The 72,089-nt window shown below is 50.4% G+C and overlaps 1 protein-coding gene across 1 annotated transcript; it reads left to right on the top strand.

The window, feature by feature from the left end:
• The first annotated feature begins 34,898 nt into the window (after positions 1-34,898).
• LOC119946998 (cornulin-like) lies at positions 34,899-45,951 on the top strand. The gene is made up of 11 exons (XM_038768474.1): positions 34,899-34,931; positions 35,042-35,058; positions 38,542-38,622; positions 39,768-39,895; positions 40,148-40,308; positions 41,174-41,393; positions 41,926-42,068; positions 42,158-42,194; positions 42,274-42,830; positions 44,534-44,633; positions 45,920-45,951. The coding sequence occupies exons 1-11, from the start codon at positions 34,899-34,901 to the stop codon at positions 45,949-45,951; spliced, it is 1,509 nt and encodes a 502-aa protein (XP_038624402.1).
• Positions 45,952-72,089: the final 26,138 nt, after the last annotated feature.

The following is a 72,089-nucleotide window of genomic DNA, read 5'->3' as shown; positions in this document are numbered from 1 at the left end:
CAGGACAAAAGGACGCCAGCAGGAGGATTTAGTTAGGGGGTTCATTCATTCATTCGTTCATTAATTAAATCACATTTATTGAGCACTTACTCTGTGCAGAGCACCAGACTAAGCGCCTGGGAAACACAAGTTGGCAACATATAGATATGGTCCCTACCTAACAACAGGCTCACAGTCTAGAAGGGGGAGACAGACAACTAAACAAAACATGTGGCTTGATAATCCCCAATTAAGGTCCCCTTTCAGATGGAAGACCCAAAGTTAAATTTGGACTTTGTCCCCAAAGGAAGAGAATGAAATTGGGAACTGTAGGTGTGGAGAGAGGAATCACCGGGGAGGCCTGATGTGTTGGGGTTTCTGGAATGCTGGGTACCTCTGGGTAAGCATCTTAGCCTCTCTGGGCCTGCGTTCTTCTCTCTGCCCTTATCCAAGGAGTCAATGCATGTCCAGGATTATAGAGGAAAATGAGTCATAAGCACATTCCTACCCTACCTATCTGCTTCTATATCTATGAAGAGAATGTGGAGCGAAGGATACTGGCAGGCTAGGAATGACCTGTGTGACTCTGAACGAGTGTCTCACCATCTCTGGTCTTGTAATTCTTTGAATGCCCCTTACTGAAGGACACAAGGCCTGACCAGGCAGAACAGCAGCCTAAGAATGTTCTGTGTGATCCTGAGTAAATGTCTTCACTTCTCTGGTCCTGCGTTCCTCTGCCTGCTCCTTAGACAGGGACAAAAAGCCTAACAATTTCCAGCAGCTGAAAATTCCAGCCAATCCTTTTGGAATTTTCCAGTTCTCCTCAGACACAGCTGAGATGATCCCAAATTTTATGATCCTGTTCACTCCCCTCCCCATAAGCCTTGCCCCCATCCCAGCCCCACAGTGAGGGTCTCGATCTCAAAAGGTTTTGATGGGGTTCATAATTGAGGTCACCCACTCCTATTCCTCAGAGCTAAGAGGGATCTGTTAGGGTTAGGACCAAAGCTCAGGCCAGGGTCAGGGCTAGGAGGAGGGAGAGGCCTAGAGTGAAGCTGGGGGTTAGGGCAAGATCAGGTTCAGGTTGAGGTTAGGGTTGGGGCAAGGTTAGGGTTAGGGTTGGGGCTAGGATTAGGGCCAGGGTGAGGGTGAGGGTTAGGGTCAGGACTAAGGACAGAGTTGGGGTCAGGGTCAATGTCAGGGCTAGGATTAAGGCCTGTGTCAGTACCAGAGTTAGGGTCAGGTTCAGCTGAGGTATAAGAATAATTTATCCATTTTGTCATTCATTGGACTGCTAATAATTAAATAATAGACAGCAATAGCAGCCTTATCCATTGATGTCTTGACCACAAATTTTTTATAATGTCTCTCCCTGGCTCAGCCCCATAGCCCATCCAATCCAGGACTCTCTCTCTGCCAGTACTAGTAACTGTCCCCTCTCCATCCCTGACTCTTCCTCAGTGACCCACCACTGACCATCCCACATCCCTGACTCTCCCCAGTGACCCAGCACAGACCATCTAAAACCCCTGACTCCCTTCTACATCCCTGACTCTCCCCAGTGACCCAGTGACTCAAAGACTATGGGTCTGTCCAACTCCCCTGGGATCTGCTGATATGGAAGAGCAGTGTGGTCTAGTGGAAAGAGCATGGACCTGGGAGACAGAGGACCTGGGTTCTAAAATAATAATAATAATGTTGGACTTACTATGTGTCAAGCACTGTTAAGGTGTTGAGGTAGATACGAGCTAATCAAGTGGGACACAGTCCCTGTCCCACATGAGGCTCACAATCCTAATCCCCATTTTGAAGATCAGGTAACTGAGGCACAGAGAAGTGAAGTGACTTGTCCAAGGTCATGTAGCAGATAAGTGGCGGAGATGGGATCAGAACACAAGTCCTTCTGAGTCCCAGGCCCATGCTCTATCCACTAATCCCAACTCCTCCAGGTGCCTACTGTTTTAACTTGGGCAAGTCACTTAATTTTTCTGTACCTTAGTAACTTCATCTGTAAAAAAGGGGGTTTAACACCTGTTCTCCTTCCTATTTATATTGTGAGCAATGTGTGGGACAAGGACTGTGTCTGACATCATCTTACATCTTCCCCAGCGCTTAGAACAGTGCTTGACATATAGTAAGTGCTTAAGAAATGCCGCAATGATTTTTATTAGTAGTATTTATTACTATTATTTATTGTTGGTTTCCCAGCTCCCCAGGGAAACAGACTTCCTCTGTTCCTACACCCACATATATACACAGCATGGCCTAGCGGATACAGCACGGGCCTGGGAGTCAGAAGGACTTGGGTTTTAATCCTTACTCCGCCACTTGTCTCCTGTGTGACCTTGGACAAATCACTTAACTCCTCCGGGCCTCAGTTCCCTCATCTGTAAAATGGGGATTAAGACTGTGAGCCCCATGTGGGACAGGGACTGTGTCCAACATGATTATCTTGTATATATCCCAGAGCTTAAACAGTGCTTGACACATACTAAGCGCTTAACAAATATTATTATTACACCATCTGGAGGAAGATTCACGGTCTCCATTAAGCAATCCGGGTTGGCTACTGTATTTCTAGGCTCACACTGCCCCCTGCCAACCAGTTGACAAACTGCATCCCCAGGGGAGCCCAGAGCAGATTCATTCATTCATTCATTCATTCATTCATTCATTCATTCAATCGTATTTATTGAGCGCTTACTGTGTGCAGAGCACTGTAGTAAGCGCTTGGGAAGTACAAGTCGGCAACATATAGAGACGGCCCCTACCCAACAACGGGCTCACAGTCTAGATGGGGGAGACAGGAAACAAAACATGTCAAAATCGTCAGAACAAATCGTACTTATTGATTTGTTCATCATTCAATCATACTTATTGAGACCCTACTATGTGCAGAACACTATACTAGGCTCTTGGGAAAGTGCAGTACAGCAATAAACAGACACATTCCCTCAGATACCTGGCTCCTGTTCTGGCCCTTCCCACTCTTCCCCCAATACTCATCATTAGGCCTAATACTAAGAAATTCTGTTTAGGCAAGTTAGCTTTTCACCCAAGTTACCATTGGGTAGGAACCGTCTCTATATGTTGCCAACTTGTACTTCCCAAGCGCTTAGTACAGTGCTCTGCACACAGTAAGCACTCAATAAATACTATTGAATGAATTAATGAATTAGACACCATTTTTCCCAGTATGTCCTGGGGCTTTCTACATCTCTGTCCTCAGGGCTAAGAGCAGATGTGTGCCTCCAGAACTCCTCTCACCCCTTCAAACCCTTATTGAAGGCACATCTCCTCCAAGAGGCCTTCCCAGACTAAGCCCCACTTTTCCTCATCTTCCACTCCTTCTGCATCTCCCTGACTTGCTCCCTTTGCTCCTCCGCCTCTGCCCCCAGTCCCGCAGCAGTTGTGTCCGTATCTGTCATTTTATTTATTTGTACTGAGGTCTGTCTCCTCCTGTCTAGGCTGTAAGCTCGTTGTGAGCAGGAAATGTCACTGTTTATTATCGTAGTGTACTTTCCCAAGACTTTGTTCAGTGCTCTGCACACAGTAAGCACTCTATAAATATTCATTCAGTCACTCAATCGTATTTATTGAGCACTTACTGTGTGCAGAGCACTGTACTAAGCGCTTGGGAAGTACAAGTTGGCGGCATATAGAGACAGTCCCTTCCCAACAACGGGCTTACAGCCTAGAAAGAGATAGACAACAAAACAAAACATGTGGACAGGTGTCAAGTCGTCAGAATAAACAGAATTAAAGCTAAATATGATTGATTGGATGAATGAATGAATGATGCTCGGCTACCTCTCCCATCCACTCCACTCTGTTGCCTCTGTTGTTGAGGACCTTGTAGACTAATTTTGGGTGTGGCAGGTCTTAAAGCTGCAAAGGCCTGTGGGAGATGGAGTCCCAAGGCGGATTGGGACCTGCCATCCACGCACATGCTCTGAGCCCGAACACAAAGAGCTGAAATGAGGGATGGGAGGCAGAGAGCTGGAGGGGGAAATCCTATCCTTTAGAGAACTCTGCATTGCCCTTCCTGTACCCTTATAATCCGAACCAAAGGCTGCTGCCCTCCATCTCCACCCCAATTCTGTTGACAATAAGAAGCAGCGTGGCTCAGTGGAAAGAGCCCGGGCTTTGGAGTCAAAGGTCATCGGTTCAGATACGGGCTCTGCCACTTGTCAGCTGTGTGACTTTGGGCAAGTCACTTCACTTCTCTGGGCCTCAGTTCCCTCATCTGTAAAATGGGGATTAAGACTGTGAGCCCCCTGTGGGACAACCTGATCATCTTGTAAACTCCCCAGCGCTTTGAACAGTGCTTTGCACATAGTAAACGCTTAATAAATGCCATTATTATTATTATATTATTATAATAATTGTAATTGTGAAATTTGGCACTTCATTCAATTGTATTTAGCGCTTACTGTGTGCAGAGCACTGTACTAAGCACCTGGGAGGTACAAGTTGGCAACATATAGAGACGGTCCCTACCCAACAACGGGCTCACAGTCTAGAAGGCACTTATTATGAGCCAAGCACTGTTCTAACCTCTGGGGTAGATACAAAGTAATCAGATTAGACACAGTCCCTGCCCCATGTGGGGCTCCCAGTCTTGATCTCCATTTTACAGATGAGGTAACTGAGGCACAGAGAAATGAAGTGACTTGCCCGAGATTATAAAGCAGACAAGTGGCAGAGTGGGTATTAGAACCCAGGTCGTTTTGACTCCCAGGCCCGGGCTGTATCCACTGGGTCACACCACGGTGCGTGGCTCAGTGGAAAGAGCACGGGCTTGGGAGTCAGAAGTCATGGGCTCAAATCCCGGCTCTACCAATTTCAGCTGTGTGACTTTGGGCAAGTCATTTAACTTCTCTGTGCCTCAGTTACCTCATCTGTAAAATGGGGATTTGGACTGTGAGCCCCCATGGGACAACCTGATCACCTTGTACCTCCCCAGCTCTTAGAACAGTGTTTTGCACATAGTAAGTGCTTAATAAATGCCATTATTATTTATTATAATGTGCCTGGCTCCGAATGCTTTCCCTTACCTGCCCAGGTGTTATCTCAGAGCCAGGAAAAGGTGTCACCACCGCCTTTCCTCAGCTGGGGGCAGAAGGACTTTAAGAAACAATCTCCAGGCCAGAAGGGGGCACAGACCGGGAGGGATCGGATCGGGGGTCCCAGCCTGACCAGGAGTGGGGTTAGGGCGAATATCACATATCCTTGTGGTCAGGGAATACATCTGCTTATTGTTATTTTGTACTTTCCCAAGCGCTTAGTACAGTGCTCTACACACAGTAAGCTTTCAATACGATAAAATGAATGAGTCAAATGTTCAAAGTGTACAGACGACGCAGAAAGGGGAGAAGCCGAACTCCCACCCCCTCAATCAGTCAATCAATCAATCGTATTTAAATGAGAGTGTACTAAGTGCACAGCACCATAATAAGTGCTTGGGAGGGTACAATACAATAGAATTAGCCTACACGTCCCCTGACCATTGGGAGTATGCTGTCCAGGGTGGGGAGTAAATTAAGCCAGTCAATCGTATTTATTGAATGCTTACTGTGTAGAGCACTTGTACTTAGTCCTTGGGTGAATACAATACAACAAAATAGACACATTTCCTGCCCACAACGAGCTTACTTCATTCATTCAGGGTTTAGAATAGTGCTTGGCACATAGTAAGCGCTTAACAAATACCCTCATTATTATTATTATTCAATCATATTTGCTGAGCGCTTACCGTGTGCAGAGCACTGTACTAAGCGCTTGGGAGAGTATAATATAACAGTAAACAGACACATTCCCTGCCCACAATGGGCTTATACTCTAGAGGGGAAGACTGGTGTTAATATGAATAAATAAGCCATTTATAATTATAATTTAAGGATATGTCCATAAGTGTTGTGGAGTTGGGGGCGGGGTGAGGGCGAATATCACATCTCCTTGTGGTCAGGGAATGTGTTTGCTTATTGTCATTTGGTACTTTCCCAAGCGCTTAGTACAGTGCTCTGTGCACAGTAAGCTCTCAATAAATCCGATAAAATGAATGAGTCAGATGTTCAAAGTTCACGGACGACGCAGAAAGGAGAGAGAGCCGTAGGATAAAAAGGTTTCCCGGGCCTCCCAGTTCTATTTCTCTCCAGCAGAGAGAGCAAGCGAACTTCCAAAATATCCCCGACCAGCAATTCTCAAACGGGTTGCTTGGAGGGAAGGTAGAGAAGGGTGTCAGGAGGTGTCCGGCCCAGTTCCGGCCACCCTTTGGTCATCCGCGTGACCCTGTCCAACCCCTTCATCCTGTACTTTTCTGGAGAAGAGGTCCCAGTGGCCCCCAGGTTTCCCACAGGCTGGTAGGAATGAAGCGGAGTAAGCAAAGGCTAATAATAATAATAATAATAATAATGGCATTTATTAAGCACTTACTATGTGCAAAGCACTGTTCTAAGCGCTGGGGAGCTTACAAGGTGATCAGGTTGTCCCATGTGGGGCTCACAGTCTAAATCCCCATTTTACAGATGAGGTCACTGAGGCACAGGGAAGTTAAGTGAATTGCCCGAAGTCACACAGCTGACAAGTGGCAGAGCTGGGACTTGAACCCATGACCTCTGACTCCAAAGCCCGTGCTCTTTCCACGAGGCTAGTGGATAGAGCACGGGTCAGAAGGTCATGGGTTCTAATTCCAGGTCTGCCACTTGTCTGCTGTATGACCTTCAGCAAGTCACTTCTCCGGGCCTCAATTACCTCATCTGTAAAATGGGGATTAGGATTGTGAGCCCAAGATAGGACAGGAAATGTCTCCACCCCAATTTGCTTGTATCCACCTCAGTGCTTAGAATAGTTCCTGGCACATAGTAAGTGCTTAATAAATACAATTATTATTATTATTATTATTATTATTATTATCATTATTATTATTATTATTATCCCAGCTCTGCCACTTGTCTGCTGTGTGATCTTGAGCAAGTCACTTCACTTCCTCTGTGCCTCAGTTATCTCACCTGGAAAAAGGGGACTAAGATGGTGAGCCCCATGTGGGACGGGGACTGTGTCCGACCTAATTACCTTGTATCTATTTCAGCACTTAGAACAGTGCTTAGCACATAGTAAGCGCTTAACAAACGCCATCACTATTATTATTATTATATTCCAGGCTCACCCAGTGGCCCTTCCATCCCCCTCGGGAGACCCCCAGTGAGTTCCCTGCATTTGAACTCTGCAAACTCTCCTTGTACGTAGGAGCTGAGAGGAATGTATAGGTGGGTTTAAAAGACACCCTCCCGTCCCCCGCCCCGCGTTCTAATCATGGCTCTGCTGTGCGACCTTGGGCAAGTCACTTCATTTCTCTGTGTCTCAGTTCCCTCATCTGTAAAATGGGTCATAAGACTATGAGTCCTATGTAGGACAGGGACCGTGTCCAATCTGATTTGCTTGTGTCCACCCCAGACAAGAGTGCTTGGCACATAATAAGCACTTATCAAATACCACAATTGTTATTTCTAAGGGATGTAAGGGAGGGGGAGTGGGAGCGACTACAAGGGGACAAGGAGGCTTTGCTGATGAAGGGGCTGGGCTCCGGGGGAGATAAGGGGAGGTCTATACCCGCTCCCCCCGACGTGTCGACCCTCTTTCCCTCTAGACGGCCCCCCACCTCCACCTCCAGCATGGAATGCGGTCACCTATCCATCCCGCGGGCGGGTCATGGTTCCGGAGGGAGAGGCCCCATCCCATTAACACCTGAGATGTTCTGCATCCTTCTCCCCTTCACCCCGCCCCCTTCTCCACCGACCCCGGGAAACCTGCCGAACCAGCCGGGTGATCGCTCAGTCGGGTGAAGGAGTCGCTTTCACCTCCGCCCGCCCTTGCCTAGCCCAGCTTCTCGGGGGCAGGGTCCGAGACTTGGGGAAGGGAGGAAAGATGCTCGAAACATCCCCCCCCCCCCCCGCCCCCCATCCTATTTCTGACTGAAGAAGCAAGTGACCTAGTAGATAGAGTGCGGGCCTGGGAATCAAAAGGATCTGGGTTCTAACGCCGGTTCCATCACTTAATAATAATCATTGTATTTGTTAAGCGCTTCGAGAAGCAGCGTGGCTCAGTGGAAAGCGCCTGGGCTTGGGAGTCAGGGGTCATGGGTTCTAATCCCAGCTCTGCCACTTGTCAGCTGTCTGACTTTGGGCAAGTAGCTTAATAATAATGATGGCATTTATTAAGCGCTTACTATGTGCAAAGCACTGTTCTAAGCGCTGGGGAGATTACAAGGTGACCAGGGGGCTCACAGTCTTAATCCCCATTTTACAGATGAGATAACTGAGGCACAGAGAAGTTAAGTGACTTGACCAAAGTCACACAGCTGACAATTGGCAGAGCCAGGATTTGAACCCATGACCTCTGACTCCAAAGCTCGTGCTCTTTCCACTGAGCCATGCTGCTTAACTTCTCTGTGCCTCAGTTCCCTCATCTGTAAAATGGGGATTAAGACCGTGAGCCCCTTGTGGGACAACCTTGATTACCTTGTATAACCCCCCCCCCCCCCCACAGCGTTTAGAACAGTACTTGGCACATAGTAAGCACTTAACAAATACCAACATTATTATTACTATTATTATTGTTATTACTATGTATTAAACACTGTTCTAAGCTCTGGGTTAGATACAAGGCAATTACGTTGGACACAGTCCCTGTCCCACAAAAGGCTCCCACTCTAAATCCCCATTTTACAGATAAGGTAACTGAGGCACAGAGAAGTGAAGTGACTTGCCTAAGGTCACACAGCAGACAAGTGGCCGAGCCGGGATTAGAACCCACATCCCCTGACTCCCAAGCCCATGTTCTTTCCACTAGGCCATGCTGTGTGACCTTGGGCAAGTCACTTTACTTCTCTGGGCCTCAGTTCCCTCAGTTGTAAAATAGGGATTAAGATTGAGAGCCCCATGTGGGACGTGGACTGTGTCCAACCCGATTTGCTGGAATCCAACCCAGCACTTAAAACAGCATCAAGCACAATGTAAGCACTCAACAAATGCCACAATTGTTATTATTATCATTCTGGTAGGGGGAACCCCGGTCAGATCCTCAGAGCCCATTTTTTTAACCCCCTTCTCTCTCATCAATCGTATTGTATCTCATCTCGAGAAGCAGCATTGCTTAGTGGCAAGAGTCAGAGGTAATGGGTTCTAATCCCAGCTCCTCCACTTGTCAGTTGTGTGACTTTGGGCAAGTCACTTCACTTCTCTGTGCCTCAATTACTTCATCTGTAAAATGGGGATTAAGACTGTGAGCCCCACTTGGGACAACCTGATTACCTTGTATCTACCCCAGTGCTTAGAACAGTGCTTGGCACATAGTAAGTGCTTAACAAATGCCATCATCGTCATCATCATCATCATCATCTGCCATCATCATAACCATCATCGATGTCTCTTCTGGACTGGACACAGACCGAGGAAGAAGCAGGAAGTGGAAAAGGACCAGAAAGTTGCCTTGCAGTAAGAGCCAGAATCTACCAGCCCATGCAGAATGTCTCCAACCTCCAATCGGCCAGCCCTTCCAGTGGGCAAGTGGGCCTGTGGCAACCTGCAAGTCTCCTTCAAAGGACCAGCCCCTGCCGGAGTCAGCCATTTTCTTTATCCTTTGGGATGGGGTGGAATTCTACCTCCATTTGGAAAACCCAAAAGGTTAGACCTCTTCATAACAGCTAGAGAGAGTCAGTTGGAGTTGATAGGAGAAGCACATTTTCTGGTCTCCAAAAGTTCTTTCAATGGGGTGAGGGAGAAGGCGATTTTTATTTTAAGTGGAGCAGAGGACCTAAGGTGTCAGTAAACTCTGTTATAGCTGGGGGTGTTATAAAGACATTCATTATAAAGAGGGCCTGTGGAAACACAGAAGGCTCTGCCAGCAATTAATATGGGAAATTATAATCAGGGGAACTCCAAATTCTTCCATCATCCAGAAGACCTGAGGGTTAGGGTTCAAGACTGAGCCAGGAGTCCCCTGAATCTGGGGTGGGAAGAGGAGCGGAGGAGTCCATAATAATGATAATAATTATTATGATATTTATAAAGTGCTTACAATGTGCCAAGCACTGGGGTAGGTCACTTGGTCACAGCTCCTGTCTCATGGGCTCACAATCTAAGAGGGAGGTGGTGCAGATATTTTATCCATAGAAAAATTGAGGCCCAGAGAGGTTTTGTGAGTCAACCAAGATCACACAGCAGAGCAGGAGCTGGGATTAGAAATATGGGGCTCTGGATTTTGAGCTCCGTGCCTTGTCTTTCTAGGCCTCATTGGTTCCTTAGGAATTCTGCCCTCCCCTGCTCCTCCCTGGCCCACACTGTCAGGATGATCCCCGTGACAGGTCCGGACCTCGACACCCAAACTGGACCTGTCCCACCCATGCTCTTCCCATGTATATTTCATCTCAATTATATTGCTGACCCAGATTGAGCAGGGGAGAGGTTGGCCTCTTTCTGTCAGTCTCTCTCTGTCTTTCTAGCTGTGCCTGTCTCTGTATTTCTCTCTCCCTATCTTTCAGTCTCTCTCTGTGACTTTCTATTTCTCAGTGTCTGTCTCTGTATATCTCCCCCGTCTTTCTGTCTGTCTCTCTGGGTCTGTCTCTGTATCTTTTCCCCACCTTTCTGTCTCTATCTGTGTTTCTCTCTGTCTCCCTATCTGTCTCTGCATCTCTCTCTCCCCTTCTTTCTGTCTCTGTCTCCCTGTCTCTCTCTGTCTGCCTCTGTATCTCCAGTTTGGGACTGGAGAACCTTGTTGGTAGACCCAGGAAACCCTCAAAGGTGAGGAGAGGCCTCCCCCATCCAAGACATATCCCTCCCCACCCACCGCCCCTTCCCCTCCAGGAACTCTTCCCAGTTTGACTTTCTAAGATGTCAGCCACCCCCAACTTCCCCACAGCACTCACACTTTTCTCTTCTTTCCCCCTGCCTCTGTCTCTCTGTGCAGAGAATATCGCCACCTGGATAATTCAAGACTGTGAAATATACATACACAGGCCCCGATTCTCAAATTCCCAGATTTGAGAGGCAGTCTCTGGTGCTGGGCAGTAGCTCTGAAGAGAGAAGAATAATGCAGGGGAGAAAGAATTTGAGGGTGGAAGAGGAGGTGGGAGAGATGAGGAGAGGATTGATAGAGGGGGCAGAAGTTTGATGACCCTCCACCCTGCCCCAACAAGTAGATCATTAGGAATGGTGACAATGGAGAATGTGCTCTGTGTCGATCTCCAGGAGTGAGTTTGTGCCAGTGAAGCCTGGGCTCATGGGTAACTATCTGATTTTGTGTCTGTCCTGTCTCTGGAAGAACAGCAGGTAGATCAGCAGCCCCTCCAGAGTAGTAGTAGTAGTAATAATAATAATAATAATAATAATAATAATAATAATAATAATAATAATAATAGTATTTGTTAAGCACTTACTATAGGCCAGACATTGTATTAAGTGCTGGGGGGAGAGGGGCCGGGGGAAATCCAAGTAAATCAGGTTGGACACAGTCCTTGGCCCACATCGGGTTCACAGTCTAAATCCCCATTTTCCAGGTGAGGTAATTGAGGCACAGAGAAGTGAAGTGACCTGCCCAAGGTCACATGGCAGACAAGTGGCAGGGTCAGAATTAGAACCCATGACCTGACTCCCAGGCCCATGCTCTATCCACTATGCTATGTGTCTCTTCCTTCTTCTATCCCTTCCCTGGCGTCCAGCACAGCATGTGTGAGTGTATGTCTGTGTGGGTGTGGATGTGTCCTGTCTCCCCCGCTAGATCTTCAGTCCCACGAGGGCAGGGACCCTGTCTCCTCTTAATAATGATGCTATTTGTTAAGCGCTTACTCTGTGTCAAGCACTGTTCTAAGCGCTGGGGTAGATTCAAGCTATACCGGTTGGTCACAGTTCCTGCCCCACATTGGGGCCACAGTCTTCATTCCCATTTTACAAGTGAGGTCACTGAGGCACAGAGAAGTGAAGTGACTTGTCCAAGATCACACAACAGAGAAGTCCCACATGTCATGCCACTCTCCCTCTCCTCACGACAGGGCCAGACATGGCTAGGACCCCACCGAGGGGCACGATGGGAGTGGTAGTTCACTAGGTGGAGGTGAACCCTGTCTAGAATGAACATCACTCTACAGCTCCTTGGGGTGCTTAGAGATCCCCAGTTTCCTTTGAGCCATAGGTGCCATGGTGGGGTATGGCGAAGGGGTGAGCTCCTGAGGAGGAGCCCAGAAAGTGGTTGGGGAGAAGGGGAATTTCTGGGTGGTGGAAGAGTAGGGTCCTCTGATTCCCAAGCCCGTGCCCTTTCCACTAAGCCATGCTGCTTCTCTGAGCCATGAGGTTGCTGGAGAAGAAGGTAGTCAGTCAATCAAATGAGCAAGGGCTTTGGAGTCAGAGGTCATGGGTTCAAATCCCAGCTCCACCACTTGTCAGCTATGTGACTTTGTTCAAGTCACTTCACTTCTCTGTACCTCAGCTTTCTCACCTGTAAAATGAGGATTAAGACTGTGAGCCCCACGTGGGACAACCTGATAACCTTGTAACTTCCCCAACGCTTAGAACAGTGCTTTGCACATAGTAAGTGCTTAATATATGTCATCATCATCATTATTATTATTATTATTAGGGTGGGGAAAAGACAGGGAGGAATGCTGGGGATCCAGCATTCCAGAGAGACAGGAGACCCGGAAACAGTCAGACAGAAGGTCAGGGTCACAGCCAGAGAGACAGGGGATCCAGAAACAGAGGCAAAGCCCGAGAGATAGGGAACCCAGAAACAGAAAGGAAAAGGGTCAGAGACACAGTCAGGGAGACAGCCACAGTGACAGTGTCAGAGACAAAGACAGAGACAGAGTCCAAGAGACTAGGAGAAGAAGCATCATGGCCTAGTGGATAGAGCATAGGCCTGGGAGTTGGAATGACCTGAGTTCTAGTCCCAGCTCCTCCAGTTGTCTGCTCTGTGACCTTGGGCAGGTTACTTAACTTCTCTATGACTCAGTTACCTCATCTGTAAAATAGGGATTAAGACTGTGACCACCATGATGTGGGACTTGGACTGTATCCAACCTGATTAATTTGTATCTACCCCAGCTCTTAGTACAGTACCTGGCACATAGTAAGCACTTAACAAATACCATTAAAAGAAATAAAGATGAACAAAACCCACAAAAATAAGAGTGATAGAGATCCGGAGACAAAAACAGCAGCGGGAGGCAGAGACCATTTTAGCCCTGACCCAGGGACTATGGGATCTGAGACTCCGATTGGACCCAGGACCCTCCCTCTTCCTCCCCTGGAGCCAAAAATTACCAAAGAGGGAGCTAAGAGGAGCTGAGAAAAGGGGTGTTGTGTCAGAGGAAGCTGGTGGAGTGAAGAGAGAAAGCAGAGTCAATCCAGATCTAGGAAGGCTTCTTGGAATAGTTGGTGTATTGTACATTCATTAAATCATATTTATTGAACACTTACTGTGTGCAGAGCACTGTACTAAACACTTGGAAAGTACAATTCGGCAACAGAGACAATCCCTACCCAACAATGGGCTCACAGTTTAGAAGGAGACAGACAACAAAACAAGTAGACAGGCATCAATAGCATCAAAATAGATAAATAGAATTATGGATATGTACATATCATTAATAAAATAAATAGAATAATATGTACAAATATACACAGATGCTGTGGGGTGAGGGGGTAGAGTGGAATGATGGGGAGGGGAGGAGGAGCAGAGAAAAAGGAGGGCTCAGTCTGGGAAGGCTTCCTGGAGGAGGTGAGCTCTCAGTATGGCTTTGAAGGGGGGAAGAGAGCTAGTTTGGCAGATGTGAGGAGGGAGGGCATTCCAGGCCAGAGGTAGGACCTGGGCCAGGGGTCGATGGCGGGACAGGTGAGAATGAGGCACAGTGAGGAGGTTAGCGGCAGAGGAGCAGAGTGTGCAGGCTGGGCTGTAGAAGGAGAGAAGGGAGGTAAGGTAGGAAGGGGCAAGGTGATGGAGAGCTTTGAGGCCAATAGTGAGGAGTTTTTGCTTCATACGAAGGTTGGTCATCAACCACTGGAGATTTTTGAGGAGTGGGGGTGACATGTCCAGAGTGTTTCCGTAGAAAGATAATCTGGGCAGCCGAGTGCAGTATAGACTGAAGCGGGGAGTTACAGGAGGTTGGGAGTTCAGAAAGGATCTGATCTCCTTTACAGTGGAGCAAGGTGTGTGGGGAGGGAAGCAGGAGAAAGGGATAGGGGGTGCAAGAGATGAGAAAAATCCAGAGAACCTTGAGGTGTGCAAACCAGAGAGGCGTGGCCTAGTGGATAGAGCATGGGCCTGGAAGTCAGAAGGACCTGGGTTCTAATGCCAGTTGCCCCGTTTATCATGTTGTGTGACCTTGGACAAGTCACTTCACTTCTCTGTGCCTCAGTTACCTCATCTCTAAAGTGGGGATTGAGACTGTGAGCCCCACTGCGTCCAACTTGATTTGTTTGTGTCCACCCCAGCGCTTAGAATGGTGTCTGGCACATAGTAAGTGTTTAACAGATACCATCATTAATTAAGTGGCAGTTAAAGGGATTAAAGCCCCTTTCCTTCAAGATCACGTGTGTATGTGTTTGTGTGACCTGTTTCCCTCTTCAGACCAGCATAGCCCCCTCACGAGAGCAAAGTCCATTTTTCCTCTTTCCTCTCTTCCCACCCACCTGGCCAAGCCAGCATATCTGCTTTTGCCTCTAGTGAAGCCGATTATAAAAAGCTTAATGGAACCTGTGGGACGGGGCTGGGCCAGCTGTGGGAGGTGGGGGTGAGGGGGAAGGAGGTCACCCAGCCTTGGAGGAGAATCGATACCTCTTCGAGTCAGACCGGTTGGACCGTTTCTTCTCCTGGAGAGGAGGGTGGCAGCTTCTCTGCACTCAGGCCTGATCCTGGGTGTGGATGGGGAATGAGGCCAAGTCGGCACGGGCCAGGGGAGGGAGCTGGTTAAATTGGGACTGTGATTTGGGGTTAGGATTAGGGTTATACGTAATTAAGATTTACACCTCACTCCTCACCTCACTACTTTCCCTCGTGAGCAGTGGGCAAGCCAGGCCACTCCTCCTGAAAGCCTTCCTGGATTGTTTCAGTCCGCCCTTCCTGCTAATATTCTCAGATGATGGGGTTGGTGTGTGTGGTCCACGTGTCAGTCAATCTCCCCCAACGGACAGCCAGCTCATCAGGGGAGAGGACCCTGTCTCCTCCTCCCTCTATTCCTGTCTGAATGCTGAACGCTGTACATGGATATTTGTGTGTACATGTGTGTGTGTGTGTGTGTGTGTGCGGATATGTGTGCTTTATCCCCTACCAGACTGTCAGTTCCTCCAGGACAGGGACTCTATCTTCTCCTCCCTCTCTCCTTGCCCTAAAGCCCAGCACACTGTGGATAGAGCATGGGCCTGGGAGTTAGAAGGTCTGCCTCTTGTCTGCTGTATGACCTTGGGCAAGTCACTTCCCTTCCCTGTGCCTCAGTTACCTCATCTGGAAAATGGGGATCGAGACTATGAGCCCCACTGGGACAGGGACTGTGTGCAACCCAATTTGCTTGTATCCACCTCAGTGCTTAGTACAGTGCCTGGCACATTGCATTTAACAAATACCATTATTATTATTATTATTATTGTGTGTTTGTGTGTGTGAGTGCATATCTCCAAATCCTGTCACTTTCTTTGTGTCTTTGTGTGTGTATGTGTGTGTGTGTGTGCATGTCTCCAAATCCTGTCACTCCCTCCAGCCTGACAGCCCTCCTAAGGCAGAGAACTCTAGACTGGTAACTCTATTTTCTAGACTGTAAGCTTATTATGGGCAGGGAACCTGTCTATGAACTCTATTATACTGTATTCTCCCAAACACTTAGTATAATAATAATGATGGTATTTGTTAAGCGCTTACTATGTGCAAAGCACTGTTCTAAGAGCTGGGGGGATACAAGGTGATCAGGTTGCTCCCCGTGGGGCTCACAGTCTTAATCCCCATTTTACAGATGGGGTAACTGAGGCACAGAGAAGTTAAGTGGCTTGCCCAACATCACACAGCTGACAAGTGGCGGAGCTGGGATTTGAACCCATGACCTCTGACTCCCAAGCCCGTACTCTATCCACTGAGCCACGCTGCTTTGTATAGTATAGTATATCAATCAATCAATCATATTTATTGAGCACTTACTGTGTGCAAAGCACCGTACTAAGCGCTTGGGAAGTACAAGTTAGCAACATATAGAGACGGTTCCTACCCAACAGTGGGCTCACAGTCTAGAAGGGGGAGACAGAGAACAAAACAAAACATATTAACAAAATAAAATAAATAGAATAGATATGTACAAGTAAAATAAATAAATAAATAGAGTAATAAATATGAACAAACATATATATAGTATATAGTATAATATATTAAACATATTAACAAAATAAAATAAATAGAATAGATATGTACAAGTAAAATAAATAAATAAATAGAGTAATAAATATGAACAAACATATATATATAGTATATAGTATAATATATATACGTATATAGTATAATATAGTGGTCTGCACGCAGTAAGTGCCCAGTAAATACCATCGATTGATTGAGCTGGTCTTCTCTCAGGAGCTGCCAGTCTAATGGGAGAGACAGGACTAGTTCAGAATACACTGAAAGTTAGAATCCAAGTAAGAAAGCCACGCAAATCTGAAAGAGTTTGAATTTAAAACTGTCCTCCAGGACCCACCCCGTATTCTCAATCGTGCTGTCTCCGAGCACTTATGAAGAAGCAGTCTTGCATAGTGGATAGAGCATGGGCCTGGGAGTCCAAAGGTCATGGGTTCTACTCACAATTTGGCCACTTGCCTGCTGGATGACCTTGTGCAAGTCACTTCACTTCTCTGTGCCTCAGTTATCTCATCTGTAAAATGGAGATTGGGACTGTGAGCCCCATGTGGGACAGGGACTCGTAACCAACCCAATTTGCTTGTATCCACCCCACTGCTAAGTACAGTGCTTGGCACATAGTAAGCGCTTAACAAATACCACAAAACCACATAATAATAGCAATTATTATTATTATTGTTATTATTATTACCGAGAGCGCCCTTCATTAGACCGCCCTACTGACAGCTAACCTCCTCCAGGAGGCCATCCCAGACTGAGACCCCTTTTTCCTCTCCTCCTCCTCCCCTCCCCATTGCCTCCACTCCCTCCCTCTGCCCTACCTCCTTCCCCTCCCCAGAACACTTGTGTATATTTGTACATATTTATTACTCTATTAATTTTATTAATGATGTCTATGTAGCTAAAATTCTATTTATTCTATTGGTATTAACACCTGTCTATATGCTTTTTTTTTTGTCTGTCTCCCCCTTCTAGACTGTGAGCTTGTTGTTGAGTAGGGACTGTCTCTATATGTTGCCAACATGTACTTCCCAAGTGCTTAGTACAGTGCTCTGCTCACGGTAAGTGCTCAATAAATACCATTGAATGAATGAATAGGCACTGTCTCTATATATTGCCCATTTGTACTTCCCAAGTGCTTAGTACAGTGTTCTGCACACAGTAAGCTTTCAATAAATACGATTGAATGAATGAATTAATTAATTAACTGGATGGACAGTGATTACTTAAGGAAACCTTTCTGGAGGAGCCGTTCCTTGGTCTGAATCAATATCCCTGTCGGCATCCTCTCTGGAATTTGCTTCAGGAATCCCTCTGGAATGCATGCAGAAGCATGGTCCAGACCACCACCACCTCCGGCCCACACACCCCCCCGAATCTGTGCCAGAACCTGTTCTAGATTTCCTCTAGAGTCTGAAACTGATCCAGAGGCCACTCCAGAATCAGTGCCAGAATCTATACCAGAATATGCTCTGGGGCTTGCTCTGGGGTCCATTTTGGAACATTCACCAGAATCCAGTCCAGAAACCTCTCCAGAGCCCGGATAATCACCCACTGACCTGACCTGTCAACTCGGGGCTTAGGCTCCAGATGTCTTAATTTGCTCCCAAGGAAGTGGCACCCCTGGTGTCACACCTGCCTACTCATCCAGTTTGGCATTCCTGTGTCCCTCCCAATACTACTCTCCCCTCCACCCCCAGCCCCAGCGGGCCTTCGGAGATGGGGGCAGAGTGAACACTGGGATTTACTAATCTCTCTCTTTATCTTGTTGGGGTTGTTGGGGATGGAGGACTGGGGGTAATCTAGGAAGACTTCCTGGAAAGGTGAGATTCAAAGGAAGAACAGAGAAGGCATTCCACACAGTGGGATTTGAGGAAATCAAAGGCTAGGAAAGTGTTGGGAAGAGGGTGAGCAGGGGAACGGAATCCAAGGACTTGAGAGGTCAGCAAGGTCATCCCCCTGCCTCTGGGTGGGGGAATCACCCTCACTCACACACTGCAATAACTCTCTGTGTCCTTTCCATCTCCGGGGCAGTTGAAGGATCGGGATTAGGCAGATGACTGGATCTCCGCAAAGAAGCCCCCTTCTGTCTCCTACTCATGAGAGAAACTGTGTCTCCATTTCCCCACCAGAAATACTGAGGCTTGCAGCCATGGAGAGGGTGAATGTCCCTCATATCCACTGGTGACCCAGAACTCAGCCCTCAGCCTCCTCGCCCACCACGGGAGGGTCAGAAGACTGTTATCACCCCCACAACACACACACACACACACACACACACACACACACACACACACACACACCTTCTGCAAGCTACTCCTGAGACCCCAATCCCTCTGCACCTCTGCTACTAAGCGCTTAGTACAGTGCACATAGTAAGCACTCAATAAATACAATTGACTGAATCTGCACCCTGTTGAATGTCAAGGGGCTGGAGAGGAGGTTCAAGGCTCTGGAACCCTTAAAGAAGGATCAAACCTGAGGTAGTGAGGGGGCTGGAGCTTGGACTAGCTACTCCAGAGCTTAGCCATTGGGGGAATGTGGACAGAGACAGAGATGACAGAGATCAAGAGACCGAGAAAGGCGGAGGAGGAACAGAGACCGACAGAGACTGGGAAGGACAAAGAAACAGAGTGACCCAGAGACAGACAAAACGATAGGACAATGGGGACAGAATCAAAGAGAGAGACATTCAAAGACAAGACTGGCAGAGACAGAGTGACAAACAGAGACATAGAATAGGAGATAGAGAGAAGAGAGAGACAGGATAATACGGAGAAACAGGGATAGAGAGACAGGGAGAGTCAGGGATACAGAGGGAAATAGGAAGAAGAGATACAGAGATGGGCAGGGAGACATGGAGAGTCAAAAAGATCCAGAAATAGACGTAGAAAAGCAGAGGGTCAGAGGCACCCGAAAGGCAGAGAAGCAAAGGCAGAGACACAAAGAGACAAAGGCAAAGACACAGAGATGCAGAGGCAGGGAGACAGCAAACACATAGAAACAGACACACAGAGACAGGAAGGGAAGTAGGGAGACAAAGACAGTCACCTTTATTCCTTCAGTCGTATTTATTGAGCTCTGCGAGCAGAGCATTGTACTAAACGCTTGGGCGAGTACAGTAGAACAATAAACGGACACATTCCCTTCCCGCAACCAACTTACGGTCCAGATATGCAGAGATAGGAGAGAGCCAAAGACAGAGGTGTAGAGCCAGGGAAAGAGATATGATGCAGAGACGAAGAAAAAGACAAACAAGAAAGGCAGAGACACTTAGGGAGTCCGTGGTCCAGAGAGTCAAGGACGGAGCCTCAGAGATGTAGAGGAAGGGAGAGCGACATTTTGCCCTGACTCTCGCCCCACTAATTAGTTCAAACTCGGCGTCAGCGGGCCGGCGCACAGCGGGCCGGGCCTGGGGAGGGGTGTGTGAGTGTGTGTGTATGTGTGTGTGGTGCATGGGGCGGGGGGGGGGGGTTGGGTGTGGCAGGACTGAATCAGCCGGGCCCTCGGGGCTGGAGCCTTCCTCCTCAAACAGCAGCTAGACCCGCTCCCCAGCGCTTATAAAAGGCCCCCGCCCCGGATCCTCGGAACTCCGCTCACTTCTACCTCCTACCCAACCTCCTACCTCCTCCTGCCGCCTCCGCACTTCCAGGTAAAAGCCCTTTCCCCTCGGCTTCACCCCCCCCCCCCCCCAGAAAAAAAAAAAACCCAATCCCCGGGACTCGGCTTCGAGCCGGCCACGCTGGGTATCTCCGGTGCTGGCACCTCGACCTCTCTGGTCCTCCAGGAAGCGGGTCGAGGGGTCCCCCCGGGGTGGGGGTCAGGGAGGGGAAGAGGAGACATTCTCGAGATTCCCCCTCCTCCCCCAGACTGTAAACCCATTGTGGGCGAGGATTGTCTTTTTTTATTGTCCCTCTTTATGAGAAGTAGCGTGGCTCGGTGGAAAGAGCATGGGCTTTGAAGTCAGAGGTCATGGGTTCAAATGCCGGCTCCTCCAACTGTCAGCTGTGTGACTTTGGGCAAGTCACTTAACTTCTCTGGGCCTCAGTTACCTCATCCGTAAAATGGGGATTAAAACTGTGAGCTCCCCGTGGGACAACCTGATCACCTTGTAACCTCCCCAGCGCTTAGAACAGTGCTTTGCACATAGTAAACGCTTAACAAATACCATCATTATTATTTGTTGCTGTAATGTACTCTCCAAGCGCTTAGTACCGTGCTCTGCACAAAGTAAGCGCTCAATAAATACGATTGAATGAATGAATGAAAGGGAGGGGGCTGCTCTGGAAGGTTGTTGGGCCTGAGGTGTGGCGGGGCGGTGGTGGGGGGCTCCCTCTGTCTCTCTCTCCTCAGCCAAGATGCCTCACCTGCTGGGAAATATCGACGGCATCGTCCAGGCCTTCCACAGCTTTGCCCGGACTGAGGGTGACTGTACCACGCTCAACCGGGGGGAACTCAAGAAACTCATAGAGAGAGAATTTGCGGAAGTCATCGTGGTGAGCCTGGGGCAGGAGGACGGGGAAGTCAGTGAGGTAGTGTGGTTTAGCTTAGAACCCGGGCTTGGGAGTCAGAAGGGCCTGGTTTCTAATTCCAGCCTTGCCACTTGTCCGCTGTGTGACTTTGGGCGAATCGCTTCAATTCCCTGGGTCTCATCTGGGAAATGGGGATTTAGGCTGTGAGCTCCATGTGGGACAGGGACTGTGTCCAACCTGATTACCTTGATTCTACCCCAGGGCTTCGAACAATGCTTGGCACATAGTAAGCGCTTAACAAGAACTGTAATTGGGAATTGAAGCCCAAATTGAGGCACTTCCCCTCCCCCGCCGCCCAACCACCCCGCTCTCACCCCTAATCACCCCCACTGCTCTGCAGGATTAGGGAAGGGTGGACCAGTTTGGTCCCTTCAGGGTATGATGTCAGTCAAGGGCGGGACAGAGGAAGCAGCATGGCATAGTGGATAGAGTCAAAACGTAGTGGGTTCTAATCCTGACTCCACCACTTGTCTGCTGTGTGACTTTGGGCAAGTCACTTCACTTCTCTGGGCCTCAGTGGCCTCATCTGTAAAATGGGGATTGAGATTGTAAACCCCATGCGGGGACAGGGACTGTGTCAACCCGATTTGCTTGTGCCCAACCCAGCACTTAGTGCAGTGCCCGGCACACAGTACGTGCTTAACAAATACCACAATTATTATTATTATTATTATTGTCCAGAAAGGGAGGGTGCGAAGATTGGGGGATGGAGGCAGAGAGACCAATGTAGAAGGAGACAGAGAAAACGAGTGAGAGATTCTCAAGATTCTGGACTGTAAACTCCTTGAGGCTGGAACTTTTTTTTAAACTCTCCCAAGCATAGGGTACTGTGCTGTGCACCAAGGAGGTACTCAATAAATACAGAGTCGAGACACCTAGAGAAAGACAGGTGCAGAGAGACACACGTGTCTGGTCTGATTGTATTGCGTCTCCCCACAGCGCTTAGCAGAGTGTCTGGAACATAGCACTTCATATCATTATTATTGTTGTTGTTGATGATGCTGTTGTTACATGTCGAGGAGACAGTCAGTCAGCCAATCGTATTTATTGAGCACATACTATATGCAGAGTACTGCACTAAGTGCTAGGGAGAGTACAATATAATAATCTAACGGACACATTCCCTGCCCAAAGTGAGCTTAAAGTCTAGAGGAGTTGCAGAGAGGTACAGAGAGAGACAGAGGAACACAGAGAAACAGAGACCCAGAGAGATACCATGGCATAAAGAGAGATGGAAACACAGAGTAGGAGTTAGGCCAGAGAATCAGAGATGGAAATGGGGTGACAGAAGTTATTAATAATAATAATAATTGTAGTATTTGTTAAGCACTTACTATGTGCCAGGCACTGTACTAAGCTCTGGGGTGGACACAAGTAAGTCTGAGTGGACACAAGTAAATCTGGTTGGACACAATCCCTGTCCCACATGGGGCTCACAGTCTTAATTCCCATTTTATAGATGAGGTAACTGAGGCCCAGAGAAGTTAATTGACTTGCCCAAGGTCACAGAGCAGACAAGTAGGATGAAGCCAGGATTGGAAAAGCAGTGTGGCATGGGCCTGGGAGCCAGAAAAACCTAGGTTCTAATCCCGTCTCTACCACATGTCTGCTGTATGACCTCGGGCAAGTTACCTCATCTGTAAAATAGGGATACGAAAGTGAGCCTCATGTGGGACAGGATTACTTTGTATCTACCCCAGTGCTTAGAACAGTGCTTGGCACATAGTATGCACTGGACAAGTACTATTATTATTACTAATAATAATAAGAAGAAAGTCTGGATATACTTGAGACCCCCACTAGTGTTGGGTGGGTCTCCCTGGGACCCCGTTGGATTGTGTGGACAGGATGGGAGTACTAAGCGAAACCCATCTCCCTCCCCCTGACAGAAACCTCACGACCCTGAGACCGTGGACACAGTGTTGCGTCTCCTTGATGAAGATGCGGACGGAAAAGTGGATTTCACAGAGTTTCTGGTCCTGGTCTTCAAGGTGGCTCAGGCCTGCTACAACCTTCAGATCTCAGGCCCAGGAGGTGCTTGTGGGACGGGGGCCCGGGCTCAGGATCCCACCGGCCAGAAGACAGGAGGGGCCGTGACCAGGACGCAGACTGGCTCGGCAGCAACTGGGTCTCCGAGTGACACCACAGTGAGCGGTCGAGCCAGGGACTCGGTCAATCAAGTGACCCAGGTGCAGCAGGAGAGCAGTGGGAGGAAGGTTGGGACGGGGTCAACGACGGAGACGAGCACCCCAAGCCGGACCACCACGGCAGTGACCAGCACCCAGAGTGGCACCTGCCAGACGGGAACCTCGGGGGGGGTGGCCCGGACAAGTTGTGACCAGACCGGTGGGACGGTGACCCGGGACCAAGGGTCCAGTAACCAGCAGACAGGGACCAGCACAACAGTAACCGGAGGGCAGACCACCACTACAACCACCACAGTGACGGGGTCCCGGACTGCTACCTCAGGGTCTCAGGTGCAGCAGGGAAGCAGGTCTACGGAAGGAACGACGACAGTGACTGGTACAGGGTCACCAAGCCAGACGCAGACGGCCTCAACAGCCACAGGGGGTCGGACGACCACGACGGCCACCGAGGGACAGAGTGGCACCAGCCAGACTACGGGGTCTCAGGTGACCCAGGCCCAGCAGAGAAGTAGCAGTCAGATGGGGCCAGCGGCAGCTACAGTGTCAGTGACTAGGACAGGGACACCGAGCCAGACTCAGAGTACCACAACGGCCACTGAGGGTCCGACCACCACAGGGAGGCAAAGTAGCTCGACAGCCACTGAGGGCTCGGACGCCATGACAGACACTAGGAGTCAGACTGGCACTGCAGGGACAACAGGTCAGACTTCCACAACAGCCACAACAAGACCGGCCACCACGACTACCACCGGGGGGCAGACTACCACGACAGCCACTGGGAGTCAGACCAGCACCACAACGAGAACGGATCAGACCTCCACAACAGCCACAACACAACCGGCCACCACCACCACCACCACCAACCGGGGGCAGAGCGGCACCTGCCAGACGGGTACCTCTGGGTCTCAGGTGACCCAGGCCCAGCAGGGAAGCAGCAGTCAGATAGGAAGGCCAGCGGCAGCAACAGTGACAGGGACGAGTACAGGGACACCGAGCCAGGCACAGACCACCACGACGTCCACTGGGGGACAGACCAGCACAGCAGTGACCAGGGAGCGGACCAGTACTGCAGCCACGAGGGGTCAAGCAACCACGACAGTCACAGAGGGGCAGACCACCACGACGGCCACTGGAGACTCGACCACCACGACTGCCACTGAGAGTCAGACCAGCACCACGGGGACAAGGGGTCAGACCGCCAAGGCAGCCACAACGCGACCGGCCACCACCAAGGCCACCGAGGGGCAGACCAATGCCTCGGGGTCTCAGGTGACCCAGGCCCAGCAGGGAAGCAGTAGTCAGATGGGAGGGCCAGTGGTGGCGACAGTGACTAGGACAGGGACACCAAGCCAGACACAGATGACCACGACATCCACTGGGGAACAGACCAGTACTTCAGCCACGGGGGATCAAACCACCACGACAGCCACAGGGGATCAGACCACCACGACGGCCACCGGGGGTCAGAGTACCACCCGCCCGACAAGTTCCTCGGGGTCTCAGGTGACCCAGACACAGTCGGGAAGCAGCAGTCAGACAGGAGGGACAGGGACGGGGACAGCGACAGTGACACCCAGTCAGACACAGTCCACCACGACAGCTACTGGGGGGCAGACTAGCTCAGTGGTCACGGGGGGACAGTCCACCACAACGGTCACCTCGAGCTGTGGCCAGTCCGGAGCATCTTCCAGTCCAAGAAGCAACTGGAGGACCCCCGAAGCCATAGCCCAGACAACCACCACCGTAACCCCTGATTGGAGCCGCCCAGCTGGATGCAGTGTCACCGGTGGGCAGGAGCAGAGTCGGGAGACCCAGGGCGAGGGTGAGGCTGTGGGGAAGGGGGCAGCTCCAGCCCCCAAGGAGAAGCAGGGCATCACTGCCCGTGGATTTTATTCCTACTTCAAGGGCCAAAAGCAGTAAAACGCCCGTGCTGCCCCCGCCCCCCCGCCACAAACATGCACCCCTATTCCCCCCTTCCACTACTCTCCCTCTCACCCACCCCTTTGACATCCAGGATCCAGGATTCCCCAACGGATTCCTGAGAAGGCATCAGGGAATGGGTTCAACCCAGCTTGCCTGCTACAGTCCTTGTCCCTGCAAGGGTCTTTGCCTCCTTCCCCCTGCCGCCCCTCCTCTTCTCCCCCACCACTTTCTGCAAAGCAATAAAAATCTGGTTGCTCCAGTATAAGTCTTCGACTGTGATTCCTCTTCCGGATTATGTGGAAAAGCAGGGGCCCCCTGTTGCCAACGGGTGACTATACCTCTTCTAGTGTCTCTCCAACTTGGCATGTCTCTCTGCCTTTACGTGCCTCTACCTCCCTCGCTCTGGGTCACTCACCCTCGTTGTGTATGGTGGTGTGTCTCTATATCTCCCTCTTTGTGTGTATGTCTTTCTGTGTCTCTCAAGGCCTTTGTGTGTTTCTGCCTCTCTGACTCCTTCTTTGAATAGGTCTCTCAGGGCCTCCATCTGTCTGCTCTCCCTCTGGAGGAATTTTTCTCTCCCCTCATATCTCTCCTTCCCTCAGTGCATTTCTGTCTCCTTGTTTTTTTATGGTATCTGTTAAGCGCTTACTATGGGCCAGGCACTGTATTAAGCACTGGGGCAGATATGAAGTAATGAGGTTGGACGCAGCCCTTGTCCCACATGATTCCCTCTTTGTGTCTGTCTCTCTGTGTTTGTCTGTCTGTCTCCCTCTGACTCTCTCTCCCTCTGTGTATATGTGTGTCTCTTTCATTCTTTTCTACCCAGATCCAGATTTAATCTGGGCCTTCAGAGTTGTATACTGCTATGGTTGAAACCCTCCCCCCACCCTGGCACACCCAGCTAGATCATTTGATCGCTTCTTCAGCTCTGGGTTCAGATCATGTTTGATTTGTTCCTGCTGACCAAGTACATGCTTGGAGCACCCCATCCAGGATTGTGATTGCCAGAGGTCTTTGTCGTGTTAACCGGGATTGACAATAGAAACTTGGAAAACATGTCTCCCCTTTACCTCTCTTCTCCATCTCAATGGCCTCCCTGCCAGCTCATTCTGCCCAGCCCCCATCCTCCACGTACTACCATCACCACTGGCATCCCAAGTACTTAGAGAGCCTCATACCTTCTACCCAAGCCCTGGGCAGGGCAGATAACAAGGCAGAGCAAAGAGAAGGGTTGGGAAGGAAGAAGGAGCCCTTGGGCATTAGACAATAAGTCAATCATATTTATTGAGTGCTTACTGTGGGCAGAGCACTGTACTAAGCACTTGGGAGAGTACAATACAGTAATAAACAGACACGTTCCCTGCCCACAAGCTTGGTGGATAATAGGTGGCAACGAGGGGAGGATTCCAGCTGGAGGAGGAGAAGGAGGAGGAGGGCATTCAGGTGGGAAGAAGGGATTCAGAAAAGCTGGAGCCAGTGGGGAGATTAGAAGAGTTGGAAGGGTAATAATAATAATAATAATAATAATAATAATAATGATAATGGAATTTGTTAAGTGCTTACTATGTGCCAGGCACTGTACTAAGCGCTGGGGTGGCTACAAGTAAATCAGGATGGACATAGTCAATATCCTGCAGAGGAGTCACAGTCTTAATCCCCATTTTACAGACGAGGTAACTGAGGCACAGAGAAGTCAAGTGACTTGCCCAAGGCCACACAACAGACAAGTGGAAGAGCTGGTCATAGAACCTATGACCTTCTGATTCCCAGGCTTGTGCTCTATCCATTATACCACTTCTCAGAAGCAGTGTTCCCTAGTGGACAGAGAATGGGCTTGCGAGTCTGAAGGATCTGGGTTCTAATCCCAGCTCTGCCACTTGTCTGTTGTGTGGCCTTTAGGTGAGTCACTTCACTTCTCTGGGCCTCAGTTACCTCATCTGTAAAATGGGGATTAAGAGTGTGTGAGCCCCATGCAGGGGAGGGACTATGTCCAACCTGATTAGCTTGTAACTACCCCAGCACTTTCAACAGTGCTTGACACATATGAAGCACTTAACAGATGCCATTATTATCATTATTGTTATTATTAATAATAATAATGAACAGTATCAGGGATGCCAGAACTCATCTGTAGACATTGCACGTCTTCCATTCCCATCCCCTTCCTGTCTGGCCCCATCCCTCTTGCTGAATCCTTATTCATCAGGCCCTCAGAAGAGAGGGAAATAGGAGCAGTAACAGTAGTAATATTTGTTGAGCGACCACTTTGTACGCTGCACTGTACTTGGCTTTTGGGAGGTACAGACTGAAAAAGTGATTCTCTCCCTCCCAGCTGGGAGCTTCCACTCTAATGGGAGAGGCAGGCATAAAAATATCTGCAGGAGTTATCAAAATCAATACTTGCATGAGCAATTGAATAGATGTAATTTCAAGATTGCTGAGTATTGTTATAAGTACCTAGGTGCCAGAGTTATCTGATGAGATAATACAGCAAAGGATCCTGGACGATTAATCCAGAAAGACTTGTTGGAAGGAAAAGAGAAGCAGTGTGGCCTAATGAATAGAGCCCGGGCCTGGGAGTCAGGAGGACCAGGGTTCTAATCCTGGCTCCACCACTTGTCTGCTGGGTGACCTTGAGCGAGTCACTTCACTTCTCTGTGCCTCGGTTGCCTCGTCTGTAAAATGGGAATTAAGACTGTGAGCCATACGTGGGACAAACTGATCACCTTGTATCCTCCCCAGCGCTTAGAACAGTGCTTTGCACATAGAAAGCGCTTAACAAATGCCATCATTATTATTCTCCGAGCTTTGGTTACCTCATCTGTAAAATGGGAATTAAGACTGTGAGGCCTATGAAGGACAGGGACTATGTCCAACCTGATGAACTTGAATCTACCCCAATGCTTAGAACAGTGCCTGGCAGATAGTAAGAGCTTAACAAATACCATAAAGAAGGAAAAGGGGGGAGGAACAGGGAGGATACAGATATGTGGTAGGTTTGGGAGACCCCCCAGCGGAGGGGAGGAGAGATACGAGTTTAAGAGGAGAGGGACGAGTTTAAGATTATCTGGATTCCCTGGTCTCCTCCCCCTTCCTTGAGACTCCGTGAACTCCTCTGGGCCCTACTAGGGGTCAGGAGCAGGTGCAGCCCTTAACTGCAGGAACCAGGAGGAGATAGCATAGATGACCCTTTCTCTCCTTCCCCAAAGGCGACTCTTTCTCCTCTCCCCTTCCCAGACATGGCAGGGGTAAGACCAGAGCTGGACGAAGGGCAGGGGCCAGGCTGGGGAAGGGAAGCCCCTCGAGCCATCAGGTTGTAGGGGGAGGGATGGGAAGGGTGTTTCCCCTGGTGAAATTTCTGGGCTGCATGTCACACACACACACGCGTGCGCACACACACACACACACACACACACTCACTCACTCACTCACACATAGGCATGTGCAGTTGTCTCCCTCCCAGACCTACTGCCTACTGACCAGTCCTGGCCCCTCTCCCCCATCCCCCCACCCCAGACTCCCTGAGAGGAATACAGAACTTCTGGGGTGGACACCCCTATCAGACCAGGTGATCTGGTCATTCATTCATTCATTCATTCAGTTGTATTTATGGAGCACTGTGGGCACAGGCACTGTACTAAGCTCTTGGAAAGTACAATACGGCAATAAAGAGAGACAATCCCTGCTCACAATGGGTTTACAGTCTAGAAGGAGACAGATATCAAAAAAATGTTTTGATCTCTTGGTATTTCCATTAAGCCCTTTTGCACACTTGTCTGCTCATAGCAGTCCCTCCCCCCAAACCCCATGAAACAATAACAATAATAATAATAACTTAGGTATTTGTTAGGCACTTACTTTGTGCCAAGCACTGGGATAGATACAAGGCAAATGGATTGGACGCAGTCCCTGTCCCACATGGGGCTCATGCTCTTCATCTCCATTTTACAGATGAGAAAACTGAGGCACAGACAAGTGAAGTGACTTCCCCAAGGTCACACAGCAGACCTGTGGCAGAGCTGGGATTAAAACCCACATCCCCTGATTCCTACTAGGCCATGCTGCTTCCACGTGAAAGCTGGTTTTCAGAGGAGCCCCAACCCACTGTATAGTCACCCAGGACCGTTCTCCATGGCACCCTCAGTCTCATAAAGGAATTTACAGCCTTTTTTTATTAGTTGGACCATAAGAGCTATGCCCCAAGGGAGTAAACAGAGGTGAACCAGCCTGGATAGCTGACATGGGGCGGGGTGAGGACAGGGGTGTTTTTGATTCGGCTCCTAGGCACCACGAGAGGTAAGAAACATTCACAGGCTGATAAACTCACAAGTTCTATCTGTAAGGCTGCTTTGTGGCAGCCAGAGTTCCACAGAGCCTCAAACAGTGTTGTCTGAGGTGAACAATCCCTAGTCCTCCAGGTCTTGGGGAGATAGCTCATTCGGTCAGGTGGATGTCTCCACCTCAAATCTCCCCACTACCTTTCCCCTCCCATCAACTCTTCCCCTCCCTTCCATCCCACACAGGGCAAAGAACTCAATGAAAAGGCTTAGTTGTGGTATTTGTTAAGTGTTTACTGTGTATGCCAGGTACTGTAATAAGCACTGGGTGGATATCAGCAAATCAGTTTGTACACAGTCCCTGTCCCACATGGGGCTCACAGTCTCAATCCCCATTTTTCAGATGTGAGGCACAGAGAAGTCAGGTGACTTGCTCAAGGACACTCAGCACACAAGTGGCAAAACAAGGATTAGAACCCATAACCTTCTGACTCCTAGGCGTATGCTCTATCCACCATGTCACACTGCTTCCCATCTATCAGGGTAAATACTTAAATACTTTCACCCCTCTAGACCGTAAGTTCATAGGGGAAGGCAGCATGTCTTCCAATTCTGTTACATTGTTACACTGTACTTTCCCAAGTGCTTAGTCCAGTGCTCTGCACATAGTAAGCACTTAATAAATGATTGAATGAATAAATATGATTGATTTGTTGATACCCAATAGGAGGGGTTGCTCACGGCTCCCTCTTCCATGGAGAGAAATTGATCCAGCTGGGCAGGGGGGTTGACAGGTCCATTGGGCATCCTGTGAAATCTTTCCACCAACTCTTGCTCCCCCTTCCAGTCTCCGATCCTCTTGCTTTCCCCTTCTCCCCTTTCTGGCCTCCAAACCCCATCCTATCCCCTTTGCATTACCGTTCTATTGTGGTGGTATTTGTTAAGTGTTTACTATGTGTCAGACACTGTTCTAAGCACAAGGGTAGATACAAGTTAGTCAGGTTCGACACAGTCCTTGTCCCACATGCAGTTCACTCTCTCAATCCCCATTTTACAGATGAGGTAACTGAGGCATCATGAAGTGAAATGACTTGCCCAGGGTCACACAGCAGGCAAGTGGTGGAGATGGGATTAGAACCCATGACCTTCTGACTCCCAGGCCCAGGGTCTGTCCACTATGCCATGCTGCTTATAAAAAGTCATCTCCTTTGGGAGTCTTCCATGATTATCCTGCTTCCCCCTGTATAATAATAATAATAATAATGTCATTTGTTAAGCACTTACTATGTACAAAGCACTGTTCTAAACACTGGGGAGGATACAAGGTGATCAGGTTGTCCCACGGGGGGCTCACAGTCTTCATCCCCATTTTACAGATGAGGTAACTGAGGCCCTGAGAAGTTAAGTGACTTGCCCAAAGTCACACAGCTGACAAGTGGCGAAGCCGGGATTAGAACCCATGAACTCTGACTCCCAAGCCCGAGCTCTTTCCACCGAGCCACTCTGCTTCCCCATACATACGTGCCGCTTCCCCATACATATGTGCTGCTTCCCCATACACACACACACACACTCACACATTTCTTCCCAGCCTTGTTGTCCCACTTGCCACCTCCACACTCAAGCATGAATCTGTTTATTTGTTATAGATTAATTTATTGACTCATTCACTCGTGCTTTGCCTCATTAATCAACCAATGGCATTTACTGGGTGTCTTTTGTGTGCAGAACACTGTACTAAGTGCTCGGAAGAGTACAGTACAACGGAGTTAGTAGACACGTTCCCTGCCCACAAAGAGCTTACAGCCTAAAAGGGGAGACAGGCATTAAAATAACTCAGTACAGTGCTTTGCACACAGTAAGCACTCAATAAATATGATTGAATGAAAATAAGCTGTAGATATGTACATAAGGACTATGGGGCGGAGGGTGGGATGAATAAAGGGTACAAATCCAAGTGTGAGAGAGACATAGAAGGGAGAGGGAGCAGGGGAAATGAGAGTTTAGGTGGGGAAGTCTTCTTGGAGGTGATGTGAATTTAATAAGGCTTTGAAGTTGGGGAGAGTGGTGGTCTGTTGGATATGACAGGAAAGTGGTTCCATTCATTCAATCGTATTTACTGAGCACTTACTGCATGCAGAGCTCTGTACTAAGCTCTTGGAAAAAGTACAGAATAACAATAACAATATCCTTCCTCTGGCCAGGGGTAAGGGGTCGGAGGGGGGATGGACAGGATGTGGACAAATATTATTCATCCTCTCCCTCACCCAGTTTTTGTTCCTCCATTCATGTCCCCATGCCCCCTCCCCCAATTGAATTGGAAGCCCTTCGAGGGCAAGGGCCTTATTTTTAATTGCTGTTGTATATGCCCAAGAGTACAGCCCAGTGTTCAGCACAAGGTAAGCACCACTACAATATGTGCCCAGTTCAGTGCTCTGCTCCCAGTAGGTGACCAGTACAGCATTCTGCAAATAGTAGGTGCTCTGTACAGTACTCTGTACACAGGAGGGGCCCAGTGGTCTGTACATGGTAGGTGCTCATTTCAGCACTTTCTACACAGTAGGCATCCAGTTCAGAGCTCTGTACACAGTAGATACCCAATTTCATTCTCTGCATACAGTAGGCTCCCACTTCAGCCCTGTTGTTGTTAATAATCATTTATTATGGTTCTTGTTGGGTACTTACTGTGTGCCATGCATTGTTCTAAGAGCTGGGGTAGATACAGGTAATTAATAATAATGATAATAATAATAATAGTACTTGTTAAGTGCTGACTACGGACCAAGCACTGTTCTAAGCACTGGGGTAGATACAACTTATTCAGGTTGGACACAGTCTCTAGCCCACATGGGGCTTACACTCTTAATCCCCATTTTCCAGATGAGGGAACTGAGGCCGAGAGAAGTGATGTGACTTGCCCAAGGTCACACAGCAGACATGTGGAGGAGCTGGATTTAGAACTCAGGTCCTTTTGACTCCCAGGACAGGGTTCTATCCACTAAGCCATACTGTTTCTCTGATGCAGCAGTGATGAAGATGATGATTATGGCGACAAAGGCCTTGGGGAAGCCTAGGTCCCAGAACATGCAGTCAGTGAGGAGCTTCAGCCCAGATGGCCCAGCTGACTGTCAGGGGTGTCTCGGACATGTCTGACCCTCTCCTGGAGGTGGCCTGTCTGGCCCTGGACCCTTCGAGGAATCGTGTGGCCTAGTGAAAAGAACACAGGCTTGGGAGTCAGAGGACCTGAGTTCTAATCCCAGATCCACCATGTGCCTGTTGGACCTAGAGCAAGTCACTTAACTTGCCTCTGTCCCTCTGTGACCTCGTCTGTAAAAAGGGGATTCAATACCCATTCTCCTCACTACTCAGACTGTGAGCCTTGTGTGGGACAGGGACTGCATCTCACCTAATTATCTTTCATCTTACCCGGCACTTAGAGCAGTGCTTGACACACAGTAAGACCTAACAATTATTATTATTATTATAACAGAAAAGCCGCATGGTCTAGCGGGTAACGTATGGGTCTGGGAATTAGAAGGACGTGGGCGCTAATCCTCACTCTGCTTCATGTCCGCTGTGTGATCTTGAGCAAGTCACTCCACTTCTCCAGGCCTCAGTTACCTCTTCTGGAAAATAGGGATTAAGACTGTGAGCCCCATGGGGGACAGGGACTGTGTCCAACCTGATTAACTTGTATCTACTCCAGTGCTTAAAACAGTGCTTGGCACATAGTAAAACCCTTGACAAATACCATAATAATAATAATAATAGCTATTATGTCTCAGGGGACATTCCTCCCCTGGAAACACTAGCTGGCTTCTCCTGACTCTGCACAAGGTGTGTTGACTGAGGAGCTGCTGTTATATAGTAAACATTCAATAAATACCATTGATTGATTTGATCACCTTCTTCCAGCGATCGGGAAAGGGACAAAAGGAGAAAAAGACCACCCCCCGCTGCCATACCGTGACTTTCAAGTCACCCTCTTCTCCAAGGGGAGGTCACCTGGTGCATCCCCCTGCCTCAGTGCCCAGGAGTCGGGGAGGGCCCTGTCCCTTCAAAGAATGCCCTCCCCTCGCCCTTTCCTGCCCCCGTATCCTCCAGATAGGGGTGGGATTGGGGTATCCACAAAACACACCATGTGCCCGCAATACAAACCCCACCTTGCCCACCCTCTAATCTCCCTCTCTCCTCACCCCTCTCTCCCTGTTTTCTGGGTACCGGGTGGACAGGGGGTGAAAGGGAGGAGGGGTGGTCAAATGAATCTGGAAGACCCAGCTCAACCTGTCTCGTGGCAGAACAAAGCCAGAGTGGGGGCCTTGTTGGCCGCGGGCCTTCCGTGGGAGGGAGGGAGCAAGGGAGGGAGGCGGGTCCCAACACGTACGATTTTCCAGGGCGAGTCGGAGGGCGCGTGGGTGGCGGACGAGGCTCGTCTCGGGCTGGGGCTGGGACAATTGGGTGGAAGCGAGAAATGGGGAGGGGAAGGGGACTGATGGAGACAAGGAGGGTGAGGATGGAAACGGGATCCAGGGACAACCTGGTGGGACAGGGGAGGACAAAGGAGAGGCAAGAGAGAATTCGTTTCCTTTTTTTGAGAGACGAAAAGCTTCCACTATCAACTAACTTTTCCTTCTCCTCTCCCACCCCTTCAACCTCCTCTTCTTTTTTTCTTCCTGCTCCTCTCCTTCTTCCCTCTGTGAAGCAGCACGGCTTAGTGGAAAGAGCACGGGCTTGGGAGTCAAGGATGGTGGATTCTAATCCCGCCTCCGCCACTTAGCTGGGTGACTTTGGGCAAGTCACTTAACTTCTCTGTGCCTCAGTTACCTCATCTGTAAAATGGGGATTAAGACTGTGAGCCCCACGTGGGACAACCTGATTACCTTGTATCTACCCCAGCGTTCAGAACAGTGCTTGGCACATAGTAAGTGCTTTACAAATAGTATTACTATCATTTCTACATCCTCCCTCTCCTTGCGTCCACCTCCTGCTCCCTATTACCCTCTCTCCAATCCTCTCCCTTCTCTCCCCTACTCCCCCTCCTTCTCTCCCCTACTCCCCCTCCTTCTCTTCCAATCCTCCCCTTCCTGCCTTTATTTGTGTGCAGAGCACTGTACTAAGCATACGGGAGAGTACAGTATAACAGATACATTTTCTTCCCGCCACGAGCTTACAATCCTGAGCTAACACTGAAGCAAGAGGGATCTCAGGAAGACCCAAAAGTCGGGAGAGGGGGATTGATATCAAATCGGATGCCCAATGACAAGGGAGACGCCCACCCAACCGGAGGCAGGGGGCTGGGCAGGATGAAGGGAGAAGAGTTGGCGGGAGGGATTTTTAGGATGCTTATTTTTGGGGAGGGGAGGGGGGAAGGAATTCCTGTCTGGCGTGAGGGGTGAAAGAAGAGTGGGACAGTTGTCTTGGGAGGCAAGAGGAGACGAGGTCGAGTGGGAAGATGGAAGTTTTTCTCAGCTGTTGGCTTCACTTTGGCTGGTCCTCCCTGGGGCCCTGGGAGCCGCCCGTGGGAGGGGATGGCAGTTATAGTAGAGAGGGTTGGGCAGATGCAATCTATCTCTCAACAGATTGGAGAAATGCAGAAATGATTATTAACGATAATGACCTGCCGATAATGCACAATGAGGCAGCTGTTAATAATACCCAATATGAAACAACTGTCCCACCCAAAGCGAGCACGTGTGAGCCCTCTGGCGGGTTCTGTCCGTGTTTATTCTCTCTCTGTCTCTCTCTGTCTCTCCCCCCCCCCCCCCACCTTTTTCTCTCTCTTTCTCCTTCTCTCTCTCTCCAGGAGAAGGAGCAGAAGCAGTAACATCAGAGGTAGTGAATTCTGTCCATGCCTATGTTTCATGGACTACTTTGGAGACACAATGAGGTTACAGGGCGGGATGGGATTAGGGTGGATGCACTCTTTCCTCCCTGCCTGCCCTGTCCACCTGCATCCTCAGGACTGAATGATAGTACTTGTTGAGTGCTTACTGTGTGTCAAGCACCATTCTAAGTGCTGGAGTAGATAGAAGATAATCAGATTGGACACAGTCCCTGGCCCACATGGGGCTCACACTCTTAATTCCCATTTTCCAGATGAGGGAACTGAGGCACAGAGAAGTAAAGTGACTTGCCCAGGGTCTCGCAGCAGACAAGTGGCAGAACTGGGATTAGAGACCAAATCCTTCTGACTTCCAGGTCCCTGTTCTATCCACCCTGCTATGTGCTTCGCATGTGCTATACTGAGCATTATGGTCTACAGGAAAGACCACGGGCCTGCGAATGAGGTGACCTGGACTCTAATCCCAGCTCTAACACTTGTCTGTTATGTGACCCTGGGTAAATCACTTAAATTTCATCAGTAAAATGGGTATTCCATACCCATTCTCCCTCCTATTTAGACTGGGATCCCCATGTTGGGCAGGGACTTTTTCTAACCTGAATATTCTGAATCGACTCCAGTGCTTAATTCAATGATTTGCACATAGTGAACTACTAACAATTATTATTATTATTATTATTATTATTATTATTTTCTCCATACTGATTGCCTACTGTGCAAAAGGCACTGACTGAGCACCTACTGGGTACACAGCACTGTACTGGGACCTTGGAAACATATCAAAAAAAAAAAAGTCATGGTCCCTGCCCTTGGAGGAATTTACAATCTAATGGGAGAAATCAAGTAGGTACAAATTTTCAAATATTCAGTAGATTAGAGAGTAAAAGTTTCAACATAATTTAAAAATAAGCAAAAGCAGATAAAGAATTAAACGGGCATGTAATTAAGAAATGAACAGTAATAATAATAATAATGATGGCATTTATTAAGTGCTTACTATGTGCAAAGCACTGTTCTAAGCACTGGGGAGGTTACAAGGTGATCAGGTTGCCCCATGGGGGGCTCACAGTCTTAATCCCCATTTTACAGATGAGGTAACTGAGGCACAGAGAAGGTAAGTGACTTACTCAAAGTCACACAGCTGACAACTGGTGGAGCAGGATTTGAACCCATGACCTCTGGCTCCAAAGCCCGTGCTCTTTTCTGCTGAGCCATGCTGCTCAACCACGCTGAGCAAGTAGCAACAGAAGTAATACTAGTCGTAGAAGTAGTAGTAATAGCAGTAACTGTAAGATCATTGTGGGTAGGGAATGTGTCTCTTGTTCTGTTGTACTCTCTCAAGTGCTTAGCACAGTGGTCTGTACACAGTAAGCTCTTAAAAAATGTGATTGAATGAACAATTGAATGAACACTGAGAAAGCCACATGGCCTAGTGGATAGAGCATGGGCCTGGGAGTCAAAATGACCTGGGTTCTAATCCTGGCTCCACCAACTTGTCTTCTGTGAGACTTTGGGCAAGTCACTTCACTTCCCTGTGTCTCAGTTTCTTCATCTGTAAAATGAAGATTGAGGCTGTGAGCCCCATGTTGGACAAGGGACTGTGTACAACCCAATTAGTTTAAATCCACCCTAGTGTTTAGTACGGTGCCTGGCATATAGTAAGTGCTTAAGAAATACTACAATTATTATTAATAATAAGGCATCTCTAGATGTTGCCAACTTGTACTTCCCAAGCGCTTAGTCCAGTGCTCTGCTCACAGTAAGTGCTCAATAAATATGATTGAATGAATCCTTCCCCTCCCCACAGCACCTGTATATATGTATATATGTTTGTACATATTTATTACTCTATTTATTTATTTTATTTGTACATATTTATTCTATTTAATTTATTTTGTCGATATGTTTTGTTTTGTTCTCTGTCTCCCCCTTCTAGACTGTGAGCCCGCTGTAGGGTAGGGACAATCTCTAGATGTTGCCAACTTGTACTTCCCAAGCGCTTAGTCCAGTGCTCTGCACACAGTAAGCGCTCAATAAATATGACTGACTGAATGAATGAATGAATTAAGCATTGTTCTAAGCACTTGGGTAGATACAAGGTAATCAGGTTGTCCAATGTGGGACTAACAGTCTCAATCCCCATTTTACAGATGAGGTAACTGAGGCACAGAGAAGTTAAGTACAGTACAGTGCTCTGCACATAGTAAGCGCTCAATAAATACGATTGATTGATTGATTGATTAAGTGACTTGCCCAAGGTCACACAGCAGACAAGTGGCAAAATCAGGTTTAGAACTCATGACCTCCTGACTCCCAGGCCTATGCCCCATCCACTATGCCATGCTGCTTCTGTAGTAGTAGTAGTAGAAGTAGTAGTAGCAGTAATTATTAAGCACCATTGGGTACAGTGTACTGAACTACTCATTTGGAAAGTATAACACAGAGTAGAGATGTAGTCCCTGCCTACAAGGAGTTTGAAGCAGTGTGGCTCAGTGGAAAGAGCATGGGTTTGGGAGTCAGAGGTCATGGGTTCAAATCGTGGCTCCACCAACTGACAGCTGTGTGATTTGGGGCAAATCACTTAACTTCTCTGGTCCTAAGTTACCTCATCTGTAAAATGAGGATGAAGACTATGAGCCCCACATTGGGACAATCTGATCACCTTGTATCCTCCCCAGCGCTTTGAACAGTGCTTTGCACATAGTAAGTGCTTAACAAATGCCATTATTATTATTATTATTATTATTATTTACACTCTGATGGGGGAGACAGACATGAATAGTTGAATGTACATTTGAATAGGCAGGTATTCTTGTGAGTGCTAGGGTTGCCTGCCATTGATTGACATGATGACTGGCTGTTGATGGAGTCTGACAAGCAAGTGGCCCCAATAGGGTTGGCTTCAGACCATCACATTATGGCACCCTAAAATAATATTCACCTGACCTCCCCTGCTATCCCCATCAGGTTACACATCTTTTCCAGATTGAAGAGGTGTCCCTTATGAAGGCAGGAAGACTTGCCCTTGTACCCCCATCACTCTAGCCTCCACTCTGGCTCACCATAGCCCAGGACACCCTTCTGTCCTTCTCGTGCTTCTGCCCCCCATTCCCAACCCAGATATCCAGAGGGGTCAACTGAGCCATCACCCTGCAGGGCTACCATTGTTGGACCCTACCTCTTTGGGTCAGGCCCTCTCTGGCCCTGCCTCCATCCCCTGCACCTAAGCAACCATGGAGAGGACAGTGTGCTGGGCTCCTTTCCGATCGGGACACACTGGGGCTTTCGTAAAGGGTGGCGCTTGTCCCTGGGGCTGGGTGGGGCCCTACACCCACGGAGAGTCAGAGACAGACTGAGGGTCATCGAGTCCAACCCTGGCAGTGAGGAGGGAAGGGAGGAAACATCTTCAGCAATCCAAATCTGGGTCTGACCCCTCCTTTCCTTCTGACCCCCCGCTCCAGAGATGTGGCCATAACCTTAACCCCGCCCCCAAATCTGCCCCTGACCCTGACCCTGACCCTGGCCTTGGCCCTGACCATGAAGTAATCACTAGCCTTAGTTTTGGCACTGACCTTGACCCTAACTTTAATTTGGCTCTGACCCTGACCCTGAAACTGACCCCAATTCTAAACAGGAATCAAATCCTTCCAGTGTTGACCCTGTGGTGGGCATGGAATGTGTTTATTGTTGTCTTGTACTCTCCCAAGCACTTAGGACAGTACTCTGCAAGCAGTAAACACTCAATAAATACAATTGAATGAATGAACACTGACCCCAACCCTACTCTGACCCTAATCCTAACCCAAACCTAGAATCTTCTCCTTAACTTCATAATCCTAACTCCAATGCAAACCCCAACCTTAACCCTTCCCCTCAATTTCTCTAGCTCTTATACCACAACCCTAACCCTTACCCTATAACACTAGTTCTATCACCTTGACCCTAACTCTAAGCAAAGCAGTGTGGCCTAGTGGGAAGAGCATGGGCCTGGGAGTCAGAGGACTTGGGTTCTAACCCCAGCTCTGCCAGATGCTTGCAGCGTGACCTTGGGCAAGTCACTTAATTTCTCTGTGCCTCAATTTCCTCATCTGTAACAAGGGGATTTAATACCCATTCTCCCTCCTACTTGGACTGTGAGCCCCATGTGGGACAGGGACTGCATCTGACCTAATTAACTTGTACCAACCCCAGCACTTAGAACCGTGTTTGACACATAATAATCACTTAACAAATATCATAAAAAACCCTGACTCGATTCCAACTCAACCTTCAAGCCCGATCCCCAATCATCTGGGCAACGACCCTAGCCCTGGCTCCAGCCCCACACCCTTGATCCTAAACCACCTACCCCCCTGTCATGTCTTGGTTTCGACCATGACCCAGTAGCACCCCTTGGCCATATGGGTTCATTCCCCCCTTTTGCCATTGCTATCCTAGTCCCCATCTTTCCTTCTCCCCCTATCCCCACCAAAAAAAAATCCATCCTTTAAGATATCTTCATGTGTAGGTGGCAGTGCCACCCAGGGCGAGGTAAACAAATTTGGTGGCAAGAGAACGAGCGGGAGAGGAGAGGTGGAGGGAGAGAGAGAGGTGGAGTTGGGTTGGCCTGGGAATGATTCAGTCCAACCCACAGAGAGGGTGTCATCACTGGACAATTAAATCCCCTATAAAAAGCCCCGGTGGCCAGGCAGTTGGCACCCTGCAAGCTGCACCGGTCCAGATCCAACCTCTTCCTCCAGCAAACCAGGTACACAGTGGGCACCCTCTTCGCTCCATACCTCCCGGCTGCGGGCCTGGATCCCGGGAGGAGGATGTGTTGGGTTCACAGAATCTGGGGCATAATGGAAATGCCAGAGAGAGAGGGAGACCAGAAGGTGGGACTCACCACCTCTGGCTTTAGGCTAGCTGTTGATTCTGATGGCTTGCCCTCTCTGAGCCTTCTGGTTGACGCTTCAGTGAGGTTGGGAAGAGTTAGGAAGAGAAAAACCTCCACTGCCTTCCACCAAACGGGTTGAGAGGAAGGAAGAGGTTTGAAGGAGGGCTGTGGGCTTTCTTCTCTCTATGCAGGTTTCCTACACTCTGCTGAAAACATGTCTCAACTCCTGGAGAGTATCGCCACCATCATCGACGTCTTCTACCACTACACTCAGGGAGATGGACACTGTGAAACGCTGAGCAAAAGGGAGCTGAAGGAACTTCTGAAGAAAGAGTTTCGCCCCATTCTGAAGGTCAGGGTCAACTCTGTCCCCCTCCCCTTTCTGACCCAATTACCCCTGCCCCGTCTCCCACCCTCAGGCCCACTTTGTCTGGTGCCTTCTCTGAAGAGCAGTTCTCGGGATGAGTTTCTTCCCCTGTTTTGGGGGAGGGATGGGAGATGGAGATCATCCCCAGAGATAAAAAGTGGCTGCACCGTTGACTCTTAAAGAAGGGACTGTTTCATTCATGCATTCACCAAAGAGCTGTTAAAGTGGATTTTGCAGGTTGATGGGAATGGAAACCAGATTCCAAAACATCTCTGCCTCTCCTTCCTCTCCACCCTCCCATATCTCTGATCTTTCCGTGCTAACGACCATCTGTCGGCTGGAAGGGGGTGTATAGGGGTCAGGAGTTGCTTTAAGGAAGATCAGAGCTTAACTACAGAGGTCAGGAGGGACGGCCGAGAGGGTAAGAAATGAAGGAGGGTTGTCAAAAAGAGTTTGGGGGAGCTGAGGGGGTGTCTAGGGCTCAGGAGGGATTCTTAGGTAAAGTGATGACAGTAGTCAGGAGAGTTTGGGGAGAGCCTGTGAGTGTCTAGAGGGGTATCAAGAGGGGCCAGAAAAAAATGTCTAGGGAGCTTGGGTGTCTGGAAGGACCAGGAGGAGTCTGGGGAGTTTGAAATGCTTAGACCAGAAGGAAGGTGTGGGGAGTCCACAAACTCTGGACCCATCAGGGTCCAGATGGAACCAGGAGTGTCTACAGGAGCCAAGGTCCCAGGGAACGTCTAGGGAGACCAGAAGGGGAATAGCCCAGGCTGCTCCAGCCAACAGAAACCCTGGGCAGACTGGCCCAGTTCCCTCCTCCGCTAACCAACTCCCTCCCTGCCTCTCTTACCAGAATCCCAATGATCCGGACAAGGTGGACGCCATCATGCAGATGCTTGACCAGGACCACAACAGGAGAGTGAACTTCACCGAGTTCCTCCTGTTGGTCTTCAAGCTGACCCAGGCCTGCAACAAGATGGTCAGCAAGGACTTCTGCTCAGCTTCAGGGTCAAAGCAGAAATCCGGCCGGCATCCCTGGGGGCAGGGGCACCCCAGCCAGCCTGAGGGGGAGGGTGAAGAGGATGAGGAAGGTGAAGAGGGTGAGGAGGAGGAGGAGGATGGGGAAGCAGAGGCAGGGAGGGGAGCCAGCCAATCAAGTTGGAGTGCAGGAGAGGAGTGGGGGTCTGAGCCATCAGGAGAGACCGTGAGACATGGGCACAAGGCCAGACACGAGCACCAAGGGGGCAGCGGGAAACAGAAGCACAAGTTGGGGGGCCAGTATGTGGGAGAGAAACAAGGCAGCAAGAAGCGGGGGTCATCCAGATTCAGGACAGAGAGCCTGACAAAGCAAGGCTCAGGGCAGTCTGGAGGTTGTGGGGGGCAAGGGGTAAGCTGGGGGTTCGGTGGGGAGGAATGTCCCTCTGGATCCAACCAATCGGGTGCCTGTGGAAGGCAGGGAGGTCAATCTGGAAAGGGGCAGTCGACTAGCTATATTGGACGTGGGTCCAGCACTGGGGGTCAATCAGGAAGAAGTGCGGGACAGGGGCACGGGTCTGGAGCAGGGGACCATTCAGATTATGAACAACAGTGGTCCAATTCCGGCAGTCAGACTACCGGCCATGGTGGACATGGGTCCATTTCAGGAGGTCAGTCAGGGAGCAGTGGAGGGAACAGATCAGGGTCAAGAGGTGGTGCAACAAAGGATGGACAAACTTTGGACAGCTATGGACAACAAGAAACCAGCCACGGTCAGTCAGGGTCCAGTCATGGACAGACAACGGACAGCTATGGACAGCAAGTAACTAGCCATAGTCAGACAGGGTCTGCTCATGGACAGACTACAGACAGCTATGGACAGCAAGGAACCAGCTATGGTCAGTCTGGGTCCAGTCATGGACAAACTAGGGACAGCTATGGACAGCATGGAACCAGCCATGGTCACTCTGGGTCCAGTCATGGACAAACTAGGGGCACCTATGGACAGACAGGAACCAGACAAGGGCAGACAGGCTACAGTCATGGACAGACTGGGTCCAGCCATGGACAGACCGGGTCCAGCCAAGGACAGACTGGGGACAGCTATAGACAGACAGGGTCCAATCACGGACAAACCGGGTCCAGTCATGGACAAACCGAGTCCAGCTATGGACAGGCTACGGACAGCCATGGACAGCAAGGAACCAGCCACGGCCAGACAGGCTACAGTCACGGTCAGACAGGCTACAGTTACGGACAGAACGGGTCCGGCCATGGACAGACTAGGGATAGCTACAGACAGGGAGGCTCCAGTCATGGACAAACCGGATCCAGCTATGGACAGAATACAGGAAGTTATGGACAGCAAGGAACAAGCCACGGTCAGAAAGGCTACAGTCAGGGACAGACCGGGTCCAGCCATGGACAAACTGGATCCAGCTATGGACAGACTACGGACAACTATGGACAGACAGGGACGAGCCACGGACAGTCCAGCTACAGCACAGGAGAACGCGCTGGAAGACATGGATCAGGTCAGTCGGAGTCGGGGAGATCGGGGTACAATACCACGGGAAGCCGGGACTCCAGCCCTGGTCAGTATGAGGGTGAGGAAACTCACTATGGCTCAAGTTATGGACAGACGGGAACCAATCATGGGCAGACTACAGACAGCTATGGACAGCAAGGAACCAGCCATGGTCAGTCAGGGTCCAGACATGGACAAACGAGGGACAGCTATGGACAGCAAGGAACCAGCCATGGTCAGACAGGGTCCAGCCACGGACAGACTAGGGGCACCTATGGACAGACAGGAACCAGACAAGGACAGACAGGGTCCAGTCATGGACAGAATACAGACAGCTATGGACAGACAGGAACCAGACAAGGACAGACAGGGTCCACTCATGGACAGAACACGGAAAGCTATAGACAGCAAGGAACCAGCCATGGTCAGTCAGGGTCCGCTCATGGACAGAATACGGACAGCTATGGACATCAAGGAACCAGCCATGGTCAGACAGAGTCCAGTCATGGACAAACAAGGGACAGCTATGGACAGCAAGGAACCAGCCATGGTCAGTCAGGGTCCAGGCATGGACAGAATACAGACAGCTATGGACAGCAAGGAACTAGCCATGGTCAGACAGGGTCCAGCCACGGACAGACTAGAGGCAACTATGGACAGCAAGGAACCAGCCATGGTCAGTCAGGGTACAGTCATGGACAGAATACGGACAGTTATGGACAACAAGGAACCAGCCATGGTCAGACAGAGTCCAGTCATGGACAGATTACAGACAGCTATGGACAGCAAGGAACCAGCCATGGTCAGTCAGGGTCCAGTCATGGACAAACAAGGGACAGCTATGGACAGCAAGGAACTAGCCATGGTCAGACAGGGTACACTTATGGGCAGAGTACGGACAGCTATGGACAGCAAGGAACCAGCCATGGTCAGTCAGGGTACAGTCATGGACAGAATACGGACAGCTATGGACAGCAAGGAACCAGCCATGGTCAGACAGAGTCCAGTCATGGACAGATTACGGACAGCCATGGACAGCAAGGAACCAGCCATGGTCTGTCAGGGTCCAGTCATGGACAAACAAGGGACAGCTATGGACAGCAAGGAACTAGCCATGGTCAGACAGGGTCCAGACACGGACAGACTAGAGGCTACTATGGACAGCAAGGAACCAGCCATGGTCAGTCAGGGTACAGTCATGGACAGAATACGGACAGCTATGGACATCAAGGAACCAGCCATGGTCAGTCAGGGTACAGTCATGGACAGAATACGGACAGCTATGGACATCAAGGAACCAGCCATGGTCAGATACAGTCTAGTCATGGACAGGTTACAGACAGCTATGGACAGCAAGGAACCAGCCATGGTCAGTCAGGGTACAGTCATGGACAGAATACGGACAGCTATGGACATCAAGGAACCAGCCATGGTCAGATAGAGTCTAGTCATGGACAGGTTACAGACAGCTATGGACAGCAAGGAACCAGCCATGGTCAGTCAGGGTACAGTCATGGACAGAATACGGACAGCTATGGACATCAAGGAACCAGCCATGGTCAGATAGAGTCTAGTCATGGACAGGTTACAGACAGCTATGGACAGCAAGGAACCAGCCATGGTCAGTCAGGGTCCAGTCATGGACAGACTACAGACAGCTATGGACAGCAAGGAACTAGCCATGGTCAGACAGGGTCCAGCCATGGACAGACTAGGGGCAACTATGGACAGCAAGGAAACAGCCATGGTCAGTCAGGGTCCAACCGCGGACAGACTACAGACAGCTATGGGCAGCAAGGAACTAGCCATGGTCAGACAGGGTACACTTATGGGCAGACTACGGACAGCTATGGACAGCAAGGAACCAGCCATGGTCAGTCAGGGTACAGTCATGGACAAACAAGGGACAGCTATGGACAGCAAGGAACTAGCCATGGTCAGACAGGGTCCAGCCACGGACAGACTAGAGGCAACTATGGACAGCAAGGAACCAGCCATGGTCAGTCAGGGTACAGTCATGGACAAACAAGGGACAGCTATGGACAGCAAGGAACTAGCCATGGTCAGACAGGGTCCAGCCACGGACAGACTAGAGGCAACTATGGACAGCAAGGAACCAGCCATGGTCAGTCAGGGTCCAGTCATGGACAAACAAGGGACAGCTATGGACAGCAAGGAACTAGCCATGGTCAGACAGGGTCCAGCCACGGACAGACTAGAGGCAACTATGGACAGCAAGGAACCAGCCATGGTCAGTCAGGGTACAGTCATGGACAGAATACGGACATCTATGGACAGCAAGGAACTAGCCATGGTCAGACAGGGTCCAGACACGGACAGACTAGAGGCAACTATGGACAGCAAGGAACCAGCCATGGTCAGTCAGGGTACAGTCATGGACAGAATACGGACAGCTATGGACATCAAGGAACCAGCCATGGTCAGTTAGGGTACAGTCATGGACAGAATACGGACAGCTATGGACAGCAAGGAACCAGCCATGGTCAGTCAGGGTACAGTCATGGACAGAATACGGACAGCTATGGACATCAAGGAACCAGCCATGGTCAGTCAGGGTACAGTCATGGACAGAATATGGACAGCTATGGACATCAAGGAACCAGCCATGGTCAGATACAGTCTAGTCATGGACAGGTTACAGACAGCTATGGACAGCAAGGAACCAGCCATGGTCAGTCAGGGTACAGTCATGGACAGAATACGGACAGCTATGGACAGCAAGGAACCAGCCATGGTCAGATAGAGTCTAGTCATGGACAGGTTACAGACAGCTATGGACAGCAAGGAACCAGCCATGGTCAGTCAGGGTACAGTCATGGACAGAATACGGACAGCTATGGACATCAAGGAACCAGCCATGGTCAGATAGAGTCTAGTCATGGACAGGTTACAGACAGCTATGGACAGCAAGGAACCAGCCATGGTCAGTCAGGGTCCAGTCATGGACAAACAAGGGACAGCTATGGACAGCAAGGAACTAGCCATGGTCAGACAGGGTCCAGCCATGGACAGACTAGGGGCAACTATGGACAGCAAGGAAACAGCCATGGTCAGTCAGGGTCCAACCGCGGACAGACTACAGACAGCTATGGGCAGCAAGGAACTAGCCATGGTCAGACAGGGTACACTTATGGGCAGACTACGGACAGCTATGGACAGCAAGGAACCAGCCATGGTCAGTCAGGGTACAGTCATGGACAAACAAGGGACAGCTATGGACAGCAAGGAACTAGCCATGGTCAGACAGGGTCCAGCCACGGACAGACTAGAGGCAACTATGGACAGCAAGGAACCAGCCATGGTCAGTCAGGGTACAGTCATGGACAAACAAGGGACAGCTATGGACAGCAAGGAACTAGCCATGGTCAGACAGGGTCCAGCCACGGACAGACTAGAGGCAACTATGGACAGCAAGGAACCAGCCATGGTCAGTCAGGGTCCAGTCATGGACAAACAAGGGACAGCTATGGACAGCAAGGAACTAGCCATGGTCAGACAGGGTCCAGCCACGGACAGACTAGAGGCAACTATGGACAGCAAGGAACCAGCCATGGTCAGTCAGGGTCCATTCATGGACAAACAAGGGACAGCTATGGACAGCAAGGAACTAGCCATGGTCAGACAGGGTCCAGACACGGACAGACTAGAGGCAACTATGGACAGCAAGGAACCAGCCATGGTCAGTCAGGGTACAGTCATGGACAGAATACGGACAGCTATGGACAGCAAGGAACCAGCCATGGTCAGTCAGGGTACAGTCATGGACAGAATACGGACAGCTATGGACAGCAAGGAACCAGCCATGGTCAGTCAGGGTCCAGTCATGGACAAACAAGGGACAGCTATGGACAGCAAGGAACTAGCCATGGTCAGACAGGGTCCAGCCACGGACAGAATAGAGGCAACTATGGACAGCAAGGAACCAGCCATGGTCAGTCAGGGTACAGTCATGGACAGAATACGGACAGCTATGGACATCAAGGAACCAGCCATGGTCAGTCAGGGTACAGTCATGGACAGAATACGGACAGCTATGGACAGCAAGGAACCAGCCATGGTCAGTCAGGGTCCAGTCATGGACAAACAAGGGACAGCTATGGACAGCAAGGAACTAGCCATGGTCAGACAGGGTCCAGCCACGGACAGAATAGAGGCAACTATGGACAGCAAGGAACCAGCCATGGTCAGTCAGGGTACAGTCATGGACAGAATACGGACATCTATGGACATCAAGGAACCAGCCATGGTCAGACAGAGTCCAGTCATGGACGGATTACGGACAGCTATGGACAGCAAGGAACCAGCCATGGTCAGTCAGGGTCCAGTCATGGACAAACAAGGGACAGCTATGGACAGCAAGGAACTAGCCATGGTCAGACAGGGTCCAGCCACGGACAGACTAGAGGCTACTATGGACAGCAAGGAACCAGCAATGGTCAGTCAGGGTACAGTCATGGACAGAATACGGACAGCTATGGACAGCAAGGAACCAGCCATGGACAGTCAGGGTACAGTCATGGACAGAATACGGACAGCTATGGACAGCAAGGAACCAGCCATGGTCAGATAGAGTCTAGTCATGGACAGGTTACAGACAGCTATGGACAGCAAGGAACCAGCCATGGTCAGTCAGGGTACAGTCATGGACAGAATACGGACAGCTATGGACATCAAGGAACCAGCCATGGTCAGATAGAGTCTAGTCATGGACAGGTTACAGACAGCTATGGACAGCAAGGAACCAGCCATGGTCAGTCAGGGTCCAGTCATGGACAAACAAGGGACAGCTATGGACAGCAAGGAACTAGCCATGGTCAGACAGGGTCCAGCCATGGACAGACTAGGGGCAACTATGGACAGCAAGGAAACAGCCATGGTCAGTCAGGGTCCAACCGCGGACAGACTACAGACAGCTATGGGCAGCAAGGAACTAGCCATGGTCAGACAGGGTACACTTATGGGCAGACTACGGACAGCTATGGACAGCAAGGAACCAGCCATGGTCAGTCAGGGTACAGTCATGGACAAACAAGGGACAGCTATGGACAGCAAGGAACTAGCCATGGTCAGACAGGGTCCAGCCACGGACAGACTAGAGGCAACTATGGACAGCAAGGAACCAGCCATGGTCAGTCAGGGTACAGTCATGGACAAACAAGGGACAGCTATGGACAGCAAGGAACTAGCCATGGTCAGACAGGGTCCAGCCACGGACAGACTAGAGGCAACTATGGACAGCAAGGAACCAGCCATGGTCAGTCAGGGTCCAGTCATGGACAAACAAGGGACAGCTATGGACAGCAAGGAACTAGCCATGGTCAGACAGGGTCCAGCCACGGACAGACTAGAGGCAACTATGGACAGCAAGGAACCAGCCATGGTCAGTCAGGGTACAGTCATGGACAGAATACGGACATCTATGGACATCAAGGAACCAGCCATGGTCAGACAGAGTCCAGTCATGGACGGATTACGGACAGCTATGGACAGCAAGGAACCAGCCATGGTCAGTCAGGGTCCAGTCATGGACAAACAAGGGACAGCTATGGACAGCAAGGAACTAGCCATGGTCAGACAGGGTCCAGCCACGGACAGACTAGAGGCTACTATGGACAGCAAGGAACCAGCCATGGTCAGTCAGGGTACAGTCATGGACAGAATACGGACAGCTATGGACAGCAAGGAACCAGCCATGGACAGTCAGGGTACAGTCATGGACAGAATACGGACAGCTATGGACATCAAGGAACCAGCCATGGTCAGATAGAGTCTAGTCATGGACAGGTTACAGACAGCTATGGACAGCAAGGAACCAGCCATGGTCAGTCAGGGTCCAGTCATGGACAAACTACAGACAGCTATGGACAGCAAGGAACTAGCCATGGTCAGACAGGGTCCAGCCATGGACAGACTAGGGGCAACTATGGACAGCAAGGAAACAGCCATGGTCAGTCAGGGTCCAACCGCGGACAGACTACAGACAGCTATGGGCAGCAAGGAACTAGCCATGGTCAGACAGGGTACACTTATGGGCAGACTACGGACAGCTATGGACAGCAAGGAACCAGCCATGGTCAGTCAGGGTACAGTCATGGACAAACAAGGGACAGCTATGGACAGCAAGGAACTAGCCATGGTCAGACAGGGTACACTTATGGGCAGACTACGGACAGCTATGGACAGCAAGGAACCAGCCATGGTCAGTCAGGGTACAGTCATGGACAAACAAGGGACAGCTATGGACAGCAAGGAACTAGCCATGGTCAGACAGGGTCCAGCCACGGACAGACTAGAGGCAACTATGGACAGCAAGGAACCAGCCATGGTCAGTCAGGGTCCAGTCATGGACAAACAAGGGACAGCTATGGACAGCAAGGAACTAGCCATGGTCAGACAGGGTCCAGCCACGGACAGACTAGAGGCAACTATGGACAGCAAGGAACCAGCCATGGTCAGTCAGGGTCCAGTCATGGACAAACAAGGGACAGCTATGGACAGCAAGGAACTAGCCATGGTCAGACAGGGTCCAGACACGGACAGACTAGAGGCAACTATGGACAGCAAGGAACCAGCCATGGTCAGTCAGGGTACAGTCATGGACAGAATACGGACAGCTATGGACATCAAGGAACCAGCCATGGTCAGTCAGGGTACAGTCATGGACAGAATACGGACAGCTATGGACAGCAAGGAACCAGCCATGGTCAGTCAGGGTCCAGTCATGGACAAACAAGGGACAGCTATGGACAGCAAGGAACTAGCCATGGTCAGACAGGGTCCAGCCACGGACAGAATAGAGGCAACTATGGACAGCAAGGAACCAGCCATGGTCAGTCAGGGTACAGTCATGGACAGAATACGGACAGCTATGGACAGCAAGGAACCAGCCATGGTCAGTCAGGGTACAGTCATGGACAGAATACGGACAGCTATGGACAGCAAGGAACCAGCCATGGTCAGACAGAGTCCAGTCCTGGACAGATTACAGACAGCTATGGACAGCAAGGAACCAGCCATGGTCAGTCAGGGTCCAGTCATGGACAAACAAGGGACAGCTATGGACAGCAAGGAACTAGCCATGGTCAGACAGGGTCCAGCCACGGACAGACTAGAGGCAACTATGGACAGCAAGGAACCAGCCACGGTCAGTCAGGGTACAGTCATGGACAGAATACGGACAGCTATGGACATCAAGGAACCAGCCATGGTCAGTCAGGGTACAGTCATGGACAGAATACGGACAGCTATGGACAACAAGGAACCAGCCATGGTCAGACAGAGTCCAGTCTTGGACAGGTTACAGACAGCTATGGACAGCAAGGAACCAGCCATGGTCAGTCAGGGTCCAGTCATGGACAAACAAGGGACAGCTATGGACAGCAAGGAACTAGCCATGGTCAGACAGGGTCCAGCCATGGACAGACTAGGGGCAACTATGGACAGCAAGGAAACAGCCATGGTCAGTCAGGGTCCAACCACAGACAGACTACAGACAGCTATGGGCAGCAAGGAACTAGCCATGGTCAGACAGGGTACACTTATGGGCAGACTACGGACAGCTATGGACAGCAAGGAACCAGCCATGGTCAGTCAGGGTACAGTCATGGACAGAATACGGACAGCTATGGACAGCAAGGAACCAACCATGGTCAGACAGAGTCCAGTCATGGACAGATTACGGACAGCTATGGACAGCAAGGAACCAGCCATGGTCAGTCAGGGGCCAGTCATGGACAAACAAGGGACAGCTATGGACAGCAAGGAACTAGCCTTGGTCAGACAGGGTCCAGACACGGACAGACTAGAGGCAACTATGGACAGCAAGGAACCAGCCATGGTCAGTCAGGGTACAGTCATGGACAGAATACGGACAGCTATGGACAGCAAGGAACCAGCCATGGTCAGTCAGGGTACAGTCATGGACAGAATACGGACAGCTATGGACAGCAAGGAACCAGCCATGGTCAGTCAGGGTCCAGTCATGGACAAACAAGGGACAGCTATGGACAGCAAGGAACTAGCCATGGTCAGACAGGGTCCAACCACGGACAGAATAGAGGCAACTATGGACAGCAAGGAACCAGCCATGGTCAGTCAGGGTACAGTCATGGACAGAATACGGACAGCTATGGACAGCAAGGAACCAGCCATGGTCAGTCAGGGTACAGTCATGGACAGAATACGGACAGCTATGGACATCAAGGAACCAGCCATGGTCAGACAGAGTCCAGTCACGGACAGATTACAGACAGCTATGGACAGCAAGGAACCAGCCATGGTCAGTCAGGGTCCAGTCATGGACAAACAAGGGACAGCTATGGACAGCAAGGAACTAGCCATGGTCAGACAGGGTCCAGCCACGGACAGACTAGAGGCAACTATGGACAGCAAGGAACCAGCCACGGTCAGTCAGGGTACAGTCATGGACAGAATACGGAAAACTATGGACATCAAGGAACCAGCCATGGTCAGTCAGGGTACAGTCATGGACAGAATACGGACAGCTATGGACATCAAGGAACCAGCCATGGTCAGACAGAGTCCAGTCATGGACAGGTTGCAGACAGCTATGGACAGCAAGGAACCAGCCATGGTCAGTCAGGGTCCAGTCATGGACAAACAAGGGACAGCTATGGACAGCAAGGAACTAGCCGTGGTCAGACAGGGTCCAGCCATGGACAGACTAGGGGCAACTATGGACAGCAAGGAAACAGCCATGGTCAGTCAGGGTCCAACCACAGACAGACTACAGACAGCTATGGGCAGCAAGGAACTAGCCATGGCCAGACAGGGTACACTTATGGGCAGACTACGGACAGCTATGGACAGCAAGGAACCAGCCATGGTCAGACAGGGTCCAGTCATGGACAGATTACGGACAGCTATGGACAGCAAGGAACCAGCCATGGTCAGTCAGGGTCCAGTCATGGACAAACAAGGGACAGCTATGGACAGCAAGGAACTAGCCATGGTCAGACAGGGTCCAGTCACGGACAGAATAGAGGCAACTATGGACAGCAAGGAACCAGCCATGGTCAGTCAGGGTACAGTCATGGACAGAATACGGACAGCTATGGACAGCAAGGAACCAGCCATGGTCAGACAGAGTCCAGTCATGGACAGATTACGGACAGCTATGGAGAGCAAGGAACCAGCCATGGTCAGTCAGGGTCCAGTCATGGACAAACAAGGGACAGCTATGGACAGCAAGGAACTAGCCATGGTCAGACAGGGTCCAGCCACGGACAGACTAGAGGCAACTATGGACAGCAAGGAACCAGCCATGGTCAGTCAGGGTACAGTCATGGACAGAATACGGACAGCTATGGACAGCAAGGAACCAGCCATGGTCAGTCAGGGTACAGTCATGGACAGAATACGGACAGCTATGGACATCTAGGAATCAGCCATGGTCAGATAGAGTCCAGTCATGGACAGGTTACAGACAGCTATGGACAGCAAGGAACCAGCCATGGTCAGTCAGGGTCCAGTCATGGACAGACTACAGACAGCTATGGACAGCAAGGAACTAGCCATGGTCAGACAGGGTCCAGCCTTGGACAGACTAGGGGCAACTATGGACAGCAAGGAAACAGCCATGGTCAGTCAGGGTCCAGGCATGGACAAACTAGGGACAGCTATGGACAGACAGGAACCAGCCATGGTCAGACAGGGTCCAGCCACGGACAGAGTAGGGGCACCTATGGACAGACAGGAACCAGACAAGGACAGACAGGGTCCAGTCATGGACAGACTACGGACAGCTATGGACAGCAAGGAACCAGCCATGGTCAGTCAGGGTCCAGTCATGGACAAACAAGGGACAGCTATGGACAGCAAGGAACTGGCCATGGTCAGACAGGGTCCAGCCACGGACAGAATAGAGGCAACTATGGACAGCAAGGAACCAGCCATGGTCAGTCAGGGTACAGTCATGGACAGAATACGGACAGCTATGGACATCAAGGAACCAGCCATGGTCAGACAGAGTCCAGTCATGGACAGATTACGGACAGCTATGGACAGCAAGGAACCAGCCATGGTCAGTCAGGGTCCAGTCATGGACAAACAAGGGACAGCTATGGACAGCAAGGAACTAGCCATGGTCAGACAGGGTCCAGCCACGGACAGACTAGAGGCAACTATGGACAGCAAGGAACCAGCCATGGTCAGTCAGGGTACAGTCATGGACAGAATACGGACAGCTATGGACAGCAAGGAACCAGCCATGGTCAGTCAGGGTACAGTCATGGACAGAATACGGACAGCTATGGACATCAAGGAATCAGCCATGGTCAGATAGAGTCCAGTCATGGACAGGTTACAGACAGCTATGGACAGCAAGGAACCAGCCATGGTCAGTCAGGGTCCAGTCATGGACAGACTACAGACAGCTATGGACAGCAAGGAACTAGCCATGGTCAGACAGGGTCCAGCCACGGACAGACTAGAGGCAACTATGGACAGCAAGGAACCAGCCACGGTCAGTCAGGGTACAGTCATGGACAGAATACGGAAAACTATGGACATCAAGGAACCAGCCATGGTCAGTCAGGGTACAGTCATGGACAGAATACGGACAGCTATGGACATCAAGGAACCAGCCATGGTCAGACAGAGTCCAGTCATGGACAGGTTACAGACAGCTATGGACAGCAAGGAACCAGCCATGGTCAGTCAGGGTCCAGTCATGGACAAACAAGGGACAGCTATGGACAGCAAGGAACTAGCCATGGTCAGACAGGGTCCAGCCATGGACAGACTAGGGGCAACTATGGACAGCAAGGAAACAGCCATGGTCAGTCAGGGTCCAACCACAGACAGACTACAGACAGCTATGGGCAGCAAGGAACTAGCCATGGTCAGACAGGGTACACTTATGGGCAGACTACGGACAGCTATGGACAGCAAGGAACCAGCCATGGTCAGACAGGGTCCAGTCATGGACAGATTACGGACAGCTATGGACAGCAAGGAACCAGCCATGGTCAGTCAAGGTCCAGTCATGGACAAACAAGGGACAGCTATGGACAGCAAGGAACTAGCCATGGTCAGACAGGGTCCAGTCACGGACAGAATAGAGGCAACTATGGACAGCAAGGAACCAGCCATGGTCAGTCAGGGTACAGTCATGGACAGAATACGGACAGCTATGGACAGCAAGGAACCAGCCATGGTCAGTCAGGGTACAGTCATGGACAGAATACGGACAGCTATGGACATCAAGGAATCAGCCATGGTCAGATAGAGTCCAGTCATGGACAGGTTACAGACAGCTATGGACAGCAAGGAACCAGCCATGGTCAGTCAGGGTCCAGTCATGGACAGACTACAGACAGCTATGGACAGCAAGGAACTAGCCATGGTCAGACAGGGTCCAGCCTTGGACAGACTAGGGGCAACTATGGACAGCAAGGAAACAGCCATGGTCAGTCAGGGTCCAGGCATGGACAAACTAGGGACAGCTATGGACAGACAGGAACCAGCCATGGTCAGACAGGGTCCAGCCACGGACAGAGTAGGGGCACCTATGGACAGACAGGAACCAGACAAGGACAGACAGGGTCCAGTCATGGACAGACTACGGACAGCTATGGACAGCAAGGAACCAGCCATGGTCAGTCAGGGTCCAGTCATGGACAAACAAGGGACAGCTATGGACAGCAAGGAACTAGCCATGGTCAGACAGGGTCCAGCCACGGACAGAATAGAGGCAACTATGGACAGCAAGGAACCAGCCATGGTCAGTCAGGGTACAGTCATGGACAGAATACGGACAGCTATGGACATCAAGGAACCAGGCATGGTCAGACAGAGTCCAGTCATGGACAGATTACGGACAGCTATGGACAGCAAGGAACCAGCCATGGTCAGTCAGGGTCCAGTCATGGACAAACAAGGGACAGCTATGGACAGCAAGGAACTAGCCATGGTCAGACAGGGTCCAGCCACGGACAGACTAGAGGCAACTATGGACAGCAAGGAACCAGCCATGGTCAGTCAGGGTACAGTCATGGACAGAATACGGACAGCTATGGACAGCAAGGAACCAGCCATGGTCAGTCAGGGTACAGTCATGGACAGAATACGGACAGCTATGGACATCAAGGAATCAGCCATGGTCAGATAGAGTCCAGTCATGGACAGGTTACAGACAGCTATGGACAGCAAGGAACCAGCCATGGTCAGTCAGGGTCCAGTCATGGACAGACTACAGACAGCTATGGACAGCAAGGAACTAGCCATGGTCAGACAGGGTCCAGCCTTGGACAGACTAGGGGCAACTATGGACAGCAAGGAAACAGCCATGGTCAGTCAGGGTCCAGGCATGGACAAACTAGGGACAGCTATGGACAGACAGGAACCAGCCATGGTCAGACAGGGTCCAGCCACGGACAGAGTAGGGGCACCTATGGACAGACAGGAACCAGACAAGGACAGACAGGGTCCAGTCATGGACAGACTACGGACAGCTATGGACAGCAAGGAACCAGCCATGGTCAGTCAGGGTACAGTCATGGACAGAATACGGGCAGCTATGGACATCAAGGAACCAGCCATGGTCAGTCAGGGTCCAGTCATGGACAAACAAGGGACAGCTATGGACAGCAAGGAACTAGCCATGGTCAGACAGGGTCCAGCCATGGACAGACTAGGGGCGACTATGGACATCAAGGAACCAGCCATGGTCAGATAGAGTCTAGTCATGGACAGGTTACAGACAGCTATGGACAGCAAGGAACCAGCCATGGTCAGTCAGGGTACAGTCATGGACAGAATACGGGCAGCTATGGACATCAAGGAACCAGCCATGGTCAGTCAGGGTCCAGGCATGGGCAAACTAGGGACAGCTATGGACAGCAAAGAACCAGCCATGATCAGTCAGGGTCCAGCCACGGACAGATTACGGACAGCTATGGACAGCAAGGAACCAGCCATGGTCAGACAGGGTCCAGCAAAGGACAGACTAGGGGCACCTATGGACAGACAGGAACCAGACAAGGGCAGACAGGATCCAGTCATGGACAGAATACGGACAGCTATGGACAGACAGGGACCAGCCATGGACAGTCCAGCTACAGCACAGGAGAACGCACTGGAAGACATGGATCCGGTCAGTCGGAGTCGGGGAGATCGGGGTACAGCGCCACTGGAAGCCGGGACTCCAGCCCTGGTCAGTATGAGGGTGAGGAAACTCACTATGGCTCAAGCTATGGACAGACAGGAACCAGTCATGGACAGACTACAGACAGGTATGGACAGACAGGGTCCAGTCACCGTCAGACAGGGTCCAGTGTCGGTCAGTCAGGATACAGCCACGGACAGACAAGGGACAGCTATGGACAGACCGGAGCCAGCCACGGACAGACAGGGTCCAGCGATGGACAGACAGGCTCCACTCACGGACAGACAGGGCACAGTCAGGGACAGATCGGGTCAAGCCATGGACAGACTAGAGACATATATGGACAGACAGGGTCCAGCCACCGACAGACAGAAACCAGCCATGGACAGACAGGGTCCAATCAGGGTCAGTCAGGGACCAGCCAGGGACAGACGGGGTCTGGCTACGGGCAGACAGGGTCCAGCTATGGACAAACAAGTTACTCACAAAGACAGATCAGTGATAGCTGGGCACAGTCAGGGACCAGCTCTGTCCAAACAGGAGGCCGAGGGAGACAGAGGCAAAGATCCGGCCAGAACTGGAGACACGGCAGTTACGGGAATTTGGCCTATGACTATGGAGAGTTCGGCTTTGGTCAGTCCAGTTACGGCGTGACTGTAAGCAGGAACTCCAGCCCTGGGCAACCTGGGTCCGGTAGGACTGGAACGCAGGGGTCCAGCTATGGTCAGTCCAGTGACACCTATGGACAGCAGGGGTCCAGTACACCTGGAAAGCAGGGGTCCAGCTATGGTCAGTCCAGTGACACCTATGGGCAGCAGGGGTACAGCTATGGTCAGTCCAGTGACACCTATGAACAGCAGGGGTCCAGCACACCTGGAAATCAGGGGTCCAGCTATGGTCAGTCCAGTGACACCTATGGACAGCAGGGGTCCAGTACACCTGGAAATCAGGGGTCCAGATATGGTCAGTCCAGTGACACCTATGGACAGCAGGGGTCCAGCTATGGGCAGTCCAGTGACACCCATAGGCAGTCCGGATCCGGTACAACTGGAGAGCAAGGGTCCATCCATGGCCAGTCGACTGACACCTATGGACAGCCTGGGTCCAGTGAGACGGGAAAGCAGGGGTCGAGCCACGGTCAGTCTTCCGACACCTATGGTCAGTCCTGGCCGGGTCACTGGCAGTCCAGCCAGAGCTCAGGGCCCTCAGCCGGCAGTCCAGCCAGCCCTCAGCGCCAGGGGTCCGCGTCGGGGACCGTGTCCGGCTCCTTCTATCCATCCAGCAGCACGCCCCTGTACGAGTACATCCAGGAGCAGAGAGGCCTGTACTGAGAGTCATGGGGACACGTCTGCCTGTCGCCCTGAATGCCCATGGGATGCAGGGAGTGCAATGCAACAATTGGCCATGGATTGCAGGGGTTGGGAGCTAAATTGGGGGGCACCAGGGGAACCAGGGTTGGGGCGAGGGGTGCTTGGCATTTGATCGGGAGCGGACGGATGGTCGTGATTTTGAACCACTGCATGGTGTCTTCCTCTCCCATCTCCCTCTGCCACTCTGTGAGGGGGTGAAGGGGAGAACCTGGTTAGAACCATGCCGGCTGGTGATGCTTTCTGCAATAAAGAATTGGCATTGCATTCTCTGACTGCTGCTCCTCTGTTTCATCGCTGGCTGTTTTGGGCCCGGGAGGGGAATGGGGTGGAGAAGTCGGATGCCACACACACCCCTCCCCAACCCAGGGCTATTTCCGGAACTGGGAGAACACTCTGAGAGGGCTTGAGTGACCTTTCCTCTGCCTCCTCTTTCCCCCTCAGTAAATATCAAACTATCCAAACTACTCCTATACTCAATCCTCCAGTTACTCAGTACAGACTATTTAGACATGCTGACTCTCCCCTTTCCATCCCTGCCTCGGTACCCACAGACCCAGCTCAGAACACCTGACACCCCTAACTCTCCCTTCTCCAACCCTGACCTCCCTCTGGCCCAATATAGATCACCCAACACCCCTATTTCTCTCCCTTCCGTCCCCTGATCCTCCCCCCAGTGACCCTGAGTGGTCTATCAAATACCCCTAACTCTTTCCTCTCAGTCCCTGACTCTCCCCTGTGACCCAGCATGGCTGAGAAGCAGCGTGGCTTAGTGAATACAGCAAAGGCCTAAAAGGCAGAAGGACCTGGATTCTATTCCCAGCTCTGCCACTTGTCTGCTGTGTGACCTTGGGTGAATCACTTCACCTCTCTATGCCTCAATTGCCTCATATGTAAAACGGGGATTAACAGTGTGAGCCCCATGTGGGAGCGGGATTGTGTCCAACCTGATTGACTTGTGAGTACTCCAGCGCATAGAACAGTGCTTGGCACATAGTAAGCACTTAGCAAGTACCATAATTATTATTATCATCCAAGGCTTTTGGAGGAGAATTAGGAGAACTGTATTTTCCACTCTGCACCCCTGGGGGAGAAATGGGAATGGTTGGGGGGGACTTAGTGGATTCTATGACCTATATTAGGGGATAATAGAGAAGCAGCATGGCTCAGTGGAAAGAGCACGGGCTTGGGAGTCAGAGGTCATGGGTTCTAATGCTGGCTCTGCCACTTGTCAGCAGTGTGACTTTGGGCAAGTCACTTAACTTCTCTGTGCCTGAGTTACCTCATCTGTAAAATGTGGATTAAGACTGTGAGCCCCACGTGGGACAACCTGATTACCTTGTATCATTCATTCATTCATTCACTCATTCGTATTTATTGAGCGCTTACTTTGTGCAGAGCACTGTGCTAAGCGCTTGGGAAGTACAAGTTGGCAACATATAGAGATGGTCCCTACCCAACAACGGGCTCACACTCTAGAAGGCACTTATTATGAGCCAAGCACTGTTCTAACCTCTGGGGTATATATAAGGTAATCAGGTTGGACATAGTCCCTGCCCCATGTAGGGCTCCCAGTCTTGATCTCCATTTTACAGATGAGGTAACTGAGGCACAGAAAAATGAAGTGACTTGCCCGAGATTATAAAGCAGACAAGTGGCAGAGTGGGTATTAGAACCCAGGTCATTTTTACTCCCAGGCCCATGCTGTATCCACTGGGTCACGCCACGGTGTGTGGCTCAGTGGAAAGAGCACGGGCTTGGGAGTCAGAAGTCATGGGTTCAAATCCCGGCTCCACCAATTGTCAGCTGTGTGACTTTGGGCAAGTCACTTAACTTCTCCGGGCCTCAGTTACCTCATCTGTAAAATGGGGATTTGGACTGTGAGCCCCACCATGGGACAACCTGATCACCTCGTTCCTCCCCAGCTCTTAGAAGGGGGAGACAGACTACAAAACAAAACAAAGCATATTAAAAAAATTAAATAAATAGAATAGTAAATATGTACAAGTAAAATAAATAGAGTAATAACTATGTACAAACATATCTACAGGTGCTGTGGGGCGGGTAAGGAGGTAGGGCAGGGGGATGGGGACGGGAAGGGGGGAGAGGAAGGAAGGGGTCTTAGTCTGGGAAGGCCTCCTGGAGGTGGTGAGCTCTCAGTAGGGCTTTGAAGGGAGGAAGAGAGCTAGCTTGGCGGATGTGCGGGGGGAGGGCATTCCAGGCCAGGGGGAGGACGTGGGCCGGGGATCGACGGCGGGACAGGGGAGAACGACCCCAGCCCACAGCCGGACCAGAAGGAGGGCAAGAAAGAGGACCAGATGGGCGATCAGCATCTGGAGAAGGAGAAGCAGCTGCTGGAGAAGGAGCTGGAAGAGAAGAAGGAGCGCCTGAAGAAGCAGCTGGAGGAGCAGCTGGAGGAGCAGCTGGAGAAGGAGCTGAAGTTGAAGGACCCAGAGGACGACCAAAATACTGGAGAAAGAGAAGCAGCTGCTGGAGAAGGAGCTGGAAGAGAAGAAGGAGCACCTGGAGAAGGAGCTGGAACAGAAGGAGCCAAAGGACGACCAAAATCTGGAGAAGGAGAAGCAGCTGCTGGAAAAGGAGCTGGAAGACGAGAAGGAGCAGCTGAAGAAGCAGCTGGAGGAGGGGCTGGAGAAGGAGCTGGAGGAGAAGGAGCCGAAGGACGATCAGCATCTGGAGAAGGAGAAGCAGCTGCTGAAGAAGGAGCTGGAAGAGAAGAAACAGCAGCTGGAGTAGCAGGAGAAGCCGCTGGAGCAGCAGCTGACCCTCCAGACCCCACCCCCCTGGACGGAAAAGCCTGCTCCCGCCCCCCACACCCCACCCATCCACCCCCCCGCGGAGCAGCAGAAGTAGCAGGTGTTGAAGCCCCCGCAGCAATGACGAGCCGCGCATCCGCGCCCGACCCCCACCCCCCTTCTCTCCGGGCGGGGGACGGGGGCCCGGGGAGGGGATTCCCCCTCCCGACCCCACTGTGAAGGCTATCGCCACCCCTCACCCAGCGGACTCTTCCCCCACGGGTGTACCCCCATTCCCATCCCCACCCCCATGTCCCCCCGCCGGAGAGGGTCCCGCACGGTCGGGCGGTGAGACAAAATAAAACGTTGCGCCCCAGGCCAGACCTGTCAACTTCTCTCCGACTGCGACCCTCCGCGGCTCAGCCCGGCGCTGTCCCAGGAACTATTAGGGGTGAGGTGGGAAGGGGAGAAGACTGGGGATGGGGCGGGGTGGAGCGGGAAGGTGGTTTATCTGTGGTCTTCACGGATAGACCAAGTGGGTTGAAGCTGCAGGGAAGGGGAGTTGGGTGAGACTCTGAGAATCAGTCAATCGTATTTACTAAGTGCTCACTGTGTGCAGAACACTCTATTAAGCGCTTGGGAAAGTACAGTATAACTAACACATCCCGGGCCACAACGAGCTTTCAGTCTAATAATAATAATGATGATGGCATTTGTTAAGCGCTTACTATGTGCGAGGCACTGTTCTAAGGGTAGAGGGGGATATAAGGTGATCAGTCAATCCCCATTTTACAGATAAGGTAACTGAGGCTCAGAGAAGTTAAGTGATTTGCCCAAGGTCACAGCAGACATGTGGTAGAGCCGGAATTAGAACCCATGACCTCTGACTTCCAAGCCCGTGCTCTTTCCACTGAGCAACACTGCTTCAAGTCTAGAGGGGGGAGGCAGACATTAATAGAAATAAATAAATGACAGATATGGACATAAGTACTGTGGGGCTGGGAGAGGGGATGAATAAAGTGAGCAAGTTAGAGTGTGGGAGCAAAAGAGAGTGGGAGAAGAGGAAAGGAGGGTTTAGTCAGGGAAGGCCTCTTGGAGGAGATGGGCCTTCAAGAAGGCTTTGAAGTTTGGGAGAGTCATTGTCGGATCTGAGGATTTAAGGTTAGCATTAGAAAAGCAAAGTGTACAGACAGGATTGTAGTAGGAGAGTAGAAAGGTGAGGTAGGAGTGGGAGAGGTGATTAGGTGCTTAAGCCAATGGTGAGGAGTTTCTGTTTGATGTGAGAGGAGGGGAGGGGGATATTGCCCCGAAGGCAGGGGGATGAACACGATGATCCCACTATCTCGGGATTTTCAGCCACCGTTGCCCCTCAGCTGGCTCTGCCCCAAACCACCGGGCCCTGAGTGACCCCGAGGGGTCAGCCCCAGCAGAAGTTGTGACCCCACCAGCCAAACCAGAATTTTGGAAGAAACCATGGGCTTGTTGTCCTTCTGGACCCCCAGCCAACACCCCTAACTCTTATCTCTCCATTACTGAACCACTACCACTCTCCCCCACGCTCCTGTGATCTAGCACGGATCATCCAACATCCCAGAATCTCCCTCAGTGACCCGGCATGGAACATCAATCAATCAATCAATCAATCGTATATTTTTTGAGCATTTACTGTGTGGAGAGCACTGTACTAAGCGTTTGGGAAGTACAAGTTGGCAACATATAGAGAAAGTCCCTACCCAACAGTGGGCTCACAGTCTAAAACGGGGAGACAGAGAACAAAACCAAACATACTAACAAAATAAAATAAATAGAATAGATATGTACAAGTAAAATAAATAAATAAATAGAGTAATAAATATGTACAAACATATAGACATATATACTGCTGCTGTGGGGAAGGGAAGGAGGTAAGACGGGAGGATGGAGAGGGGGATGAGGGGGAGAGGAAGGAGGGGGCTCAGTCTGGGAAGGCCTCCTGGAGGAGGTGAGCTCTCAGTAGGGCCTTGAAGGGAGGAAGAGAGCTAGCTTGGTGGATGTTGGGAGGGAGGGCATTCCAGGCCAAGGGGAGAACATCGGTCTTGGGTTGACGGCGGGACAGGTGAGAACGAGGCACGGTAAGGAAGTTAGCGGCAGAGGAGCGGAGGGTGCAGGCTGGGCTGTAGAAGGAAAGAAGGGAGGTGAGGTAGGAGGGGGCGAGGTGATGGAGAACCTTGAAGCCGAGAGTGAGGAGTTTTTGCCTGATGTGTAGGTTGTTTGGTAACCACTGGAGATTTTTGAGGAGGGGAGTAACATGCCCAGAGCGTTTCTGCACAAAGATGATCCGGGCAGCATCGTGAAGTATAGATTGAAGTGGGGAGAGACAGGAGGATGGGCGATCAGAGAGGAGGCTCATGCAGTAATCCAGTCAGGATAGGATGAGAGATTGAACCAGCAGGGTAGCAGTTTGGATGGAGAGGAAAGGGCGGATCTTGGCGATGTTGCGGAGGTGAGACCGGCGGGTTTTGGTTACGGATTGGATGTGAGGGGTGAACGAGAGAGCAGAGTAGAGGATGACACCAAGGTTGAGGGCCTGTGAGACGGGAAGGATGGTAGTGTCGTCAACAGTGATGGGAAAGTCAGGGAGAGGGCAGGGTTTGGGAGGCAAGATAAGGAGTTCAGTCTTGAACATACTGAGTTTTAAATGGTCGGCAGAAATCCAGATGGAGATGTCTTGAAGGCAGGAGGAGACACGAGACTGAAGGGAGGGAGAGAGATTAGGGGCAGAGATGTAGATTTGAGTGTCATCAGCATCGAGATGATAGTTGAAGCCGTGGGAGCGAATGAGTTCACCAAGGGAGTGAGTGTAGATCGAGAACAGAAGGGGACCAAGAACTGAAACTTGGGGTACCCCTACAGTAAGGGGATGGGAGGGGGAGGAGGAGCCCGCAAAAGAGACTGAGAATGAACGGCCAGAGAGATAAGAGGAGAACCAGGAGAGGACAGAGTCTGTGAAGCCAAGGTTGCATAGCGTGCTGAGGAGAAGGGGGTGGTCCACAGTGTCGAAGACAGCTGAGAGGTCGAGGAGGATTAGGACAGAGTATGAGCCATTGGATTTGTCAAGCAGGAGGTCATTGGTGACCTTTGAGAGGGCAGTTTCCATGGAATGTAGGGGACGGAAGCCAGATTGCAGGAGGTCGAGGAGAGAGTTGGTGTTGAGGAATTCGAGGCAGCGCATGTAGACAACTCGTTCAAGGAGTTTGGAAAGGAATGGTAGGAGGGAGATGGGGCAATAACTAGAAGGGAAGGTGGGGCCAAGAGAGGGGTTTTTTAGGATGGGAGAGACGTGGGCATGTTTGAAGGCAGAGGGGAAGGAACTAGTGGAGAGTGAGTGGTTGAAGATGGAAGTTAAGGAGGGGAGGAGGGACAAAGCGAGAGATTTCATAAGGTGAGAGGGAATGGGGTCCGAAGCACAGGTGGCCGGAGTAGCACTTGAGAGGAGGGAGGAGAGCTCCTCTGAGGATACTGCTGGGAAGGATAGGAGAGTAGCAGAGTGGGTTGAGAGCGGGGGGATTGGAGAAGGGGGAGGAGTGACTTTGGGGAGGTCAGACCAGATGGATTTAATTTTATTAATGAAATAGGAGGCCAAATCGTTGGGGGTGAGGGAAGGAGGAGGGGGAGGAACAGGGGGCTTGAGAAGGGAGTTAAATGTACGGAAGAGCTGACGGGGATGCTGGGCATGGGTGTCAATAAGGGAGGAGAAATAGTTTTGTCTGGCAGAGCAGAAGGCAGAGTTAAGGCAGGAAAAGACAAACTTGAAGTGAACGAGGTTGGCATGGTGTTTAGACTTTCACCAGCAGCATTCAGCAGCTCGAGCAAAAGAGTGAAGGAGGCAGACAGTGGCAGTGATCCAGGGCTGTGGGTTAGTGGTACGAGAGTGGCAAAGGGAAAGGGGAGTGAGGGAGTCGAGCTGAGTAGAGAGGGTGGAGTTGAGAGCAGTAATCTGATCATCAAGACTGGGTAGAGAGGAGAGGGAGGCGAGGTGGGGTGTGAGGTGCTCAGAAAGGTGGATGGGGTCAAGAGAGCGGAGATCTCTGTGAGGGAGTAATATGGATTTACAGGGGAAAGGAGTGTGAGTGAGGAGGCAGGTGAGAAGATTATGATCAGAGAGAGGGATTTCAGAGTTGGTGAGGGTGGGCACAGTGCAGCGGTAGGAGATGATGAGGTCGAGGGTATGACCAAATTGGTGAGTGGGTGAGGTGGGGTGGAGCAAGAGGTTGGCAGCGTCAAGGAGAGATAGAAGGCGGGCGGCAGAGGAGTCATCAGGGATATCCATGTGGATGTTGAAGTCTCCGAGGATCAGAGTGGGCATGGAAAAAGAGAGAAAGAAGGTGAGGAAGGGGTCAAAATCGTTAAAGTCGGAGGTGTGCTTAGAACAGTGCTTGGCACATAGTAAGTGCTTAACAAATACCTTTATTATTTTTTATTATTATTATAAACATAATTTTCTCAACACTGGGGTGCCAGAGGATGGTCAGAGAGGTGCAGAAGAGTAACATGGGTTGGTTAGACTCCCTCTGGCCACACCTCCTGTCCTCAGTTCTCCCCATGGGTCCACACCTCTCCATCAGGGACCCAGTTCCACCCTAGAAAATTGTTATGTTTCCTTTATGTCTTGGGAGGATCCTCGATCCCAGAGGCCTCGTGAGCTAATAGAAAAGTGTGGATGAGCAGCCAGAGTGATTTAGATGCTGGGGTGATGGAATTTCTGATTGGCCAACTGATATCTCTCTGCCTACTAAGTGCTTGGGAGAGTATAATATAATAATAAAACGACACATTCCCTGCCCACAACGACTTACAGTCTAGAGGAGGAGACAAACATTAATAGAAATAAATTACATAAATTACAGATATGTACATTAATGCTGTGGGGCTGGGAGAAGAGCAAAGTGTGCCAGCTGGAGAAGCCTGCCCCCTCCCGCTTCCCATCCCCTCCGCCCTATCTCCTTCTCCTCCCCACAGCACTTGCATATATGTCTGTACAGATTTATTACTCTATTTTACTTGTACATATTTGCTATTCTAATTATTTTATTTTGTTAATGATGTGCATCTAGCTTTACTTCTATTTATTCAGATGATTTGACACCTGTTCACATGTTTTGTTTTGTTGTCTGTCTCCCCCTGCTAGACTGTGAGCCCGCTGTTGGGTAGGGACCGTCTCTATATGCTGCCAACTTGTACTTCCCAAACGCTTAGTACAGTGCTCTCCACACAGTAAATACTCAATAAATATACGAATGATTGAATGAATGAATGGATATGGGTAAGAGGGGACTGGCTGGTGAAGATCCTGGAAATTGATGTCTAGGAGTGTATTAGGTTTAAGGTGAAAAGAAATGGGTGGGGGTCCCAGAGGTTTGTAAGGAGGGGAGGGGTTGTTCTGGTCACCAGTAGCAGGATCATCTGTGGGTCATCTCATGTTTACCTCACCTGTAAAATGGGGATTAAGGCTGTGAGTTCCATATGTGACAGAGATTGTGTCCAACCCCATTATCACGTATCCACCCCAATGCTTAGTAATAATAATAATAATAATGTTGGCATTTGTTAAGCACTTACTAAGTGCCAAGCACTGTTCTAAGCGCTGGGGAGATACAAGGTGATCAGGTTGTCCCCCGTGGGGCTCACAGTCTTCATCCCCATTTTATAGATGAAGTATCTAGGCTCAGAGAAGTTAAGTGACTTGCCCAAGATCACACAGCAGACATGTGGAGGAGCCGGGTTTAGAACCCATGACCTCTGACTTCCAAGCCCGGGCTCTTTCCCCTGAGCCATGCTGCTTCATACAGTGCCTGGCACATAGTAAGCACTTACCAAATACTGCCATTATATTGGAAGCAGGTCATGATCCCTGCTTACAAGGAAGTGCTACTCTACTGAGTTGGGGCAGGGCCTTCCCAATTCTATCTCATTTTGACCACCTATGACCCTCAACGCCCATCCTCCACAAATGAGGGGTCCCGGGGTGGGGGAAGACAGAAGCAACCACTAAGCTGTAACAACGTATTGAGAATTTGAAAGGCTGTGCCTGTGATTCCAGTTGTAGTGTACTCTCCTGAGCCCTTAGCAATGTGCTATGCACACAGTAAGTTCTTAATAAATATTCAATCCGTCAATAAATCCTGTCGGTGGTTCCTTAATAATAATAATGATGGCATTTATTAAGCACTTACTATGTGCAAAGCACTGTTCTAAGCGCTGGGGAGGTTACAAGGTGATCGGTTGTCCCATGGGGGGTTCACAGTCTTCATCCCCATTTTACAGATGAGGTCACTGAAGCACAGAGAAGTTAAGTGACTTGCCCAGAGTCACACAGCTGACAATTGGTGGGGCAGGATTTGAACCCATGACCTCCGATTCCAAAGTCCATGCTCTTTTCCACTGAGCCACACTGCTTCTCTACCTTCACAACAACGCTAAAAGCCGCCCTTTCCTCTCCATCCAGACTGCTAGCAGGTTAATACAAGCACTTATCCTATCATGCCTTGATTACCATATCAACCTCCTTGCTGACCTCCCGGTCTCCTGTCTCTCCCCACTCCAGTCCATAATTTACTCACTTGCCCATATCAATTTTCTATAAACACTTTCAGTCCATTTTTTCCCATTCCTCAAGAACCTCCAGTGGTTGCCCATCCACCTCAACATAAAACAGAAACTCCTTTCCATCTTCTTTAAAGCACTCAATCACCTTGCCCCGTCCTAAATTTTGCTCTTCTATTGTCAACCTACTCATTTTATCTCATTCTCATCTATCCCAGCTGCCAACTCTCGCCCACATCCTGCCTCTGGCAAGGAATGCCCTCCCTCTTCATATCCGACAGATGATTACTCTCTTCACCTTAATAATAATAATAATAATAATGGCATTTATTAAGCACTTCCTATGTGCAAAGCACTGTTCTAAGCGCTGGGGGGGGGATACAAGGTGATCAGGTTGTCCCACGTGGGGCTCACAGTCAATCCCCATTTTACAGATGAGGGAATTGAGGCTCAGAGAAGTGAAGTGACTTGCCCAAAGTCACACAGCTGACGAGTGGCAGAGCTGGGAAACCTTCAAACCCTTATTCATTCATTCATTCATTCATTCATTCAGTGGTATTTATTGAGTGCTTACTGTGTGCAGAGCACTGTACTAAGCGCTTGGGAAGTACAAGTTGGCAACATATAGAGACGGTCCCTACCCAACAGCAGGCTCACAGTCTAGCAGGGGGAGACAGACAACAAAACAAAACATATTAACAAAATAAAATAAATAGAATAAATATGTACAAATAAAATTTAAAAATCGAGTAATAAATACATACAAACATATATACAGGTGCTGTGGGGAGGGGAAGGAGGCAAGTCCGGGAGGATGAGGAGGGGGAGGAGGAGGAGAGGAAGGAGGAGGCTTACTCTGGGAAGGCCTCCTGGAGGAGGTGAGCACTCAGTAGGCCCCATCTTATCGAAGGCCCATCTCCTCCAAGAGGCCTTTCCCAACGAAGGCTTCATTTCCTCTTCTCCCACTCCCTTCTGTGTCTCCCTTGTACCTGGATTGGCACCCTTTATTCACCACTCAGCCCTACAGCAGTTGTGTCCATATCCATAATTTTTTTATTTATTTATAATGTCTGTCTTCCCCTCTACATTACAAGTTCAATGTGGGCTAGGAACAAATCAACCAACTCTATTATATTGTGCTCTCTGAAATGCTTAGTATGGTGCTCTGGACACTGTATGTGCTCAATAAAGCAGCATGGCTCAGTGGAAAGACCATGGGCTTTGGAGTCAGATGTCATGGGTTCAAATCCTGGCTCCACCAACTGTCAGCTGTGTGACTTTGGGCAAGTCACTTAACTTCTCTGTGCCTCAGTTACCCATCTGTAAAATGGGGATTAAGACCGTGAGCCGCCCGTGGGACAACCTGTTCACCTTGTAACCTCCCCAGAGCGTAGAAAAGTGCTTGTCACACAGTAAGCACTTAACAAATGCCATCATTATTATTATTATTATTATTATTATTATTATTATTGTTGCATACACTCTGATGGGGGAGACAGACATGAATAGCTAAATGTACATTTGAATAGACAAGTATTCTTGTGAGTGCTAGGGTGGCCTGCCATTGATTGACTTGACTGGCTGTTGATGGAGTCTGGCAGACAAGTGGTCCCAATAGGGTTGGCTTCAGACCATCACATTATGGCACTCTAAAATAATATTCACTTGACCTCCACGGCTATCCCCATCATGTCGCGTATCTTTCCCAGATTGAAGAGGTGTCCCTTGTTGGGGCTGGAAGACTTGCCCTTGTACCCCCATCGCTCTAGCCTCCACTCTGCCTCACTGTAGCCCAGGACACCCTTCTGTCCTTCTCATGCGTCTACCCCCCGTTCCCACCCCAGATATCCAGAGGGGTCGACTGAGCCATCACCCTGCAGGGCTACCATTGTTAGATCCTGCCTTCTTGGGTCAGGCCTGCTCTGGCCCTGCCCCCAGCCCCTGCTCCTAAGCAATCATGAAGAGGGCGGTGTGCTGGGCTACTTTAAGATCGGGACACACTGGGACTTTCGTAAAGGGTGGGGCTTGTCCCCGGGGCTGGGTGGGGACCTACACCCACGGAGAGTCAGAGACAGACTGAGGGACAACGAGTCCAACTCTGGCAGTGAGGAGGGAAGGGAGGAAACATCTTCAACAATCCAAATCTGGGTCTGACCCCTCCTCTTCTTCTGACCCCCCGCTCCAGAGATGTGGTCATAACCTTAACCCTGACCCCAAACCTGACCCTGACCCTGACCCTGGCCTTGGCCCTGACCATGAAGTGATCACTAGCCCTAAATTCACCACTGACCCTGACTCTAAATTTAATTTGGCTCTGGCCCTGACCCTGAAACTGACCCCAACTCTAACCAGGAATCAAATCCTGCCAGTGTTGACCCCGTGGTGGGCACAGAATGTGGTTATTGTTGCCTTGACCTCTCCCAAGTGCTTAGTACAGTACTCTGCCCCCAGTAAGCATTCAATAAACACAATTGAATGAATGAATGAATGAACCCTGACCCCTAACCCTAATCTGACCCTAATTCTAACCCAAACCTAAAATCTTCTCCTTAACTTCATAATTCTAACTCCAATCCAAACCCCAACCTTAACCCTTATCCTCAGTTTCTCTAGCTCTTATACCACAACCCTAACCCTTACCCTATAACACTAGTTCTAACACCTTGACCTTAACTCTAAGCAAAGCAGCATGGCCTAGTGGAAAGAACACGGGCCTCAGAGTCAGAAGACTTGAGTTCTAACCCCAGCTCTGCCAGATGCTTGCAGCGTGACCTTGGGCAAGTCACTTAATTTCTCTGTGCCTCAGTTTCCTCATCTGTGATGAGGGGATTCAATACCCATTCTCCCTCCTACTCGGACTGTGAGCCCCATGTAGGACAGGGACTGCGTCTGACCTAATTAACTTGTAATAATAAAATAATAAATAATAATGGCATTTATTAAGTGCTTAGTATGTGCAAAGCACTATTCTAAGCACTGGGGAGGTTACAAGGTGATCAGGTTGTTCCACGTGGGGCTCACAGTCTTAATTCTGATTTAACAGCTGAGGTAACTGAGGCCCAGAGAAGTTAAGTGACTTGCCCAAAGTCACACAGCTGACAAGTGGCAGAGTCAGAATTTGAACCCATGACCTCTGACTCCAAATCCTGGGCTCTTTCCACTGAGCCACACTGCTTGTACCAACCCCAGCGCTTAGAACGGTGTTTGACACATAATAATCACTTAACAAATATCATAAAAATCCCTGACTTGATGCCAACTCAACCTTCAAGCCCGATCCCCAATCATCTGGGCAATGACCCTAGCCCTGGCTCCAGCCCCACACCCTTGATCCTAAACCACCTACCACCCTGTCATGTCTTGGTTTCGACCATGACCCAGTAGCACCCCTTGGCCATATGGGTTCATTCCCCCTGTTGCCATAGCTATCCTAGTCCTCATCTTTCCTTCTCCCCCTCTCCCCACCAAAAAAATCCATCCTTTAAAATGTCTTCATGTGTAGGTGGCAGGGCCACCCAGGGCGAGGTAAACAAATTCGGTGGCAAGAGAACGAGCTGGAGAGGAGAGGTGGAGGGAGAGAGAGAGGTGGAGTTGGGTTGGCCTGGGAATGATTCAGTCCAACCCACAGAGAGGGTGTCACCCCTGGACAATTAAATCCCCTATAAAAAGCCCCGGTAGCCAGGCAGTTGGCACCCTGCAAGCTGCACCGGTCCAGATCCAACCTCTTCCTCCAGCAAACCAGGTACACAGTGGGCACCCTCTTCGCTCCATACCACCCGGCTGCGGGCCTGGATCCCGGAAGGAGGATGTGTTGGGTTCACAGAATCTGGGGCATAATGGAAATGCCAGGGAGAGAGGGAGACTGGAAGGTGGGACTCACCACCTCTGGCTTTAGGCTAGCTGTTGATTCTGATGGCTTGCCCTCCCTGAGCCTTCTGGTTGACCCTTCAGTGAGGTTGGGAAGAGTTAGGGAGAGAAAAACCTCCACCGCCCTCCACCAAACGGGTCGAGAGGAAGGAAGAGGTTTGAAGGAGGGCTGTGGGCTTTCTTCTCTCTATGCAGGTTTCCTACACTCTGTTGAAAACATGTCTCAACTCCTGAAGAGTATCGCCACCATCATCGACGTCTTCTACCACTACACCCAGAGAGATGGAGACTATGAAACACTGAGCAAAAGGGAGCTGAAGGAACTTCTAAAGAAAGAGTTTCACCCCATTCTGAAGGTCAGGGTCAACTCTGTCCCTCTCCCCCTTCTGACCCAATTACCTCTGCCCCATCCCCCACCCTCAGGCCCACTTTGGTTGCACCTTCTCTGAAGAGCAGTTCTTGAGATGAGTTTCTCCCCCTGTTCTGGGGGAGGGATGGGAGATGGAGGTCATCCCCAGAGATGAAAAGTGGCTGCACTGTTGACTCTTAAAGAAGAGACTGTTCCATTCATGCAATCGCCAAAGAGCTGTTAAAGTGGATTTTGCAGGTTGATGGGAACAGAAACTTGCTTCCAAAACATCTCTGCCTCTCCTTCTGCTCCACCCTCCCATATCTCTGCTCTTTCTGTGTTAACGACCCTCTGTCGGCTGGAAGGGGGTGTATAGCATCAGGAGTTGGTTAAAGAAAGGCCAGGGCTTGTCTACAGAGGTCAGAAGGGGCTGCCGAGAGGGTAAGGACTGAAGGAGGGTTGTCGAAAAGAGTTTGGGGGAGCTGAGGGGGTGTCTAGGGCTCAGGAAGGATTCTTAGGTAAAGTGATGACAGTAGTCAGGAGAGTTTGGGGAGAGCCTGTGAGTGTCTAGAGGGGTATCAAGAGGGGCCAGAAAAAAATGTCTAGGGAGCTTGGGTGTCTGGAAGGACCAGGAGGAGTCTGGGGAGTTTGAAATGCTTAGACCAGAAGGAAGGTGTGGGGAGTCCACAACCTCTGGACCCATGAGGGTCCAGAAGGAGTCAGGAGTGTCTACAGGGGCCAAGGTTCCAGGGAACGTTTAGGGAGACCAGAAGGGAATAGCCCAGGCTGCTCCAGCCAACAGAAACCCTGGACAGACTGGCCCAGTTCCCTCCTCCGCTAACCAACTCCCTCCCTGCCTCTCTTGCCAGCATCCCAATGACCCGGACACGGTGGACATCATCATGCAGATGCTTGACCAGGACCACGACAGGAGAGTGAACTTCGCCGAGTTCCTCCTGATGGTCTTCAAGCTGACACAGGCCTGCAATAAGATGGTCAGCAAGGACTTCCGCTCAGCTTCAGGGTCAAAGCAGAAATCTGGCCGGCATCCCTGGGGGCAGGGGCACTCCAGCCAGCCTGAGGGGGAGGGCGAGGAGGGCGAAGAGGATGAGGAGGGTGAAGAGGGTGAGGAGGAGGAGGAGGATGGGGAAGAGGAGGCGGGAAGGGGAGCCGGCCAATCAAGTTGGAGTGCAGGAGAGGA

This window comes from Tachyglossus aculeatus, chromosome Y4 (genome assembly GCF_015852505.1).
Source record: "Tachyglossus aculeatus isolate mTacAcu1 chromosome Y4, mTacAcu1.pri, whole genome shotgun sequence".
Classification (NCBI taxonomy): domain Eukaryota; kingdom Metazoa; phylum Chordata; class Mammalia; order Monotremata; family Tachyglossidae; genus Tachyglossus; species Tachyglossus aculeatus.
This window is presented reverse-complemented; position numbering and strand designations above follow the sequence as displayed.

What these genes read in the sequence shown, in the direction of transcription:
- LOC119946998 (XM_038768474.1), top strand. Translation starts at nt 34,899, where the DNA reads ATGAAACAACTGTCCCACCCAAAGCGAGCACGT. An exon ending in GCCTTGGCCCTGACCATGAA is followed by an intron (nt 38,623 to 39,767) that starts GTAATCACTAGC and finishes CCCGGTGGCCAG; the next exon opens with GCAGTTGGCACCCTGCAAGC. An exon ending in CGCTGGAAGACATGGATCAG is followed by an intron (nt 42,831 to 44,533) that starts GTCAGTCGGAGT and finishes AGCCATGGACAG; the next exon opens with ACTAGGGGCAACTATGGACA.